Here is a 70,881-nt window from a genome sequence, read left to right as displayed (position 1 = left end):
TTGAAAGAAAAAAAATACTACATCAAAACTAAAATTTATTTTTTAAAATGTATGTATATATACAATGAAAAGTCCTCTAAAAAAATATACATTGAAAGAGAGAGAAAAAAAAGGTTGCCTGTAACAAACAATATAGTTTTTTTTTATCATGTGCAAACTTACAAAATATAAGAAGTAAAAAAATAGTAAATTTATTTTAAAATTGGTGTATTTTACATTAAATACATAAATTTGTAATAAATAATTGTTATTTTAAATAAAAATTATCATTTTAAATTAGGGGCCTGTTTGGATTGGCTATTCAGAATCTAGTTCATCAGCTCAATTCTGAGTTCTCCCATAAAGATTTGGGTATACTAGATTATTTTCTCGGCATAGAGGTGCATCACTCACCATTTGGCTCTTTACTTCTCTCTCAAACCAAATATATCTAGGACCTTCTTCAGAAAGCTAACATGATTAATGCTAATAGCATGCCCTCACCAATGGCATCTAGTACAAAATTGTCTAAATTTGATTCAAGTACAGTTTCAGATCCTACATTTTTCAGGTCCATTGTTGGTGCATTGCAATAGGCAACCATAACAAGACCTGAAATATCCTACTCTGTGAACAAAGTTTGAAAAGGATAAGATAACAACTAACAACGATAACTAATTTAATTAAGGCTTAATACATCGTTTACTCCCTTAACTTAATTCTTTTTCTCAAAATGGTCCCCTAACTAAAAAACGTCTCAAATTGGTCCCTTATGTCTTCTTCCGTTAACTCAATTGGTCCTCTCCGTTAGTTTTTAACATCAAATGTCTAAAGTGAACCATATTTAAAGATGGTCCACCATATGCCTTATTAAATTTTTTAATTTTAATCATTTGATTTATTTCATTAAAAGAGGACTGTTGAATCATGTGGGGTCTATTGTACTTTCCTGTGAACCACTCACACCTAATAAAATCGATTCATCTTCTTCTTCCCTCATCTCTTCGTGATCTTCAACAACAACTTCATCAGTAAAATCCAGAAAATCCCACAAAAATAAAAATTCCTACTCTTTAATCATCACACAACCATCATTGTCATCTTCATCTATCAGCATCAACACCCTCCTTCGTCATCGTTAACTCATACCCAAAAGCATAAAACTCAAAGCTGCAAAACTCTTGGTTGAAAAAATTCTTTGATCAATTTGCAACTACATCACTTTCATCTCCAATTCTTTGTCGTTAGGATTCCTCCAAGTGATCTAAGACCCAGTTCTTTTTGGAAGTGATTCTGGGAACGGTTTATTAAACTAAAACATAAAATGGTTATTAGGGAGAAGGCAGGTTCTCGAACAACAGGTGTTTTACCGATGGTTATCAAATTGGTTAATTGTAACTCAAAAAAACAATTTCATTCTGTGCAAAATACATTACTTTACTGGTGAGTGGTGACTGGTTTCTAACATATGCTTTTCTCCATTTTTCTTAACAAGCATTGTTGTAGCAGCCCCGGTTAAGCTACAACCGGCGATGTAAATTCCCCTTCAACCATTACATAAACAACAGATTCAAAATAACGGAGAAAAAACGAGAGAGAATTTGATTTGAAAGGGGAAAATGAGAAAAAGGGGTTATCAAGCAGCGCCGAGACACAGATTGAAACGGAAATATCGATTGCGGCAAAGGTGTATGGTGAGATCCTAACGAGTGCTGCAGCACAAGAGCTTGAATGCGCTGCAATGATTGCAGAGCTAGACATGGTGGTTGTTGCGTAAGGAGAGGATTGGATCTTCGAGATTTTGTGTAGTGGGATAGAAGAGAAGAGAAAGAGGAAAATGATGTCATTTTTGCTGGTTGAGTGTTGATTTTTTTTTGGAGGTAAATTGTATGAATTTGTATGAATATGAAGAAGTGATAGAAGAAAGAAGATGAAGAAATGGAAAAAAAAAAATTAAGTGTTGATGGCTCATTGTTGTACACAATAGACATGCAATCTAATGGTTGAAATTATATCAAAAATATTAGTCATTAAAAAACTAACGGAGAGGACCAAGAGAGGTAACGGAAGAAGACATAAGGGACCAATTTGAGGCATTTTTTAATTAGGGGACCATTCTAAGAAAAAGAATTAAGTTAAGGAACTAAACGATGTATTAATCCTTAGTTAAATTAGTTATCGTTGTTAGTTGTTATCTTATCCTTTTCATATGAATTTATTTGTATAAATAGGCTACATTGTATTCCTTATAGTTCAATTCATCAAGCACCCTCTGTTTTTAGCTTCCTGCATGTAAATTTTAGCGGCTAAAGAAATTATTTTACTGAACATTACTGACTTCAACTAAATTTAGATTGCCCCTAAAAACAAATAAGTTTAGATTGAATGATTATCAAGAAAAAATTATGCATTTTTTTATACCTCAAACTTATGTATTATGACAGTGTAAAAATTCAAGTCACAAACAGTAATAAAGTTAAATTGTAATTAGAGCAACCGTAGATATTAGTACTACTAAGGAGCAAAGACATTGACAACACTGTCAACACACTAGTTAAGAAAATAATGTTAACAATACTTTTAGCTGAAAGAAAGAAAGAAAGAAAATTGGTCAATGAAATACGCAAAGTTTAAATGTTTATTGTCTCAATCAAAATTCAAACGATGCCCTGCCTAAGGCAACATATAGCTGAAACTGGTTTTAAAGTGTTACAAACAATGGAACAACTAAATCCGCGGAAACTAAAACTACAAATTGTCAGGACATAACACCCCTTCACATCTTCTCCCTCTATCTAGTGGTACAAAACTGTATAACCAAATTCACAAAACCTATAAACTCACTAAATATTGGAAAACTGTGACGATGGACTCAAATGCCGAATCAGATTCGTAGCCTGAATTAAGGCTTTTTTTAACTATAAAGACAACAAAGAATCAAGCATTTCCGAAGGTTGAAACTCATTTCCCTGTACATTTCTTATAGGAAACACCGTCAAATAAAACCTTGAAGGCTTGTGGAACTGCCTGCCTGTAATCATCAAGCTAAACGAATTGTATAAATTACTGATAACCCTGACCGATAAAATTGGACCAAGACTAAGCTCCTTCTCAATACGAATCTTGACTCGAATATTGCTCGACAACACACATAATGAACAAGATCAATGCAGATACAATGCTCACTCAATCAAATTATACTTGATATTTTGAAAGCTTTTCTTTTATTGGCGGCTCCAATGCAGACATACACTGGTCCCATGCTCCATTGCGCAACATCTATATAACAATCATGGAATATCATAAATTCTCCCCCAAGGAATCAGGATTTAAGACAGAACAAAGCACTATTTATTACCAATTTTATCATACATATGGCCACATCTACTAAAAAGGTGAAAAGGGTTACTTCATTAATTTAGTTTCATATTCATGACAAATGAATGGCAGCTATAACCTATACATAAAACTACTAAGGAATATGTGTTCCCAGCAGACAAGCAACACTAACCTGTTTATACCCATGCAAGACCTGGCAGACTTCATTGTGTAAATCTTCACTCCTTATTTCCTATGCATGTCAACAAAAGAGACTATATTAGGAACTACAAATCATTTGACATTTAAAAAAAATGGCGGTGTTGACAAACATACATGCCAACTTGCAATGGCTTTACACATATAAACAAGCGAACTTAGAGCTCCAGAAGGATTGGCTTTGACCTGAAAACAAACGTAAATTGTAAAGCACTGATTACATGACCAGTCTACGTGTATAAAGTTATGTGTTAAAAGGAGAAGCATACCATAGCACATAGACCTCTAAAGGCGTCTTCTTTCTCAACATCATCTCGTATCCTGCCACAAATCATACAAGAAAATTTATAGACACAAGATATCCAGCAAAGAAAGAGATGGCATCTAAAAACCAGGATCAATTTGTAAAGTGGAAATAATCAGAGATTAGTTTAATCTCCATCATATGTTTCTACGCATGACTACCAAATACAGGATCACAAGCACTAGCAATGATCAGTTTCAAAAGTAAACCAACAAAACTTTTATGTTTTGAGACAAACAAGCTATATGTTAAGAGTCCCACATTAGATGAGATGTGACCTAAAAATGAGTTTATAAGTGGGAGTCATCCCCCGCCTTACAGGCGACTCGGGTCCAGATGTCCGCTGTTGGACATGAGGGAAGTGTGTTAAAATTTTCATATTAGATGAGATGTGGCCTGAAAATAAGTTTATAAGTGGGAGGTATCTTTCCCCGTACAAGCTGCTTTGGTTGGGTTGATACTGCCTCAATCCAAATTCCAAGACTCAATTCAATAATGGAAAACTGAATTTAGAGAAAGAGAAGAAACTCAGATCTCGATTTATGTTCTAAATCTTATTAATTAGCAGAAGTAAAAGAGATATTTGTAAAAAAGAGATAAGGTTAACACAACCCAATTACAGTAACGACTCAAACATTGAAGATTGGGTCATCGGAAAGGGGAGTTATACTCAAATTTTCACAAAATACAGTAGGAAGAGAATGTGGATTATTGAATTTTAAAACAAGAGTTTGAATTGCATAATCTCATGCAGTAGGAATCTCATATCCTCCCCTTACAGCCTCAGTGCTTGATCTGGCCACAATATTTTGTTTTTTGGTTCGCCAGACAATATTTGGACCAAGAATTTTAAAGATAAGAGCTCCAGAAATGGGCAGATAACTTACATTGACAGAGCATTGCACCAAGGTTGCATGAAATGCTCCATATGTGGTGATACAAGGTCTGGACAGACCCATGCAAGCCTCCCCAGTGTTATTGCACTGTTTTCTATAAGTGACTTGTTGAGTCCCTAAAACCAAAATTAACCAATAAAGATTAGCAACTGACTACCTCCAAAACTATCAATAATACACAATAAGATAAGATAGTGACCTCTGCATGCTGAAGAATTGGTACCAGGCATGAAATTACACTTAAAACAAACGGAGAAATTTCTTGACGAACCTGAAATTCAAAATTTAAATTGTACAGTGACATGTTTCATATAAAAATTATTAAAATGTTAAGTCTTTTAGTTAATATCAGAAGCTATTCACACCAATAAGTGAATATAAAAAACAAGAAAACAAACCCATCGGGGAAAGAAGAAACAGACACATTACAGCATTAATTTAGCATTCTATTTAGAAAACTTGCAATTCCGTGCAAAAAAAATCTACTCCAAATTAGGTGGCAGAGCAAAACCAAAATATGCAGGGAAATCCAAAGCCTCAATCTTAGACATTAGTACATTACTCCATTTCAAGTCTGGCCTTGGTAAGATTGACTTCAACATTAATCTTAGTAAGATGAATATTAAAGAGTGTGCCTTTAAACATTTAATGTGGAAGGTGTCAAAGAAAAACCAATAGTGAATAAATGCATAAACTCTACCAAAGAGCATATATATTAAGCTGTAATATATTATTAAAATATCTGAAAATTATCTGTCAAGAACCTAATCTTAAATAATCTCAATAGTTTAGAAGAGGCATATTTACTAAATAAAGTAACAATACTCAACATAACTGAAAAAGGTATGCATATGAATTTTCAAAAGGCATAAAAATATGAGGTGCAGAAGTGGTAGGAATCCCAAGCTAAATAGTGAATCCGTGCCCAAACCCCACCAAAGCTATGTGTGTGTGTGTGTGTGTGTGTGTATATATATATATATATATAGATATCCCAAGCTATATATATATATAATTTAATATCAGAAAATTATCTGTCAAGAACCTAATCTTAAACAATCTCAACAGTTTAGAAGAGGCACATTTACTAAATAAAATAACAATACTCCACATAAATGAAAAAGGTATGCATGTGAATTTTCCAAAGGCTTAATGGTAGGAATCCGAAGCTAAATAGTGTATGAGTGGGTCAGAGGAAGTTTATAACTTTTATATTCAAGAATACATCATGATAATCAGCCTTAATTTGTTGCGGATATACGCTTCATTTTTCGGTTGTAGCCTGATTCTGATTCTAAAAACAGACAGTCAGTCCTACTAAGTTGCAGTTACTCTGCTTTTACTAATAGAAAGAGCTCTTACCATAGTTCACTCAACAATGAAAACGTATAAATTTAAAGAAAATCATCTCTCATTTCGCTCTAATATATTGCTTTCTCTGAAGCATAGATTCGGGATTATGTTCAACTTTGGGTGGCCACATCGTCCAATTTTCCCAAATATTAAGAGGATCTACACCCACCTACTTGTATGTTCAGGTGCATTCTCAGTTTCAAGGCTGTTACTCGGTTTCTGCTCAATTGAATGAGAAAAAAATTATCATCTAAATTCAGCAAGTTGAAGTTGTGATCAAAAGGATGTCCTCTCAATCACTTTGTGATCAACCTCTTAATCTGGTTTTCAATGAAGATGATCACAGTGGCAAAATCACTAATGACTACTTTTGCTGGGAGCGATATGACCATCTACCCTATCGGACACTTCCCTACCATATGCCTTCATAATTCTAGTTTTCATAATTTTCTTTTGTTTTATTAGAAGACAGCATTTAACAATAACATACCTTAACTGCTAATTCTCCAATTGCCCAGCATGCATTATTTGCCACGGAAATAGCCTGATGTACCTTAGAAATTTCCTGTACATTTATGGCATATCAACAAGGGGGTTCAATAAAGTCAACTGTGTAGCTGAACTTATAACAGGCACACACATACCAGCTGTTTGGCGGCAAGTTCAAGAATCTCAGACAAACGAGGGTGCAAATGAACCACACACACCTAGCCAAATCACCATTATTAGAATGCTATCAACTAGGATGCAATATGTACAATAACCCTGCTCCTTCCCGCCACACCCACCCAAAAAAAAAAGATCTGCCTCCAAAAGCTAACCCAATTTACTTTCAAAAATATACAAGGGTCAGCTTGTGGAATAATCCTGTGTTTGATTACCATAGGCAGTGCATGGGAGGGCTTCAGTATAAAGTATGCAAATACAAATTAAACTTACTCGAGCAAGGTCTCCAAGTAAGGCAAATGCACTTTGGCGAACATCGTGAGCATCATCAGTACAACATTGCAACAGTAGGTCCCTCAAAGAACATTGTGAAACCTGCAGAGTAGTAGTAATTGAGATAACCTCAAGAAATCATACGATCACTGGTTTAAATATCCTCAAGCAGATATCAATACATTAAACAGCATAGGAAAGTTCAGGAAATGCAGATTAGATGTCCATTTCAAAGACTTATCAATGCACAAAAAAATAATAAGGGTTTAGGCGCAAGATAGAGATTAAAGGTAAAATATGCCTTTATGGATAGATAAAAATATGTGACTGCAAATAGCTGCAGAAATTAAAGTTTTAGAGAGTTCAATAAAAAATTATTACAGGAAAAGAACATCCAAGAATAAGAAATATACTGTATCAACAAAAATGATTGTTTCATATCTCGAAAATAAAAGTTTTGGATGAGTACCAAACTCTCTATTCCACTGCCAAGACCCTCTGTTAGTCCAGAAAGCAAATCAAGAGAGCATACAATGAACTCCTTGTCATACTGAGCCCCAGCTGCAGCAGGATTGGCCTGAAATAAGACAGCACACTTAATTCCTTGGAGAATAACAGAAAATCTCAAACGCGGTCTCCACTACTAAAAAATGAGTATGTCAGACAGTAGCACTAACATGATGACAAATGAAATCACAGGAAACACCTAAGAAACTATCAAAATGTTTTCCACAATGAGTAAGAATGACTAGAACCTTAGCCAATGTCTGGGTCTGAATTATATTTATGCACCTCCTAAACACAGGTTCAGCAAATTGAGTGAATCCGGGACCCAGTGCCTGTAACAAATTTCACACCAAAAATTTATATCAGGAGCAAGGAAGCATATAATGGCACAGAGACAGTCCATCAAGCAGTCCAAATAATATATAGCTTCCCAATATTCCATGCATATACAACCTGAGAACAGAATTATAATCTAACTTCCAACTGCTAGCATAAGCCCATTAATACTCAAATGAAATATATAAATGAAACTTCCAATAGCAAAGATTTCAGTCTGAGGTTTAACAGCAAATACCCTTTTTATGGTACCAAAAACTCATGAAAGAAAGAGCGGATTGATATACGTTTTTGCTTAGCAATAATAATAGCACTGCCTAACCAGTACCAAACGTGGACACAAGTCCTCAAGTAAATTTAAAATAGGGATATCAGCAATGCATAATGCTAGTAATCAAGGGTGTGTCGAAAAGAGTGTGTTCTTAGCACTCCTCTTTAAGCAAATAAAATCAAAGTTTAATTTAAAAGATGTGTGGGACAGGTTTCTTATGCATGGGGCTAATAATGCCAAAAGGATAAAATTGCAGATTGCCCGCTCAACAATTTAATAGTTTTCAATTCATTGATAATGTGATAACTTGGAATATATTGATCGTACAACATAGATGTAAGCATGTCAGCATACTCGAGGGTCTCACATTAGATAGAGATATGACATAGATACTGGCTGTGTGAGGGAAAACTCTCAGCCCATGACCATGCTTTTGGGGTTGAGTTAGACTGAAACTCAAGTTTTAATATGGTATCAGAGCCTATCATAGACCCGTTGTGCCACCCACGGATGTTCAATCCTAAGAACATCATGCACCAGATGTCCAATCATAGGCATCAGGGGGTGGCACACTGGAAATGATATTGAACAGTGGTTATATTGTGGTGGTGGTGGAGTGTGGTCTCTCACACTGTCAGCTAGCTTTATGGGAGTTAGGCCCTAACCCAAATTCTGACATACTCATATTAAAACACGCATATAATAAATGTTGGAAGTTAAACACCCATATCATAAACTGGCATACATACGTGTGCAATAGATGTGAAGCACTCTAGAAGTGGAAAGAGATCTTTGTCTGAATTTGAAAGTTGCTGCCACTTCTCAATTAACGGTGGCATGAGAATGTCAAGATAAACAGGCTGCACAGAAAATAGAACATTGGTACTAAACTGTGATAAATAACTGAGGAGAAAAGAGAAAATTTTGGGATGGGGAAGAAGGTTGATTAGCATACCTGATTCAGCTCTGCCCCAACAGCTTCAGCTAAAGTTCCAACAGCATCATAAACAATTCTGAGGTTTCGCCTCTGAAGTATAGTACAAAAAAAACTACAATTAAAGATCTCTGGCCATGCATATGATGAGAAGGACAAAATACAGTGACAATAAAGAGATGGTGCTCTTCCAAATATTATTCATTTCACATGAAACATCAACACAGAACTGTGATAAGATCGGCAAATCACCTGATATTTCCCAAATGCAACCATCAGGTGCTTTAATATTATTTCCAAGCGCGGTGCCAGCTCTTCAGCAGCCTCCTACCGTAAGCAATTTAAATTTGAGAATTGTATGTATTCAAAATAAATGAAGAAACTGAACTAACTCATGAAGGAAAGATGAAAAGAAATTGTAGTCAGAACCTCTTCGAGTGTTGCAAAAGCAGAACAAGCGGCTTCCTGTACACGCTTATTATCATCCAAAATTCTTCGAAGAAGACCCATAAGAACGTTATCAAATTGTTCGTAACCCTTGGGATGCCCGATACCCTAACCCACACACATCAAGATTCAAACAAGAAGACCTCTCAATGAAATTTATACACCAAATTGCACTATATCCAAATACAAATCAATCAACTCGGATATCATTTCATATGTATCATAAAATAATAAATAACATGTGCTCCTGGTTTTGTCTTTGCCCAATAATTTGGACAAACTACAATATTCCAATTGATCATGATCCATTGAGATAGAGCTAAGATTTGGCATAACATCTAAGAACTCCAAGTAGAAATTGATTTTGATCATTGAACTATTTAGTTATAATTAATTATCATGTTGATTGCGCATGTCAAAATTTATTAGCATGAACATGGAGCAAGCCTTCAACCCAATAATGCATTTTGTGAATTGTTCACTCTCTGAAGTTTTTCATTGAAATAGGATTGACTTCAATTTCCACTGAATAATAAATTTGCTAAACCGAGATACTTTACATGCATACCTGAATAATAAATTTGCTAAACCGAGATACTTTACATGCATACCTGAATAATAAATTTGCTAAACCGAGATACTGTCCAGCATGAAATACTTCGTATCAGGGGAAACTTATCATCAAGAAGAGGGATAAGAAATGCCACAATCTATAAAACAAGAAAAATGAATGGCTTAGTTTTCCAATTTAATTAGTATGAAATAAGGGCTGCACAAAAGAATTTATTAAAACAAATTTGGTGACTACGAATTTAGCTAGATCACAAAATGTGTGAGCATGAGGATCAAATCAATTAGATAACAAAACCAGACTCAATAAAAAATATTAATGATGGTGACTGTGTGAATATAACTAAATGCTGTCGTTGTCAAGGAAATATTGTACTTTTTGCAAGGATTTGAAATTATATCATCCAAAAAGGCATGACAGTGATTGAATAATTGAGTGTGACCATGAATAAGTAAATTATCATGAAAGAAGAAACCAATGATAGCACAAAGCCCTTTATTGGAAAAGAAGTATCCTCAAAGTGATCATATATCTTAACGAACAGCTCTATTGAAAGAGAAATTTATCGACAAAGACCAGTAAGACCTAAACAAGTTGTTTGAGGGAACCCCTCAAAAAAAAAAAGGTGTTTGAGCGAAATGAGACAGAAATATGAATGAATAGATCTATAACAATAGATAGAGTATTGAAATAGAACATGCATAAATCTATAAACTTGTTTTATTATATACTAATAAATATAAAAACAAATTAAACTTTTTTCCCATCATTAAGCCATCTGCTTTTGCATTTAAGTCATCAGAAGATAATATAAGACAATACCTCTGGCAGATGAGGATAAAGACCATTGATGCACCCCTCGCCTATGGCACCAAGTGCCAAGACAGCAGCTTCCCTTTCTTTCCAACCATCATCTCCGACGGTTGACAACTTGGCCTGATCACATTCTTAGAAATTTTAGTAGATCCTCATAAAGGGAGTAACAGCACGTGGAGAAAATGGTGTCATACAACAGTATGTATACATAAGTAACTCGTGAAAAGCCCAAATCAATATGACATTCACAATGGCAGTAGACAGCAAAAAAACTTCTGTCGCAATTTAGGTCTTCTATACGTACAGTTATGTTTAACACATTATTTACAGTTAACCGATCTAACTTTGAATTGATAGAGCACCAGTTCAACAACTTCATTCCAACAAGAAGGGGCTTTAAATCACCTCAACAATAGGCATCAGAGTAGGAAGGATTTCATCTCCAAAGACGTTTGAGAGAATGTCAAGAGCAGCTGCACTACATTTCCGTAAATTCCATGTGTTGACAACATCGTCATCATCCTGTTAATACAGAAAATAAAATGGAAGTCCAGATCAGCAAACCATTATTTTTCTTGTCATTTCATCTACAATAAGTAGAGACAAAATGACTGATCAAATGACTATAATTCACAATCAAACAGAGCAGATACAACATACATCATCTTCTGCATCATCTGATCCATGAAACCTTGATACATGAAATCGAGGTTTAAGATCCTGTGGAAAAACTACTAAAATTAGAAACATGTCAAACTAAAGAAATCCAATAACTCAACCAAAATCAAGCAGACCTGATCTCGATCAGGTTGAGAACCCTCTTCCTGAAAAGGAAAAAAAAAAAAAACAAATAAGCCTACGTAATCAAGAAAGCAAGAGTTAATTTAAAGGCATCTCAAAATAAATCAATTGAAAGCAAACCTCGGCTTCAATGAGCGATTCATCATCATCTGCATAAGCCATGTTTGACAACAATATCTGCAAAGATGCAACATATAAATTTTAAACCTCACAACATAAAACAATTATAAAATGAAATGTGTATAATTAGGCTTACTGGAATAAGACGGGGCAAGAATTCTCTCAAGTTTTCTGGTGGCATTTGAGCATCACAATATGCAGACCTGCAATAGCAATTATCAAAAAGAAAACAATACAGAAGCTTGCAGGTTTTAAGATACAGCATCACCATTTATAGAAACATCAAAGTCTCATTTGCATTAGTTTGCTGATAACAGAAACAGGAGATTGACTACTCATATGTAAACAAATCATATAGAAACCAAAAAAAATAAAAAACTTGTAAAATCAGATACCATTGTGAGATATACTTCCCATATTGGTATAGATTATAGCTACCCGACGAAACTCTTTCCCTTTCCCCATAAAACAGACAATTATAATTAAGTTTATTCCTTTCCTTGTGAATGATTACAATATATATAAGATATACAATGAACAACATCCCTTAGCTGTATATTTAGAAAGTAAAATCCCAACCAAATAGTACCAAAATTCACACGATTCGAGAGCCACTTCTTCATCTGCGTCCTTGTTGACTTGCAACATATACTCGATCACATTCCTTAGATGTGGCTGCAGTATGGTTAACAATTGATCAGAAAAGAGGGAGCTGATAATAAAGGATTTATTTTTAAATAAAGCCAATGACCAGTAGACTTGGTGCTTGCTCGTCTGAGTAGGTCAAATCTTATAATTGTATTTATACAAAATAAACAAAAGATAAGAATGAAAGACACATCAACATATTCAGATTTTACTGCTTCCAAATGAAATGCATTATAATTTTCCAGCTTCCTAGTTTTCTACTAACTCAAACAAGTAAACACTTATGTGAAGTGTAATGTGATGGAATGAATGAAGTGTAACAACCAGCTCAATATGCAATATTCCCCACAAACAGCATATTCAATTAACTTTAAAAACAGAAATTAATAGAATAAGAAGCCCAAACCTCCAAGATAGACGGGCGAACTTCAATCAGCTGAACAAATGCTGCGCAAACCTGGCAGTCAATGGAAATCAGAATGATCTCAGTTGATTCCAAATTAATAAGAAATAGAAATAGATGACTTGAGGAAATAGAAGTGTATCAATTCCAAATTAATTCTTATGAATGATGAAACCTATCAAAAATTAGGTTTCGCCAAACAGCAACGGGACCTGGTCTTGATCTAAGTCGTAAATATAATGCATACATAAAATATAGAATATGCCGCAAGTTCATGGAAGGAGGAAAAGATCAAAGAATCAGGCTACTATCCATCCAAACCAACAAAAATAAGGTAGATTTGAAAAGAGAGCATCAAGTAATTCAGAAATTTGCAATATTGGAAAATATTTTATTTTAGTTAACATTAAATACATTCACACAATTAGGCATTAAGAACTCACCAACTTCCGCACTTCTGCAGTAGGGTCATTTGCAAGAATAAACAGACCTTGAAGATATTGATCCATGGATACATATAAGGCCTAAACAGAATGAATTGAACTACTATCATCAAATTCCAAACTTCAATGTTATACTTCATAACCAGAAAACAGAGATGGTAATCCCGTGCTGTACTTACAGAAGGCATCAACATAATGTATTGATTAACAGAACCCAAAGATAGCTTTCTTAATGAAGCGTGAGGTGATTGGAAAAACTGAAAGGGAAAAACAGGAACAGTTGGAAGATATAGTCATACTCACACACACACACAAAGAAATTAAAAAAAAAAAAAAAAAAAAACACTGATGTTACCCTAAATAATCTGGGAAGAAATATATTGATGGGCCGCTCTGCTAAGCCTGGTACATCGGTGTCAAGAATTTGGGGAACATCTTCACAAATCTGCATGTGCAGTAAAATATTAAGTGTTTGAAGGTGTTTATAGAAACAAATAATACGGAATCTGAAGTATCATCTGCCACTTAAAAAACCAGTGCATGCAGCCTCTCTATCCATTTCAACTGTATATGTTATATTCGACTTTACCGAATTAGAGATCAAAAATCAAGAACTTTAACTGCAGAAAAATTTCAACGAAGCATAAGATCTTCCATTCTGAAGCTACCTAGCTTTTGCCTCATTTCTGTTCTTTGGAATCAAGTGATGAGGAAGGGAAACAATCATTAATAGGGGAACTAGAAGGAACTATAAGTCACCTTTTTTGTTTTTTGCTTAATATTATACTTTTGGTCTGTTTAGTTTCATTGAAGTTCACTTACGATCCCCTTAGTTCTAATTACAACAGTATCCTCCTTGCAGTTTCTAAAACCAGTACAATTTAAGTCCTCTATCAGGTTGACATCATAGCACAGTTTTTTGCAAAAGAGACATTGTTCTACATAATTTCCAAGTCAGCAGAATTATAAGAAAGCAGTTTCACATTAAATTTTATGCCATACAACCATAAAATTGACAAAAAGGGAGCCTTTGCACATCAATAGTTGCTTTTAAGTAGTAAATAAGTTACATCAGAAATTGACTGGAGAATACTATGAGCCTTTTCCCATGGTTAAGTAAGGCATTAATTTGCTTTTCAGCTTCAGCTTCCTGAACACACTGTAACTCGTCCTGTTTTTCATGTATCCTAGCTAAAGAAAGCAGAAGGAAAACATCCTGTTTAGCGAGTCCATCTACCATAGTTGTAGATTGAGGCAGAGGATGTGGTGCCCAACCCACATGTAGAATCTCCAAATTAGCTCAACTTTGAGGACAAGGTTGACGTATCCAAGAGAAATATTGTTACGAATGGAGAGGGTCTACAATTGAAATTTTATTCTGGAAGATAAATTAATTAGGACACAAGGAGGAATCTGGATGTACCGGTTAAGTGAGTTTTCATAAGAGAATTGTGTTTTACAGTTGTAAGAAGGGAATTCTTCTCTTGGCAGAGAATGCATTGATCCCTTTTTTATACATTCTTTTCAATTCTTTCTTTTCTCCCTCTCTACTCCTGAAAACCTAATAGAAGCTCACATGGCGTATCTAGACACTTCCATGCACCCATAGACGCACCAAATATTTGGAAATTGCTATATCATATATCTAAATCTTATTGATGTGTGCTTATTTTACTATGACAGTAAATCATTAAATGTGTACCATCATCCTATGACCATTCAATGTATGTGGGCAGAACATGTAGCATTGCTTTATAACACAACTCCCCTCTCATCTCTCTATAACAGTTCTGATTTCTGAGTACCACTACATAATGGATGTACTCTATTTTCTATGTAAGTACAAACTAATTTAACTACATCTATAATTTAAACATACTATACTGACTTTAAATTAAAATGAAGAACATACCTTGGATAATGCATCCATTGCACCTTCCATGTGATTTAAATCACTACTGTCCAAGCAACTTACAAGGGCTTGCAATAATTCGGGCCACTGTGAAACTCCTCCAGTTTGAACAACAACACTGATAATAGTTCCAGTCGTAGACCTTATGTGTTTATCTGCTGCACCGAGACAAGGCAGCAACTCTGATTTCACGTATTGTTGGTATTCAGGCTGCATTAAATTGTATACATTCCTCAGGTTATTCTTCAGATATAAACCTGCAGCCTGTCGAACCTCCACAGATATTCCCTGTTAAAAAGAAAATTACCAAAGCACCATAGTGTCAGGGATTCCATGACTCCGTTAGTTAAAACACTCGCATACCACTGTAACAGCAACATAACACTTGAAATACTTATGTAATTAGAATGGTAAATCAAACTCACAAGTCTCAAACAAAACAAGAACAAGAATTGTTTTATGTAGTTCCATCATTGCGACCAAAATCGTAGAATCGTTTCAAAGAAAAGTAGATTATACAGGATTCCACCAAAATATGATTTTGTGTATACTCGAAATAGTTGAGAGCAAGTATAATCGCAAAATTGTAAGATTTTAAGATAAAAATCGGGATTTTAACTGCCACGCCTCAAACCATAAATGGAATGTGCCACAGCACGTGTTTTTTATTGTAAACTACAATTTAAGAGTTTATTGACTGGACTGTGTTTTACATCTCAAAATGTATCATTACCAGTTTTATCAATTGCAGTTTACGAAAAAATAACAGTTTATTCAAATTTCAAATTCCACAACAATACAGAATAATCTGAAATATCTGTTATTTGACAATACTTTGTGCTAAATAACATAGACAAAACATTAGCAATTAGTTCAAATTCTATTACACTATAATCACTATTTGACAACGCTGATCATTGCAACTTGCAGGCAACACCATCCAGGTTAAACTATATCATTCATTTCAATAATTTCAAAAACATTTGAGATATGCTTAAGCTGGTTGAATCAAATTAATGAACTAAACTAACAGAAAAAAAAATAATAAAAAAAGAGAGAGAATAAAAAACAGTGAATAAAACCGTTTAAACAACGCAACCTTATTGAAGCAACAATTTAAACATCGTCTTCATCCTGAACTAAATTTTATTGAGTTGATAACAATTAAACAGCTAAATCTACGAATTGAAATAGAAAAACGCAAGATTAAGCAAAATTAGGAAACAAAAAATGAAGAATGAGATACCTGAGCACGGGAGAAGATGAAGATGAGGTAATTGTTGAAGTCAGGAAGATTGGAATATTGTTGAATTTGGTTCCAAATCTGAGACTTATCAGCGGAAGAAGATGAATGAGAAATTTGTTGCTCCAATAAGGTGCAGATCTCCTTGAAGCCTTGCTCTTGTGGTTGCCACGATGGTGTCACTGCCGCCGCCATCGTTGCCGGAATCCGCCGTGAACGAATTGAGGTTTTAGAGAGAGAAAGAAAGAGGTTTTAGAGCGAGAGAGAGAGAGAGAGTGAGAGTGAGAGAGATGAAGAAAGAAACGCAACGCGAGAGAGAGAGAGAGAGTGAAAATACAAATAACTTTATAATTGTGCCAGCAAATAAACACAACAATAGTCACACTAGTACTAGGCTACTTCACTCTTTATCAATTCAATTATCCAACATAACAAACAATGTTATGTTCACGCCTTAGGTCTATGTTTGTTTTTAGGTTACCCCCATGCTGCTTTTGCTTGGTTGCCATGTTCCCCATAATTACATTTTTATCTTATGTAATTATTCATAAATCATATTCACATTTTTCACTTTAACAAATAAAGTAATCAAATCATTAAAAAGTGGTGTCCGTTTTCGCAATTTACGTTTTTGAATGAAATTTGTTTGGTAAATAATCTCTAATCCAAATAAATTTTGGGTTTGTATCGTTAAAGCTAATTATGATTGTAAAGATCAATTGTTTCTTTCTTTGATTTTCCATAATAATAATCTTATTTGTATTATTAATGATAGTTGCATAGTGTGTTTTAAGATTCATCATTGAGAATGTTCTTTCTTTTCTTCCCCGTGGTGAATTGGAATTCTTGGTCATGCACTTCACTTTCGGCATCAATTGGAATCGAAACAAGCTCTGCCCTTTTGTGTCTTAATCGACTTATGATTGTATTGTTTGATGACTAGACATCCTCCTTATGGAAATATAGGTTATCATTGTCGGTCTCTCTCTGGCGTTTTTTATCCTTTACGTTCTATCATCTCAAAGTGGCATGACCCTCAATGCATTAAATATTTTATGTGGTAGTTTGGTTATAATAGATAGAGAAATGATATATGTACAAATATTATTGCTCTAACAAATTTGAGTGCATGTGGTACTTGTTCTTGTTGTAATACTTTGACGAACGCCCGTCTTTCGTGATTTGTGAGGATGTGTGTGACTTTTGGGATCCTCTCACTTTTTAGAGGATTATTGGAGAAAACTATTCGCCTTCGCTCTCCATGATTGACACTCTATTAAAATCGAACATTGGAGCTATTGATATTAATTGATTCCTCTTCTTTCGAATTACCGTTTGGTTTCTTTTGAAACTAATTTGGGGAGTTGGTCTCAGCCACAATATCATATTATCATCAATTAATTTTATTACCATTATTCCTGATACCTCTTCTAAGTCAATTTCCATCCAGTTTGGTCTGGTGAGCTTAATGTAGTCTGAAAAACTCCTCTCCTCATAATCTTTTTTAAAGCTTAATGTGGATGAAGTTCATAACTCGACAAACCTCTTTTCCTACTGTATGGGTCTAATTAGAGATCAATTTATATTTATTTATTAAAGGATTATATTGCTGCATTGAAACCCCTCTACTACTTCACCAGACGAATTATTAATGTTAAACTGTGACGGTAATTGAAATTGAGGCACCGTCAATTGCACCATCTATAATATGAACCGGATCAAATACATACACATACTAATGACATTTGGTTATGTTTCTTAAGCTGGGGCCTACGGCACAATAACTTGATCTACAACAACAAAAAATCAAATGGGATGTTAAAACATCTTTTGAAACTAATAATTAATCATTAAGAATCGATTCTTGTTATCATTGACTGAGATCCAAACCACTTCTTTTTATGGAAAATGCTTTCCACGTTAATAGACTTTTAACGGGTCGCTATGCTATACGGTTGTCAGCTTTGTTTCATCAAGACTGTAGACAGTGCATGTTTCAGATTACATGCCAACATAAACCTCCGGAAATTAAGACCTAGCCACACTCGAGAGATGTCATATTCTCTTAGGTACATAGGTTAGGTCGAATGAAGTGTTGCAACTATCCGTGCACTTTGTTTAGCACTACTATCCTGATTTGTAAGGTTGGTTTGGTGTTACTATCTTTCACTCTCAAGTAAGTTACTAATAATGATAATAATGCAGAGGAGTAGCACACAAATCAATAAGCATACAAAAGTACTCGTTAGTGGAACAATCATTGAACATGATAGAACCTATTCCACACTACAGCTTGGACGCACGTTCTAAAGCTATAACCCTTTATTGTACTTGCAAACACAAAGGGCTATGAGAACCATTTTTTGTCCAATTCCCAGCCTGCCTGCTTGCTATGAACCATTAGGTTGGGACAATGCTTTGCTGGACCCCAAATTCCCCAAAAGGTTAATCTCAGAATTCTGGACTTAATCTGAGTGTGTTAAGTTAAACTCCCATTTTAGTGCTGTATACAGATAGCAGAAGGAATTCCAAACTGACCCAGAACACATGATTTGTTTATTGACATCAAGATTCAAGTTTTTATGCAACCAAGGGACCATAGGTCTCTGACTTTCCAGCAGCTAGCATTTGGTCTCTCTTTTATGCAGTCCAGAAACATTTGTCATGGACCCAAGGCTGCACTAAAACCACACCTCCTTCAACTTCCAGTTTTTGGTTTTCATCAAAAGGAGGCTTCCTTGAATTGAATCTTATCACCACAGGTTGTAGACTCCTGAGATCAACCAAGCACAACAAACCAGTCAATGATTTGTACTTAAAATATGTAATGTTTGTCAAACCCCCTTTTCTTTTATTTATGCCTAACAAATGCTATTAAAAAGGCAAAAACACAATCTGTTATAAAAAACCTAATCCTCACAATCTCGGCCATTTACCTTCATAATTAAAAATAGGAGATAAAGATGTTGAAGTTAGCAATTATATTCTATGCTTGCTATTCAAAATAAAAAATCTAATCCTCACAATCTCAGCCATTTACCTTCATAGTTAAAAATAGGAGATAAAGATGTTGAAGTTAGCAATTATATTCTATGCTTGCTATTCAAACCAGGAAAAACACTTGTCAAACATGGAATGCAAAATAATAATAATCCCCCAACAACAATAGCAGCCACAAGTTATATTTTGTATGACATAATACAATACAAACCATATGCTCTGTAGTATACTAATCCTCGTATAGTAAAACTCGTTACAAAGACTCAGGCTGATAAATAACCGATTATGTATCATTGATGACAACAACAGTAGTTCCAGTACCTAAGAATGAGAATCGGCGAATCGGCATTCCAAATAGTCCATTCTGGTGTTTGACATATTTTACCATCATTTTTGCTTTGCTGCCGCCTGCATTAGAAACAAGTCAAGAAAACAGGTAAGATATAAACAACCGAGGTCATATAAATTATAAAGTATTACTGTTATACGGCAATGGAACACACAGATTGTACAGAGAAGAGACGACCAGTTTTTTGTTCATCAAAATTGGTTCCTAATGTAACCCTAAGATAATGTCTGATAGACAGATAACTAGAATAGAACAAAACCGAAAATGGTGTGTGACCCGGCAACAAGTATATAGCAACAAATCCGAAAATGGTGTGTCCAGTTTATTTGTTGATAAGGCTCAATTTCGTCATCTTCACTAGAGTTTGTTATTGAATAGCATCGTTACAAGAATAAATATTTATTTATAAATACCAGAAAACTATCAATTGCAAAGAGCTGATGAAGTTGTCTTATTATCCTTACAGAATTCAGAATTCCCCCTCAATTTGGTTGCTATATAACTGATGTTGGGCTATATGGATTAATATTTATCACAATTATTATTATACTTAAATAATTAAAAAGCAAAAACACTCAAATTCCATTGGCTTCAACTACAGTAACCAAAATACGAAACTGAAATCCAAGGGCAGTATAAACCCTTTTAATACCAAGTGTATGGAAAATAATACAAAACTCGCTTTGATGTGTAGATTTAAACAATGTTGTCAAATAGTGGTTTTGCGGGTGGCTTCTAGGGTGAATTATAAACAAAAACAATAACATGTGTATTTTTCCACACACGATCCCTTGTCCCTAGCCCCATCTCTCTCACGTTTGGCTCAGTCACTTTGACGAGTTCCACAATGCTGTTAAAACCCCCAAACCGTTCACCACCACCAGAACCTCCCTTCTAAAACAGATTCATTCAAATTGTTATATTTTAAAAACGCTTCTTTTCCTAAACAAAAAACTGTTGCTACTTCACCGTCTCACTTTGAAATCCATGAACACCCTTTCTCAAATTTGGTTTTGATTCAAAGAGAAAATGAGATCTGTGGTTTGTAATGGCGATAACACAAATCGGGTCGATCGCATAACTCATTAACTCACGTTGCTGTTTGATGCTTGTGAAATTAACAAATAAAAAAAAAGGAAACAGTTGTTGCGTGTTCATTTTTCAAAGTTGGGAAATGAGAATGTGAAAAGGGTGGCCAAGTGTCTATTAATGGGAAAAAGGGGAAGCAAGCGGGGGTGGGATGGGAGGCGAGAGAAGAAAGATGCAATCTAGTGTATAATGTGTATACATTAATTTAATGGCTCTCAATTATTATTCCTAGAGGTTCACCAGTGACGGACTTCTTTGAACCCTCACCCTAGAATTCACTGGTTTTCCATAGCTGAAGTTCAAATAATTGCTATTGTTCTGCGATATGCTACTAAATACAAAATGTTGTAAAATAGTGATATTGACTATAGCATAGCAGCACTATAGCACTTTCACATAGCAGAATTGGATAAACCCGCTATTTTCCGCGAACTTGGATCAACAACATTTGATTTTAAAAAGTATACCAAAACCTAATGATTCACATTCACTACTTAACACATGACCAATAACGTAAGTTAAATCCAGATGCTACCTGACATAAATGATGTAAGAAAGCTGGTATCATATTGAACTTTAACGCGATCATTCATTAACTCAATAGAAGGAAAAATAAAACGGGAAAAATATTAAAACAGGAAAAGTGTACAAGCAAATGGCATACCTTTTGCAGTTTCATAAGAACAGAATCCTCAAAAGCTTGATAACCAGCCCCAACTAATTTACTCGGTGCTTCAGGCTCGACAGACTTTGAAGCACCCCAAGAATCTGCTGGCATTGCAGGTTTAAGAGGTAAAACCAACAACGGATTCGCAAGATGACCAATCACATTTCCAATTGTAGCAACCTGGAGAAGGAAAAAAAAAAAACACAATCACAAATCAGCGAATCACAACAACAACAACAAAACCTTAAACCCTCAACATAGCAACATAAATTGATCAAAAACAATCAACCTCATTCGAAGCAAACTCCAACTAAATTTACATCACTGATCAGCAAAAACAACCCAGCACCATTAGAAACTCCAACAAAACTTAAAATTCCCAAACGCCAAAACCCTTTTAAATGATTATTCATTCTCTAAACCTAATAATTTAAAAATTCAAAATTTAAAAAAATTAAATAAGAAACTTACAGCTCCTTGTTTAGTAGCCATGACAACAAGAGCAGAACCCTTTTTCTTGCTGCCTTTAATAACAACATCTTCAACTTCACCGAATTTCGAAAACAATTCCCTCAATTTATCCGCTGAATAATCTTCACCGACCTTTTCCCACGAAACCTTCAAAACCTTTTCTTGATCAACACCACCGCCATCACCACCACCACCACCACCGGAAGAAGCGTTTTCTTTCTTCACACCCAAATCAGCTCCCGCTTTCTTCGCATGCATAGCACGAATCCTGGCAATCTCTTCCTTCAACTTCTTAGCAATCCTATCCTCCTCTTCTCTCCCTCTCGCCGCAGAATCAGGCGAAAAAGCATCACGCTCTCTCTTTTCAAGATCGGAAACCATTTTACGGCGTTTTCCATCGCGCTGAGATTCACGGCGTTGATTTTCGAGCTTGACACGAAGAAGATCGTCGAATAATTTTCGAGCTTTTTCATCTTTGAGGATATCGTAGGAAGTTCGAAGTTGTTGGAAATTGGCGGCGGCGTTGGGGTCATCGGGGCGTTTGTCGGGGTGGAGTTCAAGGGCTTTGGATTTGTAAGCTTTGTTGATATCTTTTTGGGTTAGGTTGGAACCTTCTTCGCCGGAAGGTAACCCTAGCACCGTGTAGTGATCGATGTTTGTGTCCATTGCTTTGTTTCCACGGTGTGTTTGTTTGCCGTGGAGAGAAGAACGGTGTATTTTTATTGGACGGACATAAATTTGATCAAAATTGTGAAATTTAATTTAATTTTTTTTCCTTCAAATTTTTTTTAATTTTTTTAACCCTCCGATTTTGATAAATAAAGTATGGGTAAAATTACTTTATCAAAACCAAATTTCGATATCCTTAAATGATTTAAATTTTGGTAAAAGTTCATTAACCACTCGACCGCAATCATTTGGTTAAGAAATTCAATTATTTGATTAGGTGAGTAAAATATAATTATTCCTTCAAAAAAATTATAAATTAAAACATTTTTAACCAAAAAATATTTTAAAAATTATACCAAAGTTTTTTTTTCCTTTTCAAAAGCTCAAAATTTATTATCTATTTGTTTTTTTATATAATTCAACTATTGATTTTGAGGTTTAAAAACTACTTTAAAATTAAATTCTTAAAAAAAAAATTAAAGATAAAAATAAGAACTTTGAGTTAAAGTTTGTTTGGTAATAGCTATTTTTTAAAACTTTAAAAATAAATTTTAAACTAAAAAGAATTGGTTATTGTTTATTTTTCGCACCAATAACTTTTTTTATTTTTGAAGAAATAACTTTTTTTACTATATATTATCATAATTGAATGAACAGTAAAAGATTTTGATTATTATGCGCTAAATAAAAAATATCATATGCTTTCCTAAAAATAAAAAATAAAAACAAATATCATATGCTTAATTGTATAAGAAGATTCGATTCCACCTTAATAAATAACATATATACATTACACACACATAATGGGATCATGCTATAAATAAGAATATCAATCAATTCTTCAAGTGCTACAATATTTTTAAAACACTCGTGAGTTTTCTAAATTTATCATATCAAAATTGTAGTTCAATTATAAATCAACAGACTAATGTGAATGCCCGAATCTTTAACTAGGGTTATTGGATTAGATTGTACAAATCTCAATTGTGTTGGTGAGGTGGAAGAATTCTCATGGTTTCTTCGAGTTTATTATGTAATAAAAATAAAAATAAAAAAAGCTTAATTGCATTTTTGGCCCCTATCTTTTCAAAAATTGTGATTTTGGCCCCTTAACTAATTAAAATACAAAACAGCCCCCTATGTATTGGATCTTTGGCAGTTTTGGCCCCCAAGACCACTTTTGACTTAGTCTTCGCTGACATGGCACCCATATCCCTTAAGTGAGGTGCCACGTGTCAACCATTGTGGGTGCCAGTCAATGAAGACTAAGTCAAAAGTGGTCTTGGTGCCAAAACTGACAAAGATCCAATACATAGGGGGCTGTTTTGTATTTTAATTAGTCAGGGGGCCAAAATCGCAATTTTTAGAAAGATAGTGGGCCAAAAGTGCAATTAAGCCAAAATCATCGATATTTTCTCTTACGAAATTTCACCTTTGAATTCAATAAAATTTTAATTCATAAAAAAAAAATGTTCTACCCTAAATTAAAACATATTTTGATAGAAAAGTAATACGTCGTTAGTAGATTATCTAACGAGTACAACATCAATGCTCATACATCTTATCTCTTTTAGTACCCAATTTTGTCTCATTATCCAACACTTATTTTCTCAATCGTAAAATCCCACTTAGTATAAAAGAGAAACTTTTCAAGACGTGCAAATTGTCGAAACAATCGAATATGTCGATGTTGTTATCTTCCTTCAGATCATTCCCTTAAAAATCTGAAGAAGAAACAAGACCCATCACGGTGTTCACAACCATACACTTAGGTTCTGTTTGGATTGATGGAACAGAATGGAATAGAGCAGAATGGATTGGAACGGAGCGAAATTGGAATAGAGATTCCATTCCATTGTTTGGGTATTTCACGATGGGGCGGAATAAAATTACCATTCCATTGCTTTGAAAGTGAACGGAACAGAACAAATTATAACTTTTTTATTCCATTTTTACCCCTATTAATAAAAAGGGTTAATTAAGTTTTTGGTCCCTGTAAATATCAGCAGTTTTGTTTTTAGTCCCTATAAAAATAAATCACACTTTTTAATCCCTACAAAATTTTCCGTTAGTGTTTTTAGTCCTTATAAAATTTCCGTCAGCATTTTTAGTCCCTGTCAAAAATTTTCATCAACATTTTTGGTCCCTAAAAGGCTTAACAAAAATGTCATAGGGACTAAAAAATGTGATTTTATTTTGTAGGGACTAAAAACAAAATTATAAATATTTATAGGGACTAAAAATGTAATTAACTCTAATAAAAAATATACTTTACAAGAAAGAAATGTATTTCAAAAATATATTTATTTCATAAAAATGATTTGTTCATATAAATATATATTTATATTGTTTGTTCTTTTATATGTGTATATGAAACTTTATTTAAAATATTTATTTGCATTTCAAAAAAAATGCATATTGTTCAACATGTTTTATATATAAAAAAAATAAAAAATTGAAACAAGCATCCGTAAAATTGAAGTAAGAAAAAAGAGCAGCTTTAGAAGATGGTCAATGCATTAGTTCAAAGATTAAACAAATTAGTCAGAACAAATTAAAACGAGAAAAAAGATCAAATGAAAATTGAGGCATGAGGTACTGTGCAGAATTGAAAGTAGAGAGGCAAGTTAAAAATATAAATATGAAACAAACATCACCCAGAAAAATACATTTAGCTGGGACTTTTCTTTTTTTGAAGGAACTGGGAATCATACTGGCCAAATAAATAGCACGAAGAAGAAAATAGCATGTGGATAAAAAATAAAATGAGGACAAAATAGTAAATAATTTGTCATTTAATTAGGTTAATATATCATTCCATCCCATACCCTTTAAATTGGAGGGGGAAGCAAAATGAGAGTAAGTGATGGAATAGGGTGGAATGGATACCATCAAGTTCCATCCCATTTCATTATTTTTTTAAATATCCAAACAATGGAACATAATGTCATTCCATCACATAGCACTCCATTCCATCCAATACCACCGATCCAAACAAAGCCTTATGAAATGCGTTACTTAACAGTGTTCTTTATGGTTTAACTTCACGTTGTTCTTCTTGTATAAAATGAAGTTAAATGTTTTGATAAAGAACTAGTGTGTTAATCAATAAAAGCTTTTCTTAAAAAGGTCTTTTAAGTTGAATGGTCAAATGAAAATAATTTTTCAAAAAGGAAAACAAAATTCAAACATCTCTTTCTTGTGTTTTGTCTGTCTTCAATTGGTATTGGAGCTTTGATCTCTTGACTTGACACTTAACAGTGTGATAGTAGAGGCAAATACAAGTGTAAAGGATTAAAAGCATCCACCCTCACTTCGAGATTAAATATGTTACTTTTTTTCTCCCCATTTAACATTAAGTGTTTCCTTCAACAACAACAAAAAAGAGTGTTGCCCCACTAAAATCAATGATGTTTCAAACACATTGGTTTAAATAAAATAAAAAGTTTGTGTATCTTATAAAGTAAAGATTTCGATAAGAAGCTCGTCAAAGTCAACTATTTTAGACGAGAGTGTGACATGAGGTTAGGGAACATTTGGAATATGCGATGAATGAAGGGGATGGTTTGATCAACGATTGTGGCAAAGGATCGAAGACGGTTGGTCATGGAGAGAGACAATTATGGTGTGTTTGGATCCATGGATAGATTAAAGAAAGAAAGGCTATAGGGAAAGAAAGGTTGTGGACACGGTTCCTTTCCACCCTTTGGCAACACATAAAAAAGATGTGGAAAGAAAGTTTTGAGGTGGGACCCACGCTCAAAACCTTTCCACACATCCATGAACGGAAACATGCAAAAGGCACCAATTTCATGAGAAAAGTCCAAAATAGCCTTGATTATATTAGAGAAATGATATTTGTACATCCATTTTATAACAATTTTTGGACAACTTTCTCTCTCATACTCACATGATGCTCTTTTCCTCTCTTCATTTTTCTCTCTCCATTATTTTTGGCCAATAAGAAGAGAGAAAAACAATGTTGTCATGAAAGTTGTCATCAAATGGATGTACATATATCACTACTCATTATATTATTAGCATTGTGCCATTTTTTAAGGCATTAAAACGTTGCATCATGTACAAGCATACTAGGCAATTTATGATTTTGACACATACTTTACAAAAAAATTCTCCCAGCGTAATTTTTTTATAATTATTATATCTAAATTAAAATATATTTTAATATGTAGATAAAATATTTAATTTAAAATGACATGTAGCTAATACTTTTCAAGGATGTAATTGTCCTTTTACAAATATACACATCATTCTTTCCTTCCACTTTCTATTCACTTTCTTTTATACTACCAAACAACCACAAAAATCTTCTTACTTTCCACTATCATTCTTTCCTTATACTTCCATTCCTTTCCTTAAACATTCTTCTGCAAACCAAACATACCCTTAGAAACGATAGAAAGAGACTTTAAAATGGGGTCCCTTAGTGATGATAGAAAGAGACTTTAAAATGGGGTTGTCACCCAGGAAGATTTTGAAGATGCACCCCCAATTCCCATATGATACCGTCATTGTTAGAGACTCGAAAATTTCTCTCAATTCATTCTCTGGTCAATCCCATTATATCTACAAAGAACTAAGGTTGATACGAACATCGTCTATGACACTACTAATGTCAAAAGCTTAGGATGCCGACACAAATACATTTATACTTGTCATGATTAAATAATATATAAACATATTTTACAAATCATGAGTGAAAATTTACATATGCATGTAAATTGTGCAATTTATTTCATTAAAAAATGATAATATAAAATAAAATATGTTAAGACAAATACAACAACCAGGTCTTACTTCACTAAGTGAGATGACTACATGAATCAAACAATATCATTGTGATTTATAAAAGCGTGTCTTTCTCTAACTCACTTATCTCAAGATCTTTCATAAATGGGTTGGATAAAGACATGATTTTTATAGATCACCAAGACATCGTTTGATTCATGTAGTCGATTTCACTTAATAGGATATAACTTCTTGATGTTAAGACATCATCATCCTTAAATATTGCAACTTTAACTAAAAAATAACCATTCAGAAACATATATTTACTGAGGGGTGTTATTTGAACAACCAATTTGGTGACAACTTATTTGACAACCATATTTTACAAAGAAAAAAATGGTATTGGCACGGAAAGCATAACAATAGAGAGATAAAGTAAAATGTAATGTGAGTATGAGAGAAAAAGTTGTTACAAAAGTTGTCACTGAATGGATGTTGAAATATCATTTCACATATTTATTTGATTAAAGGAAGAGGAATTGAGAAACAAATATTGATCTAATAATAGAGAATTACACCGTCTTAACATATTTTATGAGGTGTGTCAACAAAAGAAACACATTTTATCGGGAAAATTCAAGCTGAAGCAAAACCTGCAAAGGAACTCAGTGTGATATCTATGGCAGGGTCAGAAGGATTCGTTGAAGCTGATAATGCAGAAGCCATTATTACTAGAATTGAACACAAAACCCGAAAGATCGAAACCTTACTCAAACAGTAACTCTCTCTCTCCCTCTCTCTCTCTCCATCTTATGAACATCAAATTTTCATTTTTGTGATGAATCAAATGCTGAATTTGAATTAATTATGGTTTTTTTTTTTTATGCAAATTCAGGCATAAACCCGTGGAAGCCCTTAAAACTGCCCTTGAAGGAACCTATGCCATGACTAGTGATGAGCGTTGCAAGGTTTCTCCCTTTGTCTATTTTTATGCATTTTTCCAGAAAAAAAAAATTATACTCTATTACTATTTTGTGTTTTATTTGATTTGGGTTGTTAGAACTGAAACATTGTTTTAGCTATTGTTACTTTAGAGCTATGTAGCACCACACTTTGGATTGAAGACATATTTTCACTGTCTGACACAAACACGTCGCTGGCACATGTGATTACATTCATTATGTCATTTTTTCAAATAGTTACCGGTGTCAATGTCATGTTCAATGTCTGTGTTTGTGTCGGTGTTTCATTGATTTAGAGTTATGTACAATTGGAGTTTCCAAATGACTTTAAGACAACAACTTAGGGCATGTTTCAATTGGCTTATTTGAGCTTATATACTGACATATGTTTTGCGAGACTGTTTAAGAGAACTTATAAAAATGGCTTATGACAGCTCTTTTCAGCTTATTTTCATAAGTTCTTCAAGATAGCTTATAACTTATACAAAAACAATTTAACTTTATTTTATCTTTTGCTTTACAAATAGCTTTTAAATAAGTGTTTATCATGATAATCCAATCACAATAAGCGTTTGTGCTATAAGCTACAAATAAGTTGTTTATCCAAACAGGACCTTATTGATGCTGAAGAAACAAAAAGTTTTATTTTTTTTAGCTGATTTCCTCCGGTAAATACTTGTTTGTTTTTTTTAACTTCAGTTGCAGTTTAAAGATTTATAATTTATTGAATTCACAGTATATTTCTCATGCTTCTTTTTTTTCTTTTCAATTTCGGTAGTCGGCACATTGGATCGTTGTGCATAGAGCAATAATGGCTATAAAAGATGTGGATGGGATGCTTTCTTCCTTGGAGCCTGAGTACTATGATATCCTAATGAAGTGAGTGGTGACATATTTGTTTGAGTTTATTTTTACATGTCTGTTTGGATAGATTCTCATTCTTTTTACATGATAATAATCTGAGATTTATAGTTTGTGCTCATTGTAGCTAGGATTCCTTGCATTCCACCTATAGAAACTTAAGTCACAAACATCCTCAAGTTTGCCTTTCCTATCTTGACATGCATTTAGCTATTGACTTTTTATTTGGGAAGAAAAACTTTAAACAATCACAATGGACTCAAAATTATTTGTCTTGCTTTTTCCATTTCATTCATTAGACAGATAGAGGTGTGTAACATGTAATATCGTTGCAAGCATGGACTTCCTAGCATGCTTTGTGCTGCACTGAAGCAACTACCGCTAGATATGGAATCTGGAACTATATTATTAAATATAAATAATTTCTATTTTTATTTTATTTCACTAGTGGAATGATAGTTTGATGGCAAACTTATAACGTGGGTATGAACAGTGTTAAAACAATTAATTACCATGCTGCTGGTTTTATGAGAGAATATCTTATTTTATTGAGAACAAGAGTTTGGCTTTATATAGCCTTACACATAATTCAAAAATGGAAAGCATGAGAATAGATGCAACCACATTACAAGCCTTATAATGTGTAGACTATGTCCCAAGAGAAAAACTAAGTCATACTTCCTAATAATAGAAATAGATTAAATATAACCACAACATAATCTAACAAACAGCACTAAGGAACACTTAACTAAGTTGCAAATTCATCGGAGTATCAAGTTAAGAGGAAAAGGACAGTATCTTAATATTTTCTTCACTGTTGCAATTTTATTTTTGAACTTTTCTGGCTCTGTAATATCTATTGTATGTCTTTGTCCAAAAACATACAACCATCTTGATGGATCAAAAAGGACTTATAGGTAAAAGATCCTGATCGATTTGACGTCCAAATAGCCGTCCACGCTTTACTTTGAAAAGCCTCAGCAGCCTCATAGCATATATTCAGCAAGTAATCAATCATCTTGAGAGATTCGAAAAGGATATTGAACATTAGGGGAGAGTCAACTCTGTCTCTCTCTCCCCAACTAAGCACCTTGTGAAATGTAGTAAAACTAACATACCCCCTATGTAGCCAATTCATTCTCTTCTAGCTGATTTATACATCAAATATCCGATCATCGGAAGCTAACCTGTAGAAGGCATCCCATTTGCAATAAAACCTCACGCATTATAGAAAATCCTCTTATAGGTAAAATCATACTTATTCACTCATTCAGTCCTATAAGTTTAATCATTCACGCAGTCAAGTCTCCTATAGGTTCAATCACTCAGAATGTAGTATAATCTTGTGAACTGTTTGTTGGACTCTTCAGGTGGTGAATCTCATGATGCTTAATTTCTTTCCAATTCTGCTTAGTTCTTAAAGTTGGTTGCTTAAAAAAATAACAAATACTCTGTTCATTATTGTTGGAAAGTCCGCCTTCATTGCGGTCTGCCCCTGGCCGCCTAATTGCGGTATTTGAGTTTCCTTCAACACCTTCATTGTGTTGGGTTTGAAGGGGTGGATTTAGTCCCACATTGCTTAGAGATATGGCCTGTGTAACTTTCAAAACGTGTGTTGAGTGTTGAGAATTTAGAATAAGATCATAGTTAAAACATTGCAAACTCGAATTATATTCTAGAATGCATACTTATTCCTACTTATAGGATACATATGCTTGAGCAGTTGAGTATAGTATTAGCTGCTTTTGATTCAGATTGTCATATTTTCACTTTATATCTCTAGTATAACATTAAATGTGATGAACCGGTGTGACAAGTTTTATGTTGTCATTGCCAACTCTTATCACTGTGTTAATTGGTACTGAAGTGATGAAAATTTATTCCATTATATGATGACATGACAACTTATGTATCTAAAATGGTAGCTTAAATTAAAGGCTATAATTTGTTTGAACAAAATTTCAAAATTGTTATATAAAAGTCGGAATTCTGTGTAAATGACGAGTCTCTGATTTTTTAAGAAAGTTAAGCAAGTATGATTACTGATATAGTAGATAAGTTATGGTTGCTATTGTAGATACAATAATCTATGATATTTCTTGATTTCCATCTCTATTATTTGTCCTAAGTGGTTGTTATTCTCCATACACAGGTATTTATATAGAGGCTTATCCACTGGAGATCGTCCAACATGTGACCAATGTCTTCGGATTCATGAAAAATTGACAGAGAGAGCAGGCCATGGTTGCATTCTGCGTTTCTTGACTGATACTGTAAATACAGTTTAATTGCTTCTTCTTTTCCTTTTGATGTTTTGAGTTACCTTTTATCTTTGGTAATAATTCAGATGTTTGGTGGTTACTGTGAGTAAAACAAGTTTTGCCTCTAAATCACTGTCTGAACATTAGTGACAAAAGGTGGCTTTAACTCAGATTCAGTTTTAACCAAATCAATTATATAAAATTAAATATTTTCAAAATTACCTTTGAGAAAAAACTTAAACACAATTTTGAAAGTGATGCATTCAGCCAACTGGAATATGATATTTACAATACATGTGAGACCCACTTAGACATCACAATATTTTTTAATCTATTTATTTTATTTTATTTTAATAAGATATATATGAACCATAGAATAGTATGAACCACAAAATCTATCAATCTCAGAAAATTCAGACATTACCTGGATTTGCAGATTTGTTGATCTATGGTACTTTGGTTAACAGCTAATATCATTCTACTACACCCGATGTCAGTTGCTTGCAATCGAAGCTAACAGCTCTTGTTAGTTAGTTTGTTACAACTAACTTGATCCTTTGTATTTTGCTATCTATATAAAGCCAATTATGAATAGTTCTGGGTGTTGAATGAAGTTGAAAAATCAGAGTGATATTCATTTAGAGGAGAGGGAAAGCATGCATGAAAATCATCCAAAGAGGTGAATTTGCTAAGATCAAATCAAGGTTCACAATGAATCTTGATGGATGATCATTGTAATTTCTTCAATCATATAGTGAGCTTCAAGTCAGATCTTGTCCCCTAGATGTAGGAGTTCTACTAAAAAATGGGTTACCAAATTCTTGTATTCGTCTTTTTTATCTTCCTTTCTTGCGTTTCAATTTCGTTTGTTTCGTATAATTGTTTTATGCAATTTCGCAAATTCATCATTGATTTGTTGCATTAATCACTCGCAAATATAATAAACCACAAAAGTTCTATGCCTGCGCAATACAAAGGTCTCAATCTAGTTCAAATTACTTCAAACAAATGGATTGAGATTTTATTTAAATTTTACTCCTAAAATCTTTAGAAGATTTAAGTTAGTCCAAAGAAGATTTATAGAAAAACAAAAAGATTTGGTTCTACATTAATTTTTAACATCAAAATATTTCTTTATATATGTTAAATTTTTATAAATAAAAAAATTATCTCAATTTTTTAAAGTTTCATAATTAAAGTTTCAATTCATACCTCGAACCTCAACATAAGATTGAGGATTTCCATAATGAAAAAGAAAGATCTTTTTTTTTTAAGACGTCAAGAACCAAAGACCACGAGAGGAGGAATGAATCATGCAACCAAGTGATCTAAGGGAAATTGGCTAAGACACTCAATAGCAATAAACAAGCCAATAGAAAAAGAAGATTCAATATAATTACTAATAGTGTGTTTGGAGTGGCGTTTTATTTATCAAACTTGCGGCAAGGAATCACGGTATCCTAAAAGCTAAGAAACAAAGCTTCTGGATTTTCATGAAAGTAGATGTTTTGGACGTGGGTTTGGCTTTTCCACCGCCAAACCAAACAGCCTATAATTCTCAAATATTGCTAATAGTGTTGTTCGAGGAAAAGAAATAAAGTGTCAGAGTTTATATTTTAGGTTCGACAATCAATTATCAAATAACTAAATTTCAGTCATTTGGAGAGAGGAATAGAAATATAGCAAGTTTTGTATAAGAGATAATGAAACCATATGAAGTGCAAGATAATTGAAAGAAAATCAAAAGACAGTATTTAGAACAATGGCAAAATAGAACAACACAAATTGAATGGATAAAGTATCAACGCTAATATCTTTTTGGTGCATAAAAAAATAAATTAAACTGACATAAACTAAGTTGACAAGAAGAAGCAACAAATTGAAAAATAGACTTGTTTGCTTCATGATCATGATTAAAGAAAGTGGTTAATATCATAAACTCTCATGTTCCTTTCTCCTCTTCTTATTCATCTTTTTCAGTCTCCTTTCTTCGAGTTTCAACTCGGCTTCCCACTCCGCCTTCAAATCTTTCCACTTGTTCTCAAAACTATTACTAAACCTCGTAGCAATTTTGTGAACCTCATCCTTCCAAGGGTAAAGCAATCCATGAGATAATACAAACCTCATATCCTCAGCAAACTCATCTGGAGTTGAATATATATAACTTCAACTTGGCCTCGATATCCTTTAAACTCCTCGGCATTGACTTCACCTTTGACTCGTTCTCTAAACCCTTCAAAAACTTGATGTCGAGAGGTTTTTTGAAAGCCCATCCATCTCTTCCTTCAAACATTCTACTCACAATCACCCAACATTGCCTCCTCTTGCTATGGTTCCATTGGTTTCTTCACTTTCTCGATAACCTCTTTTGCACCTGCACCCTCTTTCTTTAAACCATCATTCTTGATCACCTTCTTGCAACCATCATCATCATTTGAGCGTTTGGTAGAAATCTTTGAATTTTCTTTGTCAAAAGTTTTTTGTGGGTGTTGATGATCACTAGTGGCAGAAATAGTCGTCGTTGTTGTTGGCTTTCGAGAAGAATGTTCCAATTTCATCCTCTTATTTTCTCCTTGAGAATGAGAACCATGAGGAAAATAGGGTTTTGAGTAAGCCATGTATAATCGAGTAACGCAGACAAGTACAAGGAAAAGAGTGAACAAAGTTTTGATGAAAGCAAAGTGGCACTATCGTTAAAAGAAAACAACATTGATCCTCTTTATATAGAGAAAACATGTAGCACTAATCAAATTATATAAAAAAAAAAAATCACATATTCTTTAAAGATTTGGACAGCTAGTAACTTTTTAATCCCAAAGATTTGGTTAAAAAATATATATACACCAAAATACTCTACAACTTAAAATTTAAACAAAACGAAAAAATATATATTTTGATAATTAAAGTGGGGCCGTGTTCAATCCTTAAGCATAAAAAAGGTTTAAGTCTGTTTTTTAAAGGAAAAAAAAAAGGTTTAAATAGGTTATTTCTAATTCTGGCTATTTTTAAAAGAAAATGATTTTTTTAAAAGAATTTCAATTTTAGCTTTGATCGTATATAACTCTCAGATAACCTCCTTCAAAAAAAAAAACTCTCAAATGACCATCAAATGGTTGGAAAAAACTTAAATAAAAATGCAAGCTATTGAAAGGCACAGATTTTAACAAGAACAATGCAAAGTGAAAAATAACTTGACAGGATCATAAAAAGCATTAAGTTATTGCCTCTTTGAAAGCAGAACTGAACTTCTGATTTACATTGGGTTTATATTTGTCCACGGCCAGTTATACTTTTTTTTCTTTGAAAGGACCAGTTATACTTTTTTATTTATATCTAATTAACGAAAAGACGGACAATTTTTATTGTGCTAACGTTTATGAATATTTTTTTTATGAAATTTTGATTTTGATTAAAACTAAAAATATAAATTCAAACTAACCATGATTATTTATTTGAATGATACCAATAATATAAAAAATATATATAATCTAAATTCTTAATTTTTTAATGACATAACAACAATCTTTTTGTTATAGAAAAAATTGTTTAGGAGTATAATTGGGATAATGAAAAAATAAGTATATATATATATATATACACACACTTTTTTTAAAGGAAGTATATATCCGTTGAGATCGATCCAAAGGTTATAATTTAACCCTCTCATCTCTCACAATAAAAACCTCTCACTTTTTTTTTTGAAGGAATAAAAACCTCTCACTTGATACACCCTCTCTCTCTATATATATATATATATATATATATATATAGGGAACTTCTATGGTACACCCACAATTTAAGGTGTGCCGGTACTCTTACTTCAAAAATTTATAAATTAACTATCATTTTTATGAAATAAAAAGTTATTTGTTGATATTTATATTTTAGAAAATATCATTTCATAAATATATATATATATATATATATATATATATATATATATATATCATTTCATTGTTTATAAAAATCATAGTAATTTTTTTTACATTTTATTGTAAAAAATAATCAAAATTCTCTATTATAAGTAATAAAAATTCAGAAAAATTAATTTTTATTTCGTCGACGTTTTTGCTAAATAAGATTTAATTATTATATTATAGGTGATAGAAAATAATTTTTCTCTTTAAAAAAATAAAACATTTAACTATTAATTTAATGATTTGTTGTACCAATACACTCAAATCTTTGGGTGTACCATAGAATTTGTCACATATATATATATATATATATAGATAGATACATACATACATACCGTTTGTTATACTTTTTTTTAATATTTGAAGTAAATCTTATCAATTTCTTTACATTCCAAACAAATCATGTGGATCGTCAATATATTCTTAAGGGCTCGAATACCCTCTAGAAAGGTTTGGGCGCCCTTCAGAATGACTCGTAAGGCCTAGGCACACCCTTCTAGAGCGCCGGCTCGACTAGCTTCTAGAAGCATCTGGAGCTCAGTAAAATGACTTAAGGCCCAACTTGTTTGGGGCTTAAGTCACACAAAAACAAGCCCGCAAAGGACTATAAATACCTCTTTTAGTGGCTAACATAAACCGTCTAAACCCTAATATCGATTATATACAATAAAACAAGATAAATTTTACTCTTTGTGAAACCAGAAGAAACCTGCTTGCGTGAGTCGTAAGTCTCTCTCTTTCTCGTCTCTCAAATCCGTTTCATCTTCTTCCTTGTTACTTGAAACCAATATGTTTTTCCTTTTTTTCGTTTTCTATTTTTATTTAATCAAAATTACTTGAAATTATTTCTTTGAGTTCGTAAGGTATTCTTTTATTGATTTTCTTGAATACGAGGAATGAGAATATACTAGTAAATGCTGAGCTTAGTCATCTAGCAGCAGTTGGAATTTGTTTCATTGATTCATGACATTTTTTGCAATCTGTTTGGTTCCTTTCCAAATTGGTTCCGGTGTTTGATTTCATTGTTTTTTCTGTTCCACAGAATATGCTTTCAACACAGGATCAAGCGGTAGGGAATGAAGAGGTTGATAAGTCTGTGGCAGAATTTCCAGGAGTGTATTTCATTATTGAGAAAGCCTCGTTGGTTAGTACTTTTCTTTTTCATTGAAGAGAATGAAATTTGTATATTTTTTTGGAGATAACTGTATCAAATCTTCATCCGAAGTTTCTAACTCAGCCTTTATGTAGTTCTGACTAACTGTTGCATGTTTTATTTCAGAATTACCAGATTTTGAATTCAGGGGAGCATGGTGATTTTCTGCGGACGAAAAATATGAATCCTGATGATTATAGGCCAGATATTGTTCATCAGGTTAGCCACTGTTTTCATTACTTTGACAATGAGATGTTTTGGATTTTTTATTGCTGGATTGCCCAAAGGCGCGACGTTGAGATGAAAACTTGTTCTTGAAGAGTCTAATTACAACCTAACTTCCTCTGAATAGTTATATTTTGTTTTATGTTCCATTGTAGTTTTCTTAGAAAAGTATTATTATAAAACCCTGAAAAGTTTGAAAGATTATTATCTCATTTTCTTGATGTACCTAACTCTGAATGTATATGGATTTTAGGCTCTCCTTGCAATATTGAGTAGTGCACTTTGCTTGGCTGGTAGAGTAAGCGCTATATTCATCAGAACCGGTGAAGGAATTCTTATTAAAGTTGATCCACAAACCAGGATACCAAAAACTTTTGGAAATTTTTGTAATATGATGGGTAAGCTAAGTTTCTCATCAACTCATGAAATGTATTATCATTCTTGGCTTTGATCATCATATTGACATCTTTGCTTTTCCCCACTTCAAAATACTTAATAATTATTTTAGTGGAGTTGCTGCAAAAATCCAGTATCAAATCAAAGGACAATGAGGGAAAGCTTTTAAAGTTAATTCAAAATCCTGTGACTCAACACTTACCCGCCAACTCGCTTAAAATTGGTGAGTAGGCAATGGTACAATGTCAATGTCTTCATTCTTATGATGACGTCAAACTCTTATGCTGTTGTAGGTCTTTCATTTAACTCGCCAAAGACAGTTAAAATAAGAGACTTCGTTGCTGCTAACTGTGATAAGAATCTTGTATTTGTGGTAAGCTTTTGCAAGTCTTTATATAATATTACACTTTACAGATGGGATCATTTTTGTTATTTCTTGATTGAATGTTGTCTGCTTCTTCAGGTTGGTGCAATGCCTCATGGAAATATTGATGCCGATTACATTGATGATTTCATACCAGGTTGGTGTTTATTTCAAATCCAAGTTTTGCTGTATTGTTAATGATTGACATGTCTTTTGCATATGGGAGAGGACAAAGTTCATTTATTTCAAATTTATGATTTAACATGTGGTACATTGCTTATTGTATATTTGGAGAGAATGAAGTTCTTGTGATTTCATTCTTGCTAACATATCAAATTACATATATTAGATATCAAACTATGTCAAAATAACGAGTAGTTCACATTGCATATATGCCACATAAAATTCACACACAACCGTGATAACCGGCATTCGAACTCCTGTCATGATTTCAAACCTAATAAATTTGTCAGTTTAGCTAAACTTTACGGATTTGGAAGTAAAGTTTTTTATTTTTGGCTAAGGAAGTATAAGTTTTTAATTACACACTATGGGGAATCAATCACAAACTTTTGGACCGGTAAATCAAAGATATGATTATTAATTTATTATTCAAAAAATTTCCCTTGTTTTGTTTGGCTATAGTTTCAGGTTATCCACCAAGTGCTGACACTTGCCTCTACCGGATCTGCGATGCATTAGAGAGTAATTGGAAGATCTTTTAAATAAAAGATGGGTTTAAAGATGTTCTTTTTTGGGAAGTTCTAATATGGTTGAGACTACTACTATTTAGTATATAACATTTTACATTAGCCTTATCTAATAATGATCCGATTTAAAAGTGGATCTTACTATTTTTAGTATACTTTAATAGATTATTGCATTATTGCATTTATTTTTCATTTTTTATTAATAGTAAATTTACTTTTTATTAAAAGTGGTTAAAGTCTATTTTTTATAGGTCCATATTACATGCATTTTTATTAATAATTTCCCCTTTTCTCTATTATAATATACTAGCTTCTATTTATACTTCTAAATAAAATGTTTTCCTTCATTAAGACTGGATTCGAGCATAATTTATCATGTTGTGAGAACTTAACCAATAGAAAAATTCAAAATAATTACTAATTTTCAAATACTACTACTAGAGTACTAGTGTTATTCAAGGAAAAAAATTGGAGTGTTAGAATTCTTATTTCAGGTTGTACAAAAAAAAAAAAAAAAAAAAATTCTTATTTCAGGTTTGATAACCAACTATCAAATAATTAAATTTCAAGCATTTGGAGAGAAAACATAGAAATATGGCAAGATTTTGTATAAGAGATAATGAAACCATACCACACGTTAATTGAAGTGCAAGGCAGTATTTACTATTTAGAACAATGGCAAAAATAGAACAACACAAATTGAATGGATAAAGTATCAACGCTAATATCTTTTTGGTGCATAAAAAAATAAATTAAACTGACATAAACTAAGAAAAAGAGTGAACAAAGTTTTGATGAAAGCAAAGCGGTACTAATTATTAGCTAGGATACTTATCATACTGTAAAACAAAACAACATTGATCCTCCTTATATAGAGAAATTAAATAGTACTAATCAAATCTTTTACCCGTAAAAAAAACTCAAATCTTGCTTGGTAGTATTAAAAAAAAAAATCAAATCTTCTGTTCATCTTTTATCCTTAAAAAATAAATCAAATATTTTTACAAGAACGAATTAGTGTGTTTTTATTAATATTAATTAATTAAAGTTTGAATTCGTGCCCTTAACATAAAAAAATATAAAAAAAAAATAATAATCTTTTTTTTTTAAGGAAAAAAAATAATCTTGTTTGCAAAAACTGAAATCTTTTTAAAAATAAATCAAATTAATGAATCGTAACTTCCAAGTTATGTTTTATTTTCTAAATAGAATCTGACATTTTCTTTGAGAATTAGAGAGGATAAGCTGAAACTTACTATATTCATGTTTAAGTGTCCCAATTGCAATAGAGTCTTATAAGCTGAAGATGAATGATACCAGCCAAAGACTGACGGTAGGGCACTAATGGAATTAAGTGAGAAAAAAATTCCTAACTTGAAATTGGTTGAGACTTTGACTGCTAGAGTGTTTTCTTCCATAGTTCTCATGAATTACGTTCAGGCTTGTGAATTTATTTTTTTTCATAGGATGTCCTTTTCAAAATATGTATTCAAAGTAGGTTTAGAGAGTTAATCTTATATTACTTTTATTTCCAGAGTCTATCAAGAATCACAGATGGGAAAAGAAGCTCTTGGAATTGTGGGCAGTTGAGTCTGCCTAGGTAGAGAGATGAATTGTCTCAAATAACCAGACAGCATCATGAATGACTCCTAATTTTGTGGATGCAAGTTCAGGATAAGCTTCCTGCACAAAGTGAAATAACTGCATTTATCAAGCAGTCAAGTACCAAAGCCACCATGCAGAGAGAATTATGGATACCAAACTAAGCTTGGTCCTATAAAACCAAAGCTAATGTTGCCAGATTCCCCAGACTAATAAAGCTTGTTTCAATTATTAATAAATAGTATAGAACGAACAGATAAATACATCAAGGAAGTGTCCAAGTGACAACTATCCTTATTACAAATAAATATCCTAAATAATGAAATTACAAGATGAATAAGATTATGAAACAAGCAAACATACACTGGGAAAGTAGTCCACAAATTCCAACCATCCCAAACTGTGTGCAACACAAGTAATATTTTGCCCAACCAAAAGTAAAAAATGGTATAGGAATCACAACATCTACGGGTTCTTCTTTTGGACTAACTGAACAGGCTCGAAAATGAGGCACTCAAAACAGACTTAACCTTTATTATATTTATGACGGATAGAACAAATGCGGACTAGGCGAGAAAGCAAATAAACAAAACAATTGCCCATGACATTAGGCGCTGATTGAGCAGGAGACTAAGGCAGTATGCAAACTTGTCTGATCATCAATTACCAGCATCTCGGCTGTAAAACTGGTCAAGAGTCTTGGCTGGTATACGATGAAGAAGTTCACGGGGGAAAATCCGGAGTAAGGTCCATGCAAGATCTAGAGACTGGAATATATTGCGGGTGTCGTAGGCTCCCTGGGCAACAAACTTCCTCTCAAACTTGTCCAGAAATTCCAGATATAACTGTTAATAATATGGGGGAAAATAACTTTCATTAATACCACTTCAAGGACAATTTCACTATATCAAACGAAATATCTCGAGAGAAAATTAGTGGATACCAGGTCCTCAGATGAAAGTGCTTCTTCTCCGACGACAGCTTTCATGGCCTGGACATCCTTTCCAATGGCATAATTTGCATACAGCTGAACAGAAATAAAATAACACCGTTAAGATAGTTTTTTTTTTTGCAGCACACACCAATAAGATAGTTTACATATAAAAAAAGAAAACTACACAGGGAACAAACAAGAAGAGACCTGGTTGGACACATCAGAATGATCCTTTCTAGTCATTCCCTCCCCAATAGCACTCTGCAGTGGTGACCAATGATACATCATTAGAGTGTAAACCACAAACCTTTTGATTAAGAAACATATGTTTACCACTTGACAGAACTTTGAAATCAAACAAGATTAACTTTACCTTCATCAACCGAGATAGTGATGGAAGAACATTGATTGGTGGGTATATCTGCTCGAGAAAAAAAAAAAAAGAATAATGCTTAGAATGTTTACCAGGTCACTTAGACTGATTGTATACCAATCTCATACAATTCATCAGGGATCATATATATTTCATGGCATTCAAACTTGATGTATCAATGAAAATTGAAATCAAAATATTTCAAACTATTTGTTAAAGCCAAGAAAAGAAAGAGAATTGAAAAGTTGAAGAACAGGCCAAAATTTTCAGAGAGAATACCGAATCCCACTATATAACACAAGCCAATGATTAACTGCTTTTATATTTAATATATCAAATCGAATTATATTAAATATTATGATGCCCTCTGCACCAAATTCTCTCGTAATAATGCAGTAACTAATCCAACATGTTTTATGGCATTCATCACAGCAGAAAGCTTCAACATGACCCACCTGTCTATTATGCAACTGCCTATCGATGTATATCTGCCCCTCCGTAATATATCCGGTAAGATCAGGAGTTGGATGTGTAATATCTATACAACAGAAGTACAAGAAACGTGATCATTCAGCATTGAGATTTGAAAACCTTTTATCCAAAACAGAAGACAAAATTCATTATTTCTTTACCATCATTTGGCATGGTTAGAATTGGAATTTGGGTAATTGAACCTTTACGCCCCTCAATTCTTCCGGCACGTTCATAAATTGTTGCAAGATCTGTATACATGTAACCAGGATAACCACGTCTTCCTGGCACCTCTTCTCTGGCAGCAGATACCTGTAGGATCAAGAACAAGGTGTCGCGCAAATTGTTCGAGAAGAAACTAAATATTTTTAAGTTACTTATCATACTGCACGAATATGTGTAATACTTAGAAGTATGAAATTTTAATCCTCTAAAGAAAAATACAGGAGAATGGTAAAAGCAGTAAAAGGTTATTCTAATCTCTTCTTTCAATTCAATGATTATTTTTCCTAATAAATTATAGTTGGTACATTACCTCACGAAGAGCATCAGCATAAGAACTCATATCTGTGAGTATCACGAGAACATGCTTGCCACATTCATAAGCCAGATATTCAGCAGTAGTAAGAGCAATACGAGGAGTGATAATACGTTCAATTGTAGGATCATTTGCCTACAGTAAATCCCAATAGCAATTGTACAGACATGTAAGAAACAGGGTAAGAAATAAAAATTATCGGTTGATATCTTATTATAATTTTTTTAAGGGGGAAAAACATATGTATCACATTGTGTTCATCAAAAACAATATGTTGATCCATTAAACAAAATAATGAAGTCATGCATAATTTTTATAACAAAAACTACCATTTAACGTTTTTAGAAAATTTTAATTATTTTTCCCTACACTTCGCATGTGTTTGGTTTTGGCTAACATGCCAAATACTAGTTCTACATTAAAGATGGACATATTACCTCTACATATATATCTTTTGATGAATATGTTAGATTTAAATACAGAGAACAAAATGTAATAATTTTTTGTTAGTTCCCCAATCCCCAAAGAAAAATGAAGAATCAAACAAAGACTATACTGTAAGTTAGTTCCAAGCATTATGAGACATTTATTTTATTTAACTTGTAAGTCATTCAACAATCACTGGAAAGGAAAAATTCAAAAATATGAAACCAAAATTACCAGAATAAGGGGGAATTAAAGAACATGTGAATAAAGATTTTAAAGATTACCAAATTAAGGAAAAGGGTCACTCTCTCCATTGAGCCATTCTCCTCAAAGTCACGCTTGAAAAACTGTGCAGTCTCCATGTTAACTCCCATAGCTGCAAAAACAATGGCAAAATTGTCGTCTTCTCCTCCTCCCTGCATAAATCAAGATTTGTAAGAAAAACAACCTTACTCATATTACATAAAGTATGGAAGTAATAAATTTAAGTAAATGACTATACAAAATTAGACCTCTTAATCTAAGGTAATAAGAAGCAATATTTATATCTATAAGCAATATCACAAGTGAGAATACTTCAAATTATTCATGTCAGTTTCTTCATAAGAGTTGTCGGAAATACTATAGTGATAGCGATTAATATGTCAACAGGAATAAAGGGTGCTGATAATAGATATGTACTTTGAGTTTGCTTTATGTTATCATATTGCATTGTGCTTGTTTTATGGTTTGACTACTTTTGCAAAGGTGGTTTTACTTTTAATCTTCCTTCAGCGCTGTAACCTTATCACATTTTTTATTCCCAGTTCCTATCTTATAATATTTCTTTTCTTATCCATCATCAATAAGGAAAATCCAAATGAAACACAGATCACAATCAATTTCTAAAAGTCATACAATTCAAGAGCATTTTTTTTATCAAGTACAATTCAAGAGCATTTAACATATTTGATAAAGTGCAATTTAGTAATTTATCTATACCTCAAGAAGATTATCAGACTTCTCTAGTCGCTTGACTAAGCCAGCCTGACGACAAATCTGTGCAGCAATTTCATTATGGGGGAGACCGGCAGCTGAAAATAGAGGGATCTTTTGACCTCTAGCAATAGAATTCATGACATCAATTGTAGATATTCCAGTCTGTATCATCTCCTCGGGATAGGTTCTCTCACTAGGGTTGATGGAACTTCCTGAATAATTAGAAATATATTAGAATTTAGAAGTATAAAAACCAGACATAAACAAACATGCAGTAGTAGTGCACAGCAGAAGCTAAATACCTGATATATCCAAGTAAGCCTCAGGTAAAATTGGCGGACCATTGTCAATTGGTTTTCCAGAACCGTTAAATATCCGCCCAAGCATGTCCAGTGATACAGGAGTTTTTAACACCTACGGATATAAACAAGAGAGGGACAGAGGAAGTCAGAGGTGGAATGAATTCAACGCAAAAGCAAACTGTTAAAGAAAGCCAAGCAAAACCAATTTAAAGGAAGAACTTTTATTTCAATTCAATAACCAAATACTTGGCTAAATTGCAGAGGAACAGAGGATGGGCTAAATCTCGTGAAGTTAATCACCTGAGAAATTCCCCCTCCAGAACAAACTAATAGAATAGTAATCAGGAGTGAACCTTGTGATTACTAGAATTTCAATTCGACACAATTCCTCCCCTATTTTCTAAGCAGATTTAAGCTTTCAGTTTCCACAGTTTCTAGGTTTAATTACATGTATAATATCACAAAATCGAAGTACTCATTCTCCACTACAAAATTTCAAGTTAAAACGCAAAAAACAAATGCATAATGCAAAATTTATCCATTAATCAAGATGACATGCAACACAGTCTGAAGGGGGATAACAGCAGTTTCGGCATGCTTAGGGGATAGTTACAATTGGAATTATCTTCTTTATCATTATCTGGGACGGTTTAGTAGGTAGCAGTTTAAAAGGATAGCCAACCATCGGCTCAATTATGTGTTTTCTATTGACAAAGCAAAATATAGCTCGCAAACTAACAGCTAATGCATTATTTAGGTCCTGATAATCCAAATTTTATTGAGATAGGACAAAAAACAGCATATATTTTTATGGGAAAAAATAGATAAAATTTGCATTCGTTATATTAGGTGAACTGTTGAATGTAGAGTGAGAGAATTGTATTAAGTAAGAGCACGTACCTCTCCAGTAAACTGTACGGTCGTAAATTTATTGTCAATCCCAGATGTACCTTCAAATACCTGATCAATAGTTTTTATAAAGTCAGTAAACTATAAAATGACGTTAACGGTCTTAGCAGAGTAGTAAAACTAGACAGTGAAAAGCTAGAAAGAAAGAAAGAAAAAAAATGCAGCTGCGTGAATAAAGCAGACAACGATGGAGGTACATTGTTTAAGAATGCTACTCAGAAGCTCGGAACATTTTGGTTATTATTATGCATTAAAAACAAACACAGAAATCTTAATTAACTCAAAAGATAGGAGGCAAGTACAGATGATGGTTATGCATGCTGAAGGCGCTCACCTGAACAACAGCCTTTTCGCCATCAACCTCGAGAACTTGTCCACGCCGGGTAGTTCCATCGCCTAAACGAATATTGACAATCTCTTGATATTTGGGTCCCTGAAGCAGTTGACCAACGTAAAATTTAGTCACACTAAGAAAATAAAAATATCAGAACATTCAATAAGAATATCAGCAAGCAGACTGTCAGTATCGTTACCTTAACTTTCTCAAGAATGACCAATGGTCCGGCAACTCCAGACACAGTCCTGTATTCTGTGACATTAATAAACAAACAGACACATAATTTAGGATAAACTAAATAACAACAGAATGAATACCATAAGTTATCAACGCAGATTGAAAAATCAAGAAGTCTTGCATGCAAAATTTGTTTTTTATACATAATAGCAAGCATTTAAATGTCTTTTTAATGATTTATCAATGGCTATGTATACACACACCCAAAGGGTATCATAATGCAGTAGAAAATTAACATGCCACGTAAACCAATAAGACACATACCCATTCCTATCTCCAAGGTGCCGTCGTCATTGTCGCTAGCATTCTGAGCCACACCCATCTTAGAACTTGAAACAATCAAAAAATACAAATGAGAAGCACGACTAAAGGCAGCACAGATTCCATCAATAATTAAGACAGCGGGAACAACAAAAAATACAACAACAACCAAGCCTTATCCCGCTAAGTGGGTTCCACAATTTGCTATTATAAATCATATTTCAATAGAACTCATTAAAATCAAGTACAATGAAAAAAGAATATACTCTTAATCATAAAGCAGTTCTTCAAACGTCATCAAAGTAATTTTCAAAACAAATATCAATAAGTGTGTGTTTGATTGAAAATTTAAGAAACGCAATCAAACAAAAATTGATCTGATTGGTTAAAACATAGTGTAAAATTTTGAACCTATTGCAAATGCTAATTTTTTATCGCTTCTTCACAAAATCATACATGAATGAGTAAAAAATAAAATCTAACAGTCTCCACAGTGAATCGAAACTAAAAAATATACAATGAAATCAAATAACTGATTCAGAGATCGGAGTTCATGAGTAGTCTTAATCTAACTTAATCCATAGGTTTGATCCAATTGAACTCGGAAAAAATGGAATTAGCACAAAATAAAGAATCAGAAGCAATAAAGATAATCTTAATTAAAAAAATGAAGGAAGTATGGTTTAAAGAGAAATTAGTTGCATACTGAGATTAGGCGAAAAAGTGAAATCGAGAATCGAAGAATTGGATCGGAAGAGAGAAAATGACGTACCTGTGCAGTGGTTTTCGATTTTTTGTGATCAGAGAGAGAGGGAGATTGATTTGTGATGGGAACGGAACGTGGCTCAGACTCACTGGGTGATGAAGTAAATAGATCTAATGGACCAAATTATATCTATTTTTTTTTTTTTTTATAACAAAACAAAAATTAAAGATGAGAGAAAATAAATGTCGAAATTCAAGTAATTTTATAACAATATTTTTTTATATTTGTATTTAAACAAACTAAATAAATAGACTTTTTTTAGGATAAACAAAATAAATTATTGAATTTTTAATAAAATATCTAAATTATCGACTGTTTGTGTTCGGCTTGAAATAGGTGCAAATTAAAAAATAAAACATGATGAATAAAATTGATAAAACGGGTATTATTTATGTAAATTTTAAAATTTGAGGGTCTATAAATGCACACCCTTCGGTGTAAATTTTAATGGTGTTTATCGTTTGATACATTCTAGTTGATGATCTAGAAAATTTTCAATTAAGGAGGTGTCTTGTTCATTTTCTTTCTTTTTGTTTCTTACTTCCCAAGAAAAATCAACAACAATAGAGTTATTAAATATGTATATTTAAGTGTTGAAAGTTTAAGCTTTTATCCATGTAGTGTTTATTCTCCTTCCACACGATCATACTTTGATGCTCAAACGCAATAAACAGACTCAACATTTTTTTCTCTCTTCTCGCTTCTCACTCCAACATATTTTTTTCACTTCACTTTTCAAATGTTAATAGAAGATCTAGAAATTCAATGTGGTTATTTTTTTGGTTTGATTTTATTTCAAGCATCAATAACACATTGTAAGCATCTCAACATATTTTACACACATACATATATATATATATATATATATGTATATATATATATATATATATATATATATATATATATATATTTCTCTTTCAGTTTATATTTTCATTCCTTTTCTAAAATAAAATAAATAAATCAACACCATAAATTTTATATATTTCATATTAGAAAAATGATATTTGTACAACCACTTCGTGACAACTTTTAAACAACTTTCTCTCATACTCACATTATATTATTACCCTCTCTCTTCTTTTTTCTCTCTCCATTGTTTTTGACCAATAAACAAAGAGAAAAGAAAGATTGTCAAATAGATTGTACCAAATGATTGTTCAAATATCATTGCTCTTCATATTAATACATATATGTTGAAACATCTACCACAACGTGTTTCTTGATGTTACGACAACAAGTGCGACGATTTGTTAAAATATATATAGTTCTATAAATATGGTTGTTCCTTTAGTATATAATAAAAGTGGCCATATCATAGATGATGACTCAAGTGAGGATTGAGAAATATTTTTGGATGCATGTACCGGTGGCAGTGATGAAGTGGATGTAGATTACTGACCATTTTCAGCTACATGTAATCCTATTATTAAAGCTGATAATGCTAGTAATCATATCATAGTCGTAGTTCAAACATTCGCGCCAACTTTTGCAACAAAAATGACAGCAATGAAAGTGAGTTCAAGTTACGAATCCTTTTTGGCTATATATAATCTTGTTATTGGAATCGTTAGTGTTAGTAGTCATAGAGTTGGTTCAAAAATTGGTGCTACGTATAATAATGTTATTGAAGTTGATATTGTTAACAATCACAGTGGTGGCTCAAACATTGAGGCTGCATATAATCTTGTTATTGAAATCGACAGTGCTAACATTCATAGTGGTAGTTCAACTATTTGTAGTCTTGTTTGTCAACCAATGAAGTCTAGCCATGCCTTCGGTGATCTAGTTAAGATGTTATATTGACATTGATTGCAACTATTAGTATAATAATGTTTTCTATATAACCCATATATTTCATAATTCAGCGAGTTAAGGCCTCATTAATCCCAACAATAGAAAATACATTTACGAGTTAATCAACATAATCCTTCTCTAAAATATTTTGGCTATATGTTGTAAATTATACGACTTCTATCCAGTCACATTTATAAGTAAAAAATAACTTTTTAAGTTCATTAAATAACTAATGTACCGTGTCATAATTATAGGTCAGATTAATTAATTATACAATATACCTAAAAAGTTGTTTTTTGCTTATAAATATGACCGAATGGTGTACTTATTTTGCACAAAAACACAAAAAGGAGTGTAAAAAGATGATGAATGTCTTACAAGTAGAAGACAAAATCCCTTTTGTGAAATTTTGTGCTTGTGTGATCCATGACTATGAGTTTATTTTGCTATAAATAATGAATTTAAAAGAGTTTTAATATGGCTGTCTCTAAAATAGAAAACATGCGGTTTCTTCAATCGTCTCTACAACTCATTCTTCAAACAAGTGAAAGACCTCTTTCAACTCCCGTTATTGATCCGCCACCACATACTGCTCATAAGAATTTGACTAAATTTTTGGGTAACAATTTTCCTCCAAAAGCTTATCATCTCCATTCATAACGAATCTCCAACATTTGAATTTGAAAAATCTCGTTGTTTTTCCAATGAAGACTCAACTATTGTAGTTATTTAAAGACATTGATTAACTTCGATATTTTAGTTGGAGAGTATGCAGAGGAATAACATGATAGATTGAGCATAAGGAACACGAAGAAAGAGTTGTTGAAGAGGGAAATAGAAAGAGTGTAGAGATGGGAGAATGATTGAAGGAAGAAAGAAAAAAAAAGGTTGTCGACAAAACAAGAGGGTAGCAAAAATGTTAAAGAGATATTGAAAAATGTCTTTAAGTTTACGATTCTTGTAAAAAAATTAATGGCTTTAATCTCAACATTTTGAATTTTAAGATACCTTCACCATACTTTTACAAAAACCCTAAATATTTCTACCCCACACTGATTTATATTTTATAGACCAACATCTTTGTGGAGTCGGATGTAAAATTTATCTATCTGCCTCTTAGCCCAATTGAAATTGTCCAATTGCATTTTTTACGAGTGATGTATATGATTTATGAACATATGTATGCACGCATGCACATGCGTGCACCCAAACAAACACACTTTAGCCCACCTACCAACCTACATATTTTCTCTACTTGGACCAAAACCAACCCTTAACTGCCGTAAAATAATTTCTGAAAACCCAAACACCATTATTCAACACTTTCAGAGATAATAATATAATGATATGATATATTTTATGACATGATATAAAGAGGGAAAAAGATAAAATAAAATGTTAAATAAGTGTTGAAAAATTAAGGGTGTTCAAATATTAGTGTCTTTAACGGCTAACACTTGGGTAACACAAGTGACATTTTTCTCTCTCTTTCACAAGGATTTTTATTTATTTTTCTATACACTTATGGTTGATCAATGTCACACGATATTAACACCCCAGTGTCACCCAAGTGTTACCAATCTTTAACTATTTGATTAAATTACACGCTTAGTCTTTTAACTAGTTTTATTTAGGCTCCATAACTAATATTCTTATTATCAATTTGTTCACTCTTCAGGTGGTTATGCTCCCCGTAGGTCTTTCCTTCATTTGATTTGGCTTTGTGGTATTTGGGTCGTTTGGAATGAAAGAAATCAAAGACTCTTTACAAACACAGCTAAAACAACAACACAACTTCTTGAGAAAGTCAAGATCACATCTCTTCGTTGGATGAAAACAAAAAATGTTTGTTTCCCTTTTGGTTATCATGTGTGGTGGCAGCATCCCCTGGTTTGTTTGGGATTGGCTGATGTATCTCTTTTTTCTATTGATGGTGTTTTCAGAACTTTTGTTGTAACTTTATTTTGATTCCTATGACACTCCTTGTGCTAGGGACCAAAACTTTTTGTTAATATATCTCATTTTGACTTGTTCAAAAAAAAAAATATTCTTACATTTTTTAAACACTTTGCTTGTTGTTAACCCATGTGTTTAAGTTGGTGGATAGTTTACCAAAGTCCACAATGATTTCGTCCATTTGATTATTTTGTCAAAAAAGAAACTTATTTGACCTTTTTTCATCATTTCATGTTCTTTATCTCCTTCATATTCCAATTTCAATAAAACTAATTATATTTTTTTTAGGCAAATATTTTTATAAATAAAAATAAAATGATAGACATTAGACTTGACCCAAGTACAACTCAATCGAGAATATAATATGATAATATAGAAATTGCGATCAACTTTAATCAACCCTAATACATGATACATGATCAACCCAATTGAAAATACAACGTAACACTAATTATGATTTAATTATCTAGTAATTTTATTTGTTGTGCGTGCAATCTCTAACAAAAAAATATATTATATTATAGTATAAATTAATTTCTCACATCTTAATATGGGAACAAATCTATCTATATATATATCTTTGAATTAGAAACTTGCTTCATTCTAATGCTTGGATTGTGCCTATATGACACCTGAATAAGACAACTTCATTATGTCTTTAAAATTACTCTTATCTCTTTAAAGAATAGTAGTAAAATGAAGTTATTGTCAAATTCATGAGTTATAGAAGATCAACAACCATAACCAAATAACATAATCAATTTATTTATATTAAAATAGAGAAATGATACTTGTACAATCATTTTGTGATAACTTTTAGACAACTTTTTCTCTCATATTCACATTATATTCTTACTCTCTCTCTTCTTTTTTCTCTCTCCATTGTTTTTAACCAATAAGAAAAGAGAAAAAAAAAATTGTCATAAAAGTTGTTAGCAAATGGTTGTTCAAATATCATTTCTCATTAAAATAAGATACCTTTTTCTACTTAATAAAGCATACCTTGACATGTAAAAAATGAAGAATAAAATCCATCTTAGTCCAAAATAAAGGAAAGAAATTCATTTTATTTTTTTTTTTGAAAGAAGAGAGAAATCCAATTTTAAATATAATAAAGGAAAGGATTTCATGACGTCACAGCATAATCAATAAGTTAATACACAGTTTTTTTTTTTTTGGAAGTTGTTTTGAGAGGTTTACAAATTTGATACATAATGTCTTTTTTTAATATTATAGAACAGCAAAAGTATATATATATTAATATTATTAACGCAAATAAATATATTGGAATTACAACCATACAACTAATGAATTGATTAGTTGCTCAAAAAAAAAATTGATTAGTTATACTTTTATTAATTATATCTTTAAAAACTAACTTTATCACATTATCCTTTGAACTACTATTTTTTTTCTATTCCATAACTCATATTTTTTAACAATGATAATTCACTCGCTCATTGTGTAAGTTATAGTTTGTATTGATTAATTGATATCCTCCAATTCATCATCTTTGTGAGTATAAATATGTGATTTTTTGCATAATGGTTTTGGAATAAGTTTTGGTTTTTGACTATCATCATTTTCACCAAACAACTCTTTTGCATGGTGATCTTTGTTTCTTTTGTATTGTTTACATAGATATTGACAATTCATTGATTTTTATGGTGGGATAAGGATTCAAAAATACTCTATTATATATAGTGATACAATATCTAACCACTCTTTTTTTATTGATGTTAATTTGGTAGTCTTTATTAACTTTTTTTTTCTTAATGTTGACATGACTATTTTTCATGTGAATGAGGAGAAGAGGATAAAAGGCTTCTATATTTGCTTTCGTTGCATCCTTAATGCTCTCAAGGTCTATGAAATGGCAAGTCATGTAAGTGTGTATCTTCAACCATAATTTTTTTATATAAATTAAATTAAAAATTATATGAAATAGCAATTCTTATATACATTTTTTAAATATTCATCTGTAAATAAAATATTTAAAATAAACAGTTTTAAATACAACCACTAATAACATGATCTCAATATATTTAGTTTCTACTAAGGAGACTATTTGTCCTACATTGAAAAAGCATTGTGTGTATAAATTCGTGAATTTGTGCAGCAAATTTTGGATTTTGTTCATCACCACTTCCAAGCAACTATTGAATTGTTCCTCTTCAATTTTCTATTATTGTTTTTTCACAATGTTTTACTCTTCATCTCTTTATTATCCATTGATTTCTATGACATGATTGGGAGTTAAATTACTCTTAAAATGACCAAATATTTAAACCCTACATTTTTTATGAATATGATGTTTGTTAGTCTATTTTCCCGTCTTTCTTTCATGTTTCTTTTATTCCTTAATGTGTAATTTTTTTTATGTGAATTAGGAAAAGAGGATAAAGGAGGCTTCTATTTTCATTTTTGTTTCATCATTGTTGCTCAAGAAGTTTATGAAAAATGGTTGTTCATCGTCACTTTCTCCAAACAACTATTAAATGATACCTCTTCAATTTTGTATTAATAGTTTTTTCTTCTTCTATTTTTTACGCTTCATCTCTTGGCTACATTCATTGGTTTCTATGACATGATAGAGATTGAAGCTACTTTAAAATTGACCAAATAGTTTAACCCTACTTTTTTCATAGATATAATTTTGGGTTAATATTCATCCCTGTAATATATCTCATTTCTGATTTTCGCCCATATAAAATTTTCAATTTGATTTGCACCTTTGTAAAAAATTTATTTTCCGGAAAACACCCCTAATAGGCCATTTTCAGAATTTTATTTCAAGAAATTTTGGTTTTTGAATGACCTATTAAGGGTGTTTTTCGAAAAATAAAATTTTTACGAGGGTGCAAATCAAACCGAAAATTTTATAGGGGCGAAAACCGAAAATGATATATATTACAGGAGTAAAAACCCTGTTAACCCTATAATTTTTCATGAATTTATATCAGGTATGTAAATATCTATAGCTAAAAAATATGTATCACTAAACTTGAGTCATTCTTGAGCAAATAAAGTTCCACATCCTTCTTAATATATCTATCTATCTACTATATCTAAACTTGATTAAAAAAAATCTCAAATTCTCATTATCTAAACATTTATATCATCTCTACTAATAATTAAAAATCTCAAATAATGTCTAATAATCAAGTAAATGTACGTTAAAAAGTACTTGAGTGGAAATTACAAACTTCTTACATCTCTTACATCACTGTATAATAGAAACCTTTTTAATTGCAGTTTTTATTTCATGTGAGTTCAATTTTAAATTTAAATCTCAAAAAGTATTTTCATAAAAAATTCCAAATAAATAAATGAATTGATTACAGTTCTATGTGGATGATTTAATGTCCACCGCTGTAACAATTCAACATAAGGTTCAGAAAATCAAGAAGCATATCACATGAGAATGACAAATATATATATGAGAATGGTAAAAATGATTGTGAGCCTTTAAATTTGTAATTGATGGCAAAGATTAGAAAGTCACAATAAAGGTATCACGTGGTTTGTGTTTTCTTATTTTTGGGTTACGAAATCTCTTTCTTCTCCATCTCACTCCCCATATACATTCTTATTTCTAAAAGAAAATTGTTTTTCTCATATTAAAAAGTTCTAATTGACACAAGTAAATTACTTAAACGCCCCCAGCGATAATTAACTACCGTTCTGTAAAACGGTGGCAGTTAACTGTCGCTGGTGCCACTAGCAATAGTTAACTACCGCTAAATCACTATCACACAGCAAAATGGTTACTTTACTTTTGTCAATGAATCCATCACCACTCTTTCTTTTATTTCCTCTTTATTGTTCAGTTTAACAACTTAACCTCCATCCAAAATCAAATTTTTCACACAAACTCTTAATGGACAGTAAGGTGGATGGATTAAAGAAAGGATAAGAAGAACATCAATGGAGAGAGAAACGAGAATCATGGTTTCTTGTTGGTGTCTAATTAATCTCTTGGGTGGAACCAATTAAGATCCAATTCTAAAATTTTAAAATCGATATAATGAAGAAGGATAATCCAATTCTAAAATTCATGGTTTTTTTGTTGGTGTCTAATTAATCTCTTGGGTGGAATATTGGAGTGCAGATCTGCTCCATTTTTATATCTGTCCAGTTACCCGGTTCTTTTCACAGATACATGACACGTGGCAATTAAAAACTCAATGGCTGAGATTAAAAGAACTACAAAAACGATTTTTGTGAAACCCTCATTCCTGAACAAATCAAACTCATTTGTAAAACACTGCTTAGTCTTGTCGCCGCCGGTTGGCGGCCATCACATGTCACAACTTCCTTTCCCTGCCGTCTACGACAGAACACTCTTCCGATTCAGATAACCTCGGCGGAGCAGGTAGACCGGTAATTTTGAAGCACACTGATTTCACAATCGTTTTTTGTTTTTGAATTCTAGAAATTGAAATAAATTAGTTTCTGAATTCTGGAAATTGGAATAAATTAATAAAGGAAAAAAGTGGTTATAAGTTATAGTTGAGAGCAACGAAGATGAAGAAGTAGGAAACGTGAGTTTTCACGGCGGCAGTGAAGTAACATGACGGAAGGAGGAAACAGGAGACAGTGAGAGAGAAGAAGAAGGAAGCATACGTACGGTTGAGAATAAGAACAAGAGAAGTGTTATCTCAACCATTGAGTTTTTAATTGCCATGTGTCATGTATCTGTGAAAAGAACCGGGTAACTGGACATATATAGAAATGGAGCAGATCTGCACTCTGCTTTGGCACAAAGAAACAAGAAAGTATGAGTTGTAATTGATGTTGGCAGTAATGGAACAGTTAGGAAAATAGGATTGAGCTGCATAAATCCCATTGAGATTGGGAAAGTAATGATTTTTGATGTGTAATGGTGATTAATCGGTAGTTAATAACCGCTGGAAGGCAGCGGCAGTTAACTGCAAGCACATGGTCTAATGGTTGTTAACTGCCGCTGAGGGCTTTTTGGTAAATTACTTGTGTCAATAGGAAGTATTTTATGTCTAAAAAGCAATTTTCTTTCTAAAATTCCTTGAGCCAAAACCACTATTCTCATTGTTGTGATTTGTGAATTTTAATTTATTATTATCAACTTAATTGTTTTCCATCAGAAGCTATAAGAACCAGAAAAAACAATCGGTGGTGGCAGCGGTTGCAGTGGAAACTGTCTTACGTTCATCATCCTCCCCCTCTTGTTGTTCTCGTTCGCCGGCGTGATCATGGGTTGTTTGACCCATCCTTCCACCACTTCTGCATCTCTCTCAATGCGAGCATCTCAGACAGGGTCGTCACCGGCGTGCAACACGGTTGTCGACGATTTTTTGTTGATTGAAAACTGGAAAAGGGTTGTTTATATAAGGGTGTTTAAATTGAATTAAAAAGATTTATTTGAATTTGAAACATAAGATCAGGATCGGGAGAATTAAAAAATGGTTATAAATATGAGATAATTGAAGAAACGTGAGGGGAATAGAGCGACGGTGACCCTTGGTGGTGGAAGGCTGGGGTCACCGGAACTGGTGGTGGAAGGGAAGAAGAATGCTTGACTGAGCGAAGACATGGTCGTGGTTCTCAAAGTTGGTGGTGGTTCGCCGGTAGATGTGGTGGTTCACCGGAAGAGATGGTGGAGAGTGGGGGTGAAAGCAGATAGAAGGAGACAATGGTGAAATGAGAAGTACTGAGAGAGTGATCACATGATTGGCTTAGCATATGACTAACTTAAATTGTGTTTTAATTTTATCCCTTATTTTTAATCTAATGACTGCAATTCATTCTCACCATTCTTATATATAATTGTCATTCTCATCTGACATGTCTCAAAAAACCAAAGATATATACAAATCATCATATTTATAAAGTTTAATCGAAATTGTATAGCTTTAGATTCTTCATGTATATATTGTGTCTCCAGCAAGATAAATAAATATGTTGGCTCTCTTTCTTAATGTAAAAAAAGCATCATAAAATCCTATTAAAATTCCTTAATTAATCGGTGTCAAAATTTTACTCACCTTAACTAAATAACAAATTTCTATTGTATTAGACATTTCAAAGACAAGCAAAAATATGAAAAATATAACTGTTCAATTTCTCTGAGATAGGAAGATTTGGGGGAGGTCAATTTGTTTATCCGTGGAAATAGTTCTCCTCCATTGGAAGACTAAAGATATATAATATCTTCTTGTTATTTTCTACAGCATTACTTTTTATTATCTTTAAAACTAAATTATTTTTATCATTTTGTTCTTACATCTATATTATGAAGATTATACCTTACAACATATCTCCTACCTCAAAGGGCGTTTAAGAACTAATATTAAGCACTATTGAAGAATCCATTATTAAGAATATTTGAAAACTCATCAGAAAGATAATGTCAAATAGCATATCTCCTATCTCAAAAAAGTTTTCATTGGAACTAAGTTAATTGTGACAACAATGAACTAAGTCCAACAAATTATATTTTAGGACTCATATTGTTTGGAATATTTAGGAAATTCTATTTTGTGTCATTTAAGTGTTTTTGGCAAAGATAAGTTTTCTTTAGGTTATAGGACAATAGAAAGTTTTGCACATATTTTAAGTTTTTTTTTTTTTTAATAAATTTCACATGTGGATAAAGAAACACTTTTCCCACTATGAATTTGATTTTTTTTCACATGTATCCATACGACACCAACAATTTTAATTAAAGTAAATACATTTTATGTTTTAAATATTTAATATACTTTTTATTTATTAAATAAAATAATTGAATTTGTATTTTTCTTCTAAAAATTTATAATAGGGTGGTTTATATCAAGATTGTACTTTTTTAATTTATTGTATAAATGTTGTTAAATTTTATTATTAAGGTCAAATCTATATAGATTTTTTAGTATAACATGTGGTTGTACGATTTAATTTAAAAACAATTCTTCGATTTAATAAATAAATAATATTCAAGATTTTTAATAATCTTTGATAAAATCAAACAATAGACACATTGTGCGAAAAAATATGCACATTTGGATTAAACTCATGCAACATATGGGTTAAATACCTAGTTAATCCTTATGTTACGGTTAGTATAAACTAATTGAGAGATTAATTTGTATCTATTTTTTTTTGAAGGATAATTTGTATCTATTTGAAAATATCAAAAACTAATTTGAGTATTATATTTTGAGCCCGTTTGGATTGAGCTTATAAAAAAAAGTTTATGCAAATAATTAAACTTTTATGTTAATTTATAAGATCTTATTAACGAAAATTGTATATTCATAAGTTGTTTTTTCATAAACTACCTTAACAAACTTGTAAATAATACATTAATGCTTATTTATTTGCATAAGCTACTTTGCATAAGCTCTAAACTAATTATCCTTCAAATATCCTTTGTATTTAATTTGTATCTATTTTTGTTTTGAAGGATTAATTTGTATCTATTTTTGAAGACCCGTTTGTTTTAGATTCTTAAAAAATGGATTTTCCTTTGTATTTTTGAAAATGGATTTTTTTTTTTAAAATTTACTCAAAAATAGTAAAAGTTATTTCAAATTCATTTGATATAAGTTAAAAAAGAGATTTTGACATTCACTAACTTAAATATTCATTGTTCGAGATTTAACATAGTAAAAATCACATATTTTTTCAAAATGACCTCTTTAAAAAATGATTTAATGAAAAGCTATTTGAAAGAGCTCTTTTTTTTTAGAGATTTTTTCAAAATATTAATATAAAAAAATTATAATCAAATGATGAAATACTTAGAATGACATTTTAAGATCAACTATTCAAACTGATTTTTCATTTGAAACTTTCCTTAAAAATTTCTTTGTTAAAAAAATTATAACAAAATCACATTACACTACAAAAATATATTTTAAAAAAAAACTATAACAAACGAGCTTTGAGTTGAGTCGTAAGAAAAACATTTCATAAGATAAAGACGATCATGATAAAGAAATAAATGAGACTAATTTATATATATTGTTTGACAAATAATTTGTTTTGTTTTGTTCATAATGAAGTGTAATGTAATAATTGTAGTAGCGTAGAAGAAACAGTTATCACCATAGGTACGACTCTTTCAATTTTAAATGGATAGTAAGAAGATGAGGAAACTTTTACGTTTAGGTGTATCGGTACTTCTGTTTTAAAATCTTATAATTTAACGATCATTTTATGTAATAAAAAGTTATTTATTAATATTTATATTTTATAAAAATAAGAAAAAACGTCATTTCATTATTTATAAGAATCATATTAAATTTTTAACATTTTCTCATGAAAAATAAATTATATTCTTTGTTATATGTAACAAAAGTTCAAAAAAAATAAATTTTATTTCTTGGACACTTTTGATAAATAAAATTTAATTATTGTAATTGATAATGATAGAAAATAATTCATTTAAAAAAAAAAAACAACTCGTTTCAATATTAATTTGATGATTTAGTGTTTATTAAAAAAAATAAAATTGATGATTTGGTGTACCATAGAATTTGCGAAGATGATTATTAGGCATCAACGGTTGTGAATGAATGAAACTATTTCGATCTTTAAATAGCTAGTATTATTATTTTGATCTTTTCTTTTTGGCTTTATTTTCTTTTCTTTTCTTCGTCACTCCAATTTCAAGCCTCACATTTCTTCAACACACAAATGGCTGCCACAACAGCCACTATCCCTGTCCGGTCCGACCGTATCTCTGCCGGTTCATCTTTCCCAAGACCACCACCGGTTCGCAGTCTCGTTAAACCGATCCTCACCGAACCTTGGCCGCTACGTAAAAGGTGGAGGCACGCGTCAACGAGGAGCGTGGGACCGGTTCAAGCGAGTTCGCGCGCAGATGACTCAGCACCGTTCGAGATGTCGGTTGAAAACGCGCTGAAGCTGTTAGGTGTATCGGAAGGTGCTTCCTTTGATGATATACTTCGCGCCAAAAACTCCATCGTTGCTTCTTGCAAAGATGACCAAGAAACTATTTCTCAGGTTACACTTTCCCTCAATTTATTATAAGCTATTTCTTCTATAATGTAAAGTCAAACTGTTTCTGTATAAGCTATAAGCTATTTTCATAAGTTATCTCAGAGAGTTTATGATATTAAGCTGAAAACAAATTATTAACATGTTTTCACAAGTTCTCTCCCAGATGTCTTGTTTATGTCAATAGATAAGTTTAAACAAATCAATCCAAAGGGACCATAACATAAAAAGTTAACATATTGTATCTATCCACTTTAAGTAAAAACATTAAAGTGATTTTATTTTTACTTTTTAATTTTGTTTCATGTTCCTAGAAAGTTTCATAGGAAGCAACAATAAGATTTGAAAATAGTTTATACGGAGTGTCACACTCCAGGACCTTAGAAGCTGGTTTTATATGGATGAATTATGTGTTTTGTGGTTAAAAGATTGAAACTTAAAAGCCTATTTACTCCCCATTGTTTCCATCCAACATATTCAGAATTTTGAAAATATCAAAACATTGTTTTCCATGTTTTGAAAACTGCATTCTTCCTAGCTAGCATTTAAGAAAATAAATAGACCCTTAATTGTAAACCAAATATATTTTCTAAAACAGACCCTTGGAATTGGACCCTATTTTGTTTTCACTGCATGCATGTATTTTGTGGTCAATGATCAGACATCAGTTGTTAATAGTTAGTTATACATGCTTGAGTTTTTTGCCTATGGTCTTGAAATTCATGTCCGTACCCCGTGATACCCTGAATACCTCACATTTTCAGTCTCTAGTTCAGTACTTTTAGTGTTCTATATATTAATTCTATACACCTATTGATGGAATTTGTGTCCATTTTTAGGTCGAGGCTGCATATGACATGTTGCTTATGCAGAGGTTAACTCAGCGGCGAGCAGGAAAAGTAGTGAGCAGCAGTGTTCGTTATGCCGATGTAAAACGTGTTCAGTCCCAGGCTAATAGTTCAATGCCTCAATGGATGCAATCCACCATGAAGAAAGCACCAGTTTCAATTGAGTCACCTTCCACCAGGGATCTTGGTCTACAAGCTGGAGTATATGGTGCACTGATGGGTTTGACCTATTTTAGTGGCTCTTCTTCGCCCCCTGCAGGTTATGCTGGGGCTGATGTTCCGGGACTTATCTTGGCTGGTAGCTTTGGTGCTTCCTTGTACTTCATGACCAAAAAGAATGTTAAGTTAGGTAAGGAGATTTATCATGCACATTGATATTGTAATGTGATGGAATTTTTGTATCATGAGTGGCAATATTCGTATTGACTTGTATCATGGAATGAAAGTAAGCATTTAGATGGCCATAATGGGTGGGAGAGTAGGATGGAAAAAAAAAATGAATGTGATGAGCTTTTCCTTCATGTTTGCCTTTGTTGAAAGAAAAGTTCTAGCAATACTGTATCTTCTATTTGTTAAAATTCATATCAGTCTCACTAAAGTTATGTGGAATCCACATGATTTAGCGAGATCCATTAGAATTTTAACCAATAGGAGATAGTGGTTAGAAAATGTTACTAGCACCCCTCTTATTGAAACGTTACATTTGAAGACTCATTGCTTTGAAGACACAAAGCAATGAGTGGTATGAGTATGCAAGGTCTATTTTTTAGTACTATGTGCATAATGAGACCTTGCATCATACAGAGTACCAATTTTGTAGACATTCATAATAAGGTGTTTTTGTATGGTGAATCTTTCACTTACATAGCAACGAGACATGCAACACACCATACTTTGTAGAAACAATAAGGCCAACCTATTGAATAGACTTCATTTCTTATGTTATCCCAGACTTTTGATATTAAAAGTTTTGGTATTCTGATACTGCTAATCTACTGGATATTACTGCTTGTGTCTTTGAAATGAGGGTTTTATTTACCTAATATGGAGATTGTTTCTGTATAAAATGGTACTGCTGTCAAAAAAGTTGTCTATCTTAACAAATGGTACTTCTAGTTGTGGGTGGTTCAGATCTTTTTCAAAACTTGTAAGACCGTTTAACTCTTTCTTAAACTATTCTCAGTGTAGCTCTACTCTACGTTCAGAAGAGCCAAAATTGACTCCAAAGGTGTACAATTTATTTTGGCATGTTTGGATGTTCTCGGATAGAATTGATTTTGCCTCCAGGATTTATTTTAACTTGAAGAAAGAATTTGGAGCTTTTGCCTTTAGAATTTAGCTTTGAATTTACCTACTTTCATCTGAATAGCTTTACATTCAACTTACTTTTAGTCAAAATCAATCAATCAAAAAATGTCTTTGTTACCGCAGAGCCAAATACACTTGATCCTTTTGGACTAGCGTAGCATTTTTCTTTCCGTTCACATTTTCCTCCTTTACACTTCGCTTTTCTATTTCTGCAGGGAAGGCTGTTGTTATAACCATAGGAGGGCTCGTAGCTGGTGCTGTTGTAGGGTCAGTTGTAGAGAACTGGTTGCAGGTAGATATTGTCCCATTTCTAGGCATACGCTCCCCTGCTGCTGTTGTTAGTGAAGTCATAATCATCTCTCAGTTCTTGGTTTCGCTATACCTAAGGTAGACAGGAAAACTTGGTGATCTCGTATTAAAATGTGAAATCTGTAATTATTCATTTGCATGATCATGTCCAAGGGTTGACAGGGAAGGCTACTGTTATAGCGGTTTAGCTGGCCCAGTGGTAGCATCAGCTGTAGAGAACTGGTCGCTGTAGAAATTGTCCCATTTTTGGGCATAGGGTTCCCTGTTGATCTTGTTAGTGAAATCATAATTCTTGGTTTCTCTGTACTTAATCTAGACAGGAAAACATGGCAACCTTGTATCAAAAGCAAACATGACAATCTTGTATCTAAAGCTGAAACTTGTAATTTTTCAATTACATGCAGCATGATCATACCTCATGCATTTTTAGGATGTAAAATGATTGCATATTGTACAAAACATAATATGAAATGTAGTTGTTTATCTGGCAAATTAAAAAGCAGCATGCAATATATATTGTAAAGAGGCAGATTTTATGTTCAGGGCTAGTGAGCCTGTTGCAATCCCAATAGTCCGATCAATGGAGAGAGAAAAAAGAAGAGAGAGGAAAAGAACATCATGTGAGTGTGAGAAAGAAAATTGTACAAAAAGTTATCACAAAATTGATGTACAAATATAATTTCTTAATTTGTTTCAAACTTAAACCACACAGTCTCACATGGAAGTAACATATCTACCCTAAAGGGCATAAAAGGTTTTAGGCCTGCTACATTATTTTTGGGGTTTTGTCCCAAAGCTATATGATAATATATATTTGTCTTTTCTTTTCGAGGGGTCATTAGCACTTGCTTTTATGTACTTGTACGTATCTGTTTTAAAGACTGCAACTTATGCCTTTTCAGTTTTCAGCATGCGACACAGTTTGTGTTTGGTTGAAAAGGTATTTAAATCTTATTTTCAAAAGGAGTTTATCACTATTCTTGGTCACTTCAGTTAATTCAAAGGACTAAAATTTCATTTGTAAATTTTACTAGAGATTAATTTGTAGGACTTTACAGTTTTAAGAACCCGAATGATGATTCATTCTTTTAAGAAAGTAATTGTTTTATGTAAATCGTCAAACACTGGATTTTTTAGTAATCCGTATAATAAAAAGATAAAGAAGACCAATAAGACCATGTACAATGGGAAAAAATTTTCAATACCCTTCAACACTCACTTTTTTCAATTTTCAACACTCCATGTCATTTTCTCTCTCATAATTTAACACCCATTCAATTTTACCTCTCCAATGGTTTTTTCATTCAACACCCTACCCCACCACCTTTTATTTCTTATTCATATTCTTATTTAATTTTATATTTTTGTTTTTATAATTATCTAAAATTATCGATTATAATTAAATTAAAATAATACAATTAACTATTAATTTTTTAGTTTTTTTTGGAAAAACAAAATTTTGTAAAATAATTTATTTTTATTTTCTTAACTTAAAATGCGACACACAAATAACTTAAAATGCAAGACAACAAAGACTAAAATAATTGAGCATTAACTTAAAATTGATTTGGATTTTGAGGATTTTGGTTGGGAAATTGATTTGGGTTTTGAAGATGTTGGTTGGGAAATTGATTTGGGTGTTGATAATTGTTGGGATTTTGATAGCTAAATGGGTAATCAGAAGAATTTTGGGTGTTAAATTGATTATTATTGAGATCCATTTCACTAAACAAAGACTAAAACTTCAAAAGAAATGCTAATTATAAGATTAAGAGAGTGAAAAATATGATTTTTTTTCTGTGTCCAAATCAAATGATCCAAGTCTCTATTTATAGAGAAAAAAAATTACGAATTTTGGTAAAAAAAAAATCATTTGCAATGAAATAATTGAGTCCAAATTATTAAGAAGATAAATTTTCAAGCAACCAATCGTAACAAGGCACGTGTCACGGCCTTTATCCATTTCACTTTCTCTCTCCGCGTTCTGCAACGACCACGCGCCAAGATCAACGGTCAGAAAAACAACGCGTGGCATACGTGGCAGGGTTTCAACTTATTGAATTTGTTCATCATCTCTCTCCTCTTCCCTCATTTTCAATAGGCCATTGGATGGTCTAAGCTGATAGTGAAAAAAAGAGCAAGAATTGCGAGTATATTGTTGAAAGCAACTCCATGCAGTTAGTAAAATGAGTTCCCTATTTCATTACTCATTAGTGATTGTAGCGGTGATCCCCAGCATTGAAAAAAGAGTTGTAGGCATGGATATGGGTGAGCACTGTAGCACCTGATCTGTATATAAAACATATGTTTATAGCAACATCTTTTGTTTTGTTGATTTTTCATAGTTTTCTTTTCTTTTACCATCATAGTTTTCTTTTACCATCATAGTTTAGTAGTAGTATTAAAATAGGGTTTTTTCTAAATTACCTTTGAAAAATGATGGGTAATTTACCCACCAACCAATGAATATGAACAATTTATTGGTGGAGTCAAGATAGTTCATGAATATGTGTTTATGTGACTAATGTGTATTGATTAGGGTAAATTACCCACCATTCTTCCATGGTACCTTAGCTGTCACCTTAAAATAGTGCTAGAGTAAAACAAAAGTTGCTCTAGTCTAGCCTCCATCCCGAGCCTCTTTGTGAGCCTTCACTAACATCAGATGCTATACTTTTATTACAATCTGGTATTCAATAACATAAAATTCTCTACAAGAAATTAAGAACTATCACACTGTACATGATATCTCGTGCAAGTCACAGTTTCCTATACGGAAGATACCTGAAAAATTGTGTGAGAATAAATGAATGGAAACCTGCATTTCAGATATCCAAACTCATAGCCAAGGAAGAAGTGAGTAAAAAAGTTTGGAGTATATCATTAAATTTTATAAACTATAAATTATTTAAGAAAGAAAAAGCTAAATAAAATAGATTAAAAATTCAAAAACCACAACTCAGGACTTTCTCAACAACAATACCAACACTAATAGTGCAAATACATTAAAAATCGATGTCTGCACTTGGTCAACTAAACAAATACCTTAAAAATCGATGATGTCTCAGCGAGCTGCTTCGACATAGCATCACACTTAATAAAACATAATTACATAAAGCACCTCCCAAATGAACAAATATCACCCTAACTAATACTAGTACAATTCTATTGTCCATTTTGGCTGTTGCAGTTTTCCACATTGCAACCACCATCTTCTATATACGAAATGTTCCCAGCTTTCTCACTAAAAGTCACGAGATCATTGTACATTTTCTGTGATGCTTTGGAGAACTCTGTCAAAGATTCAAGTACTTGAGAAAACCCAAATTGCAATCCATTCAATGTCATCCTCTGAGTTTCTTGCATGCAACTGTAATGCTTCTCCTTCTCTACCTCAAGTTTTCTCCTCAGTGTCTCCAAGTAATCACCTTTATCCATTAAGCATTCTTCTTCACGAACAGACTCTTCTTCTGATCTATGATCTGTTACTTGCAACTCAAGCATCTTCGTCTTCAGTTTATATGATCCATCATATCTTCTATCTAAATCTTTCGTTAAGTTATCTACTTTCCTCTTCTGTTGCTGCTCTTTATTTTGTTGAATCCAAAGAGCTTTCACATCTTTCACAACACTTTTCAAAGCGAGTGCTACTGTCTTATCAGGCAACTTTCGTAAGGAAGTTAACCAATCATTGCATATCACAAGTAATGGTGGCCCATTGACTTGAAATGGCATTGGCATGGCAACATTTTTGCTTCTCGAGTAAAATTCAACTTCATGGACTACGAACTTACTTAACCATCCATGCAGAGCTTCTACGTATGCTTTTTGAGCTGCGGTATACTCTCTAAAGCACGCACGCCAATGATGAAGCTCGGCTTCAAGCTGAAGAGTTGCCAATCCACGAGATTGATTGCAAAATTTATCGTAAGGGGGACATGTGAAGTATTTGACTTCGGAAAGAATCATCTTCTGAGTTTCATGAGACTCCAACATGATTTTCCACGATTGTGTTAGGCTGCATTTGGAAAATGGAAAATGATAAATCAATGAATTCAAAACTATTTAGTCTCCTTTTAGAATGAAGTTCTATATTATCTCACCCTTTCAATAGTTCAACAATTTGAGGCTGTAATTCTTCGTCTCTCATTTTCTGAATTCTCTTTGAGATCGACTCTGCACGTCGAATTGCAACCAAGATCCCAGCATACAGATCTTTCATATCAGCTCTAGTCTTGTCCATGCTTAATTCATCATCTCCTCTAACATTCTTATTTCTCAACTGAGCACATTTTTTCTCATAATTTTTCCGCGTGCTATCTCCAGCCTAAGGCAAGGAATTCATTAAATGTTTGCAAGATATGTCAAGGAACAAAACAAGGCCACACTAGAAGTTAAGCACTAACACATTGTTATTTTAGAGAATACACATTCAAGCAATTTCATTTCGTCATAAACAGAAAATACGGATTCGAACAAAAGCAATAATAAAATTAACCTTACCTTAACCTCCTCAAACAATTTCTTTTCCCATGCATATAACCTTCCTAAGGTTAATAAATGACTTCCCGAATCCATTCCTCCATAATCATCAAATAGATCATTCTTATATTCCACCCAACTTGAAGAATCCTTCATATTTTGAACCACCAGACTCTTGCATGATGATTGCCTAGATGACATGGACTTCCATGTTATTGCATTAATGAGTTTGGTCGAACTTTCTGCATTGATATCAGATGGTTCAAACTTTTAATCATAGATACACCGTACACGGAATATATATCACAACATGAGACATCCAGAGTATCAATTTTGTCATGTCTGTATATTCTAGTGCATGCTCATTAATAGATTAAAACTCCTTAATCTGGCAAAGTTGCAACTAGTCTATGCACTCAAATGAATACGGTCAGCAGCTTTAAAATGTTGTCTGGTTATGTAAGAAATGTACTTATTGTTTGTTTAAGTTCCTAGCTATCATATTCCTACATCAGGGTTCCTTAGTCACCACTATTAAAAAAACAGGCAGTAACATGCACTAAATCAACTCGGCCATCAATTGGAGATTAGTCAGCTCACATTACAACTTCATCAAATCATATTTAAGTAATCTTCCCGATTGATTTGAGATCTGACTGCCATGATCAATAAATGTGTCAACATTATTGCATGGACCTCAAATCCCCTGCAAAAGCTAATTCAACTTCATGCCTACATGTTACATGAACCAAATCAACTATCTACAGGTCTTAAGAAGCCCAACCTAGGAATATTACTAAATGCAAATGAATATTTACAGTTACTAAGATGAACCAATGTCTTGGTAAATGGTAATAAGTAATCATCATACCTTGGACATGTTAAAAGTTGAAAAGATTTTAATCAATCAATTCAACACACTCAACTATAATTAGGACTCACCTTTGATTTCCTCCAAACTAGAATGAAGGGGAATTCTATTAGCCTCAAGCATCTTGGTCACGCCCTTACCAGACTCATAAGCCCTAATGAAATGGTCCTCGATATCTTTCAAAGCTTCAAGCAACTCTCTCCCCTCTGCAGGTGTATCAAGAACAGCAAGCCCCTTTTGCTCCCCAACATTTTCATTTTCATTAGCCACATCCACAGGCTTCGCCGTTTCAACACCACTCACAACTTTCCCTCCGCCTTCTTTATTATTCTTCTCTTTGACACTCACCACCACCTTATGCTCAAGTTCTACCCTTTCTACTTCCTCCTCTAACTCTGGAATCCCTTCTTCCTCCCTCACTGCCCTCAAATCATCATCTGAATTCCTATGGTAGCCATTCATAACCTCTGGCCTCATACTGTCAAAAGGGTAAAAGAAATCCCAACCAAAATCTCTCTGCGGTGAAGGCATTGAAGGTGGTGGCATAGACATATGATGCATAGGCATATTCATAGGCATGTGCATGTAGAAATACTCACTTGGCTGTTCATTTTGAACTTCTCTACAACCTTCAACTTCTCTCTCTCCCTCTTCCTCAGAAGACTCTGAGGTTGTGGAACCAATACATGAGTTGCAAGCAACAGATTCATGCTTGGTTTCTGATGGTGTTTGCTGGAGAAACATAGGGTTATTTATGACATTTTCAGCAGATGAATGAGAAGGAGAAGGGTCAAGACCCTTAGGAGGGAAAGTTATAAGGAAAGGTGAAGAAGGTGAAGAATGTCTTGCAACAAAAAGCTTAATAGCAGCAGCTACAGCATTCAAAGAGTGAAAATATTTACAATGAGCTTCAGCAAGTGCATATCTTTTCTCTACAGCTAGTTTCAGCTGACGTTTTCTCTCTCTACAAATAGCTACTACTTCCTCTTCTTCCTCTAGTTTTGAGGCAACACACCCCATCTTTAACAGTAACCCTTATCTTCTTTGGTTTTTTCCTTTAGAAAATGAAGCAAGAAAGAAAGGCTCTTGCTTGATAGATTCAGGAATGTGTTGTTGTTTTCTCTGACAAAAAGGAGGGAACTTTCACAGACAGAGAGATGAAACTTTCAAATGGGTTTCTAAGAACACAAAAAAAAGTTTCTTTTTTTACCAAGACTGAGTTAAACCATTTCCTCTTTGACAGAAAATCAGCAGCATCTTGTCTCAGGAAGTTCAACACTACTCACAAACAAGAGCAAGGAACATAATGGTTAGTACCAAGTACATAAAAATAAATGTAGTAATTATTAATAAAAAAATGCAGTTACTAGTAGTGGTTTAGTGTTAGTGAAATAAACTAATCCTTAAAAACTGTACCATTAGCAAAAAATCTCCACCTAAAAAAACTGAAAGTTCATAACTTTTTTTGGTAAAATGAAAGTCTAAAACTTGACTACACATTTGTACTGCAGACAAGGGAGAGAGAAGAGGCAGGTGAGTAAAGAATGTTGGGGCTCGAGAAAGAGAGAGGGAGAGAGAAGAGTATGGCCATGGTGAGGCATTCTTGATAAAAGCACTTGTTTGAAGTGATTAAAAATTCAATATACTCTCTGATTTTGTATTATAAAAGAAAATTAGATCAATAGAAGTTGATATGTTTGTTAAAAATTTGAGTTAAATATTCAACTTTCTCTTATAGAACCAAAGAGAGTAATATTGTATTTTATCTTTTATATAAAAAACAAAAAGCTAATGTTGTATTATTTGTAGAAAATGTTTTGATTGTACTTATCTAAATTTCATATCGAGTAGTATGAAAAAAAATCAGCGTTATTATGGGAGAGTTTTCTTGTTGCGCTGGCTTTACCCTATGCATCTCATTATTGGCTTTATCTGATAGAACTCGACATCGAGCTCCAGCTATCTCGAGGGAAACTTCAGATGGAACTAATTACTACACGGTTCGCTTAATACTCAAGTCAGATGAACGATTTGCATGTCAGTATCTCTGCGGGCCTCCACCAAAGTTTCCTCTGCCTTCTTCCCGCTCAGACATAGTTCACCATCTTTTGTGTCCCGACATGTATGCTCTCGCTTGAACCCTTCACAGAAGATCAGGGTCGATTGACGGTGCAACCCACAAGAGGATCCAACCAATCAGCTTCCTTGCGCCTTATGGGTTTTACTTGCCCGTTGATTCGCACACATCACATGTCAGACTCCTTGATCCGTTTTTCAAGACGGGTCGAATGAGAAGTCTACAGGCTGACGCCATAAGTGTGCATATGCCGAAGCAATTTAATCTATCTTCGACGCAACAATTTGGTCTTTTAAGTGTATTGAGTAGTTTTCTTGTTGTGGGATAGTTTGTAATTTTTTCTACAAAAAGTATGGTTGAGACTTGAGAGTGTAGATATGAAGCGCACATAAAATTGTAAAATTCATATCAATTTCACTCCATAAATTTTAAAGATAGTGTCGAAAATAAAATATTTCTAACAATTCTCATAATAACATTGTTACTTGAATAAATTTAGACAAATTAAATATTTTTTATATAAAAAGAATATTAGTTTAGTAAATGAATATCTTTATGAAGGATTATACTTGAATGAAATTGAATTTTTGTGATACCAATGATTTTATCTCTATCTTTCTCTTAACTAATCACTCTTTTCAATAAAAATTAATTTTATCTATGATTAAAATTTTTACTATCTTAATTAATACTCCGGTGTCAATGTCATTTGACAAAAAAATCATTGTAACGAAGAGAGAAAAAAGTCATAATTTTTTATCTTTTTTATATATTTGTAACATTGCGGTTGGATAATGTCAAATGACATTAAGACTCCAATATCAACCAAATGTTATCCGATTTTATGAAGGAGAAAGAGGGAGAGAGGATGTGACTTGTGAGTAAAAAGAGGAGTCAAAGGCAACAGAGGTTATAGTAGAGTCAGTAAAAACCGTTCCACCCCACCAGAGGATAGATAGGAATAGGATGATGGTATTGTGTCAGTAAACGATGTCCTTATTTATTTTCTAGTAATTTTTTTTACCACTAATAAACTCTAGTGTTTGTCATGTAATGGCAGAATAATCGTGTGTTTATGCCATGAATGAACGAATAAACTAAATTCGGATTTAAGTGTGTGTGGTGTGGGGTTTAAGTTAACAGAGCAAAAAATTGCCAGTGTGTCAGCGTTTACGAAAATGACGGATTTGTCCCTTTAATAAGATCCTTTCTGGTCCCGGTATAACATTGCTATTAGATTTTGTCAGTCCAATGTTGGAAGTTTTTCATTCATGTGTGTGTGTGTGTGTGATACAAGGAGAACCAGCGGGATCCTCACGTGATGAAACAAATATGAACAAGCAATGTAGAGTAGACTATTTGGGTGCTTGAAATATAAAGATGGTAGAGCTTTGGAATTTGAAATAAAAAGAAAGAATGAGAGAGATTGGTTAAGGGTTGAAATTTGAAATATCAGAGAACATGAGAAAAAAAATAAGAGAGAAACCTTTTCCGAATTTTTTTTTTTTCTGACCCACTTTTCGATAAAAAATTCAAGTATGACCCCCTTTGGAAAAAAATTCCCAAAATGACCCACTTTTGGTTTTTTTTTGTCTTTTAGTGGCGTTCCCGCCACCTGAAATGGCGGGACTGGCCGCCGGAGCTGACATCCGTCGCGTCAGGCTGGCGCTGCTTTTTTTTTTATTTTTTTTTCGTTCCCGCCGTTTCATCTGGCGGGACTGATTATTTTATTATTTTTTTCGTTTTTTCTATTTTTCAATTAAATAATGATGATAAATAATAATAATAATAATAATAATAATAATAAATAATAATAA

The 70,881-nt window shown here is 32.7% G+C and overlaps 7 protein-coding genes across 10 annotated transcripts; 3 read left to right on the top strand and 4 right to left on the bottom strand.

Moving 5' to 3' along the window:
* Positions 1-2,586: 2,586 nt before the first annotated feature.
* Positions 2,587-16,873, bottom strand: LOC25485640 (transportin-1). The gene is made up of 29 exons (XM_013614898.3): positions 16,464-16,873; positions 15,218-15,505; positions 13,661-13,750; positions 13,485-13,562; positions 13,306-13,386; positions 12,866-12,916; positions 12,401-12,486; positions 11,948-12,014; positions 11,812-11,868; positions 11,685-11,714; positions 11,551-11,610; positions 11,296-11,412; positions 10,897-11,010; positions 10,115-10,213; positions 9,486-9,611; positions 9,309-9,383; positions 9,078-9,149; positions 8,872-8,982; positions 7,764-7,847; positions 7,478-7,585; positions 7,009-7,110; positions 6,714-6,776; positions 6,560-6,634; positions 4,916-4,987; positions 4,708-4,832; positions 3,786-3,837; positions 3,634-3,702; positions 3,491-3,550; positions 2,587-3,258 (listed from the first exon to the last, which is right to left on the bottom strand). Exons 1-29 carry the CDS (start codon positions 16,653-16,655, stop codon positions 3,175-3,177), a joined length of 2,688 nt encoding a protein of 895 aa, XP_013470352.1. The 5' UTR covers positions 16,656-16,873; the 3' UTR covers positions 2,587-3,174.
* A 1,764-nt stretch (positions 16,874-18,637) lies between these two features.
* LOC25485639 (dnaJ homolog subfamily C member 17) lies at positions 18,638-22,775 on the bottom strand. 2 transcript variants are annotated; one of them, XR_003007737.2, is made up of 4 exons: positions 22,037-22,775; positions 21,563-21,745; positions 19,782-19,868; positions 18,638-19,233 (listed from the first exon to the last, which is right to left on the bottom strand). XR_003007737.2 is itself a non-coding variant. In XM_013614895.3 (3 exons), exons 1-3 carry the CDS (start codon positions 22,700-22,702, stop codon positions 19,848-19,850), a joined length of 870 nt encoding a protein of 289 aa, XP_013470349.1. In that variant the 5' UTR covers positions 22,703-22,775; the 3' UTR covers positions 19,563-19,847. The 2 variants fall into 2 exon arrangements, 1 of the variants encoding a protein (XP_013470349.1); XM_013614895.3 differs by lacking the exon at positions 18,638-19,233 and having other exon boundaries at positions 19,563-19,868.
* A 5,255-nt stretch (positions 22,776-28,030) lies between these two features.
* Positions 28,031-32,401, top strand: LOC25485638 (actin-related protein 2/3 complex subunit 5A). 2 transcript variants are annotated; one of them, XM_039830050.1, is made up of 5 exons: positions 28,031-28,231; positions 28,350-28,422; positions 29,195-29,295; positions 31,430-31,550; positions 31,975-32,401. In XM_039830050.1, exons 1-5 carry the CDS (start codon positions 28,134-28,136, stop codon positions 31,981-31,983), a joined length of 402 nt encoding a protein of 133 aa, XP_039685984.1. In that variant the 5' UTR covers positions 28,031-28,133; the 3' UTR covers positions 31,984-32,401. The 2 variants fall into 2 exon arrangements, with proteins under 2 accessions (XP_039685984.1, XP_013470348.1); XM_013614894.3 differs by lacking the exon at positions 31,975-32,401 and having other exon boundaries at positions 31,430-31,750.
* A 4,826-nt stretch (positions 32,402-37,227) lies between these two features.
* On the top strand, positions 37,228-38,376 carry LOC25485636 (ribosomal RNA small subunit methyltransferase NEP1). Its single transcript, XM_039831521.1, has 5 exons — positions 37,228-37,231; positions 37,342-37,452; positions 37,523-37,602; positions 37,693-37,750; positions 38,239-38,376. Exons 1-5 carry the CDS (start codon positions 37,228-37,230, stop codon positions 38,316-38,318), a joined length of 333 nt encoding a protein of 110 aa, XP_039687455.1. The 3' UTR covers positions 38,319-38,376.
* Positions 38,377-40,112: 1,736 nt separating this feature from the next.
* LOC25485635 (V-type proton ATPase subunit B2) lies at positions 40,113-46,577 on the bottom strand. 2 transcript variants are annotated; one of them, XM_024772396.2, is made up of 15 exons: positions 46,444-46,577; positions 45,675-45,739; positions 45,370-45,425; positions 45,171-45,269; positions 44,828-44,887; positions 43,928-44,039; positions 43,629-43,837; positions 42,932-43,063; positions 42,219-42,356; positions 41,845-41,995; positions 41,668-41,750; positions 41,213-41,260; positions 41,047-41,100; positions 40,849-40,932; positions 40,113-40,750 (listed from the first exon to the last, which is right to left on the bottom strand). In XM_024772396.2, the coding sequence occupies exons 2-15, from the start codon at positions 45,730-45,732 to the stop codon at positions 40,565-40,567; spliced, it is 1,470 nt and encodes a 489-aa protein (XP_024628164.1). In that variant the 5' UTR covers positions 45,733-45,739; positions 46,444-46,577; the 3' UTR covers positions 40,113-40,564. The 2 variants fall into 2 exon arrangements, with proteins under 2 accessions (XP_024628164.1, XP_013470345.1); XM_013614891.3 differs by having other exon boundaries at positions 46,378-46,515.
* Positions 46,578-58,776: 12,199 nt separating this feature from the next.
* LOC25485634 (protein CHAPERONE-LIKE PROTEIN OF POR1, chloroplastic) lies at positions 58,777-62,157 on the top strand. Its single transcript, XM_013614890.3, has 3 exons — positions 58,777-59,175; positions 60,009-60,366; positions 61,541-62,157. Exons 1-3 carry the CDS (start codon positions 58,846-58,848, stop codon positions 61,714-61,716), a joined length of 864 nt encoding a protein of 287 aa, XP_013470344.1. The 5' UTR covers positions 58,777-58,845; the 3' UTR covers positions 61,717-62,157.
* Positions 62,158-64,571: 2,414 nt separating this feature from the next.
* LOC25485633 (protein ALTERED PHOSPHATE STARVATION RESPONSE 1) lies at positions 64,572-68,606 on the bottom strand. Its single transcript, XM_013614888.3, has 5 exons — positions 68,404-68,606; positions 67,059-68,265; positions 66,138-66,358; positions 65,738-65,961; positions 64,572-65,652 (listed from the first exon to the last, which is right to left on the bottom strand). Exons 2-5 carry the CDS (start codon positions 68,005-68,007, stop codon positions 64,800-64,802), a joined length of 2,247 nt encoding a protein of 748 aa, XP_013470342.1. The 5' UTR covers positions 68,008-68,265; positions 68,404-68,606; the 3' UTR covers positions 64,572-64,799.
* Between the last annotated feature and the right edge of the window lie 2,275 nt (positions 68,607-70,881).

Source organism: Medicago truncatula, chromosome 1, assembly GCF_003473485.1.
Source record: "Medicago truncatula cultivar Jemalong A17 chromosome 1, MtrunA17r5.0-ANR, whole genome shotgun sequence".
Lineage (NCBI taxonomy): Eukaryota > Viridiplantae > Streptophyta > Magnoliopsida > Fabales > Fabaceae > Medicago > Medicago truncatula.
This window is presented reverse-complemented; position numbering and strand designations above follow the sequence as displayed.

Excerpts from the sequence above, each read along its gene's own strand:
- LOC25485640 (XM_013614898.3), bottom strand. The coding sequence starts at position 16,655 with ATGGCGGCGGCAGTGACACCATCGTGGCAACCACAAGAGCAAGGCTTC. Across the intron at positions 11,413-11,550 it reads CAGATGATGCAGAAGATGAT|GATGATGACGATGTTGTCAA; the intron begins GTATGTTGTATC and ends CTGTATTAACAG. Across the intron at positions 9,150-9,308 it reads TTGCATTTGGGAAATATCAG|AGGCGAAACCTCAGAATTGT; the intron begins GTGATTTGCCGA and ends ACTATACTTCAG.
- LOC25485639 (XM_013614895.3), bottom strand. The coding sequence starts at position 22,702 with ATGGACACAAACATCGATCACTACACGGTGCTAGGGTTACCTTCCGGC. Across the intron at positions 21,746-22,036 it reads TGGCTACTAAACAAGGAGCT|GTTGCTACAATTGGAAATGT; the intron begins GTAAGTTTCTTA and ends TTCCTTCTCCAG. Across the intron at positions 19,869-21,562 it reads TTCTTATGAAACTGCAAAAG|GCGGCAGCAAAGCAAAAATG; the intron begins GTATGCCATTTG and ends TTTCTAATGCAG.
- LOC25485638 (XM_013614894.3), top strand. The coding sequence starts at position 28,134 with ATGGCAGGGTCAGAAGGATTCGTTGAAGCTGATAATGCAGAAGCCATT. Across the intron at positions 28,232-28,349 it reads ATCGAAACCTTACTCAAACA|GCATAAACCCGTGGAAGCCC; the intron begins GTAACTCTCTCT and ends ATGCAAATTCAG. Across the intron at positions 29,296-31,429 it reads TACTATGATATCCTAATGAA|GTATTTATATAGAGGCTTAT; the intron begins GTGAGTGGTGAC and ends CTCCATACACAG.
- LOC25485636 (XM_039831521.1), top strand. Across the intron at positions 37,453-37,522 it reads CGCCAACTCGCTTAAAATTG|GTCTTTCATTTAACTCGCCA; the intron begins GTGAGTAGGCAA and ends ATGCTGTTGTAG. Across the intron at positions 37,751-38,238 it reads CATTGATGATTTCATACCAG|TTTCAGGTTATCCACCAAGT; the intron begins GTTGGTGTTTAT and ends GTTTGGCTATAG.
- LOC25485635 (XM_024772396.2), bottom strand. The coding sequence starts at position 45,732 with ATGGGTGTGGCTCAGAATGCTAGCGACAATGACGACGGCACCTTGGAG. Across the intron at positions 42,357-42,931 it reads TGACCCTTTTCCTTAATTTG|GCAAATGATCCTACAATTGA; the intron begins GTAATCTTTAAA and ends GATTTACTGTAG. Across the intron at positions 41,996-42,218 it reads ATGCTGATGCTCTTCGTGAG|GTATCTGCTGCCAGAGAAGA; the intron begins GTAATGTACCAA and ends TTGATCCTACAG.
- LOC25485634 (XM_013614890.3), top strand. The coding sequence starts at position 58,846 with ATGGCTGCCACAACAGCCACTATCCCTGTCCGGTCCGACCGTATCTCT. Across the intron at positions 59,176-60,008 it reads ACCAAGAAACTATTTCTCAG|GTCGAGGCTGCATATGACAT; the intron begins GTTACACTTTCC and ends GTCCATTTTTAG. Across the intron at positions 60,367-61,540 it reads CAAAAAGAATGTTAAGTTAG|GGAAGGCTGTTGTTATAACC; the intron begins GTAAGGAGATTT and ends CTATTTCTGCAG.
- LOC25485633 (XM_013614888.3), bottom strand. The coding sequence starts at position 68,007 with ATGGGGTGTGTTGCCTCAAAACTAGAGGAAGAAGAGGAAGTAGTAGCT. Across the intron at positions 66,359-67,058 it reads TAGTTTGGAGGAAATCAAAG|AAAGTTCGACCAAACTCATT; the intron begins GTGAGTCCTAAT and ends ATATCAATGCAG. Across the intron at positions 65,653-65,737 it reads ATTGTTGAACTATTGAAAGG|CCTAACACAATCGTGGAAAA; the intron begins GTGAGATAATAT and ends TTCCAAATGCAG.